At 33.6% G+C, this 72,089-nt stretch overlaps 1 protein-coding gene across 1 annotated transcript; it reads right to left on the bottom strand.

The window, feature by feature from the left end:
- Positions 1-38,183: 38,183 nt before the first annotated feature.
- Positions 38,184-62,754, bottom strand: LOC137396625 (uncharacterized). Its single transcript, XM_068082944.1, has 8 exons — positions 62,579-62,754; positions 55,476-55,635; positions 54,069-54,261; positions 51,349-51,545; positions 50,830-51,000; positions 48,430-48,538; positions 39,695-40,417; positions 38,184-38,317 (listed from the first exon to the last, which is right to left on the bottom strand). The coding sequence occupies exons 1-8, from the start codon at positions 62,752-62,754 to the stop codon at positions 38,184-38,186; spliced, it is 1,863 nt and encodes a 620-aa protein (XP_067939045.1).
- Between the last annotated feature and the right edge of the window lie 9,335 nt (positions 62,755-72,089).

The following is a 72,089-nucleotide window of genomic DNA, read 5'->3' as shown; positions in this document are numbered from 1 at the left end:
TCCACAAGCTTCAAAGGATTCAAAACAGTACATATATTCAAAAAAAAGGTTGCCAGCCTTATTGCAAAATAAAAATAAAATTCAAAGCTTTAAGTTTGATACAATAGATGGTTGCCTGCGAGAGCTACTAGAAAATGAAACCAAAAAAACAAAAAATATGTCTGTGATCAAAAATTGAAAAGATTTGCGATCACCCTGTACTACTATTTCCAAAAGCATACGCTTATTTTACAACATTGTTCAACATTTTAATGTATAAATTCTATAACGATGGCTCCAGTCTTTTCTAGCATTTTAAAAGAGGTCATTGAAATCACCGATAAAAATAAATGTGCAGTCGATGTATACAGTTTTGTGATGGGCCCTGATGCCAAACATGGAATCAGGATTATAAATATAACTTGTGATTGCATGTAAGCAAGCATTGCTACTCTGAAAAAAGTCAAGATCACAAATACCAGAAAAGCCAAACTTTCCACGCCCAATGATTGACCACAAAGTGTGTGTTACGCTGGAACAGGTACACATGTTAGAGTTAGAGAAGAATGCGCTGAGCACTTTTCAGGTATTTAAATTCTCAGAAGGCGATGTAGACTGTATATATCAACATTGGGAACATTAAAAAACATTGGGAAGACATTGGGCTAAGAATTGCTAACAAGCTGAAAAAATGCTGCATGAACTGGAAAAAATATAGCAATAAAAAACAAGCTCGCCGCTGAAATCCTTTCTTCTTTTGTAGCAGATACCATTAAATATTTCTCTAAAACATATGCAGTGTACAGAGATGCCACCGCCACCATCATATTCATAAGGAATGATGGTAAATTACGATCCGGCTACTCAAATGACATGTTAGTTTTTTATGTGGTGAAAAATGTATTGATGGTGTTTACTAATAAAATTGCATAGTGTAGTATTAGTAAGTCTGTTGATGTGGTTTAATTTTGCTTTTGCTGAAAAGCAATTAAAATATGTCAGAACTTGATGTTTTATGCACCAAAATATTATTTTAAATAATAAATGGCTTATAGTTGTTTCTAAATTGTTTATTATAATTAGATAAACTCTTTGGCATTCTGAACTGCCACATCCCTTGTGGAAAAGAATATAAATGTCTACTCACACAAACACGAGCAAAATATGAATATTTTAGCAACAAAGTTGTTGTCATCATCTACTACATTGAACAGCTGATCTTGCAGGAGGGCCGCTCCGTCTACACTAGTCGGCGTAAAACCTGTTTAATTGGATTCAAAACTGCAGCTGCATCGGACCTTAAAATTGGGAATTACATCTTTCAAATATTTTACAAAACCAAGTGTGTACTTTTGTACAAAATTGAAACAGATGATATAGAAACACCGTTTTTAAAGATTTGGGCCATGGAAGGTTTCAACAATAGTCCAGATTTCTGTAGCTTCAAACTTGCACTGAATGCTCTACCAGTGAATACGGATATAAACCTAGCTCTTGCAACCGACTGCTGTGATTTTGATGGCTCAGAGGATTCACGCTCCTCCTTTCTCTCAATGTAATTAAAAAAGTCATGTAGAAAGCGATAAGAACTTCCATGGTGATTTGAAAACAAGCAAACAGAATACTTCCCGGACATAGTGCAGTACATCAGTAGGAAAATATTACCAATTCCTCAACATTGCCTACAAAACAGGGGATCTGGCAAACATTGCAGCCTTGCTGCATATGCCAAACTACCTGACTGCTTATATTGTGGTATGTGATTTGGGTATGTACATGTACTTTGGTAGGAGCAAATTTCACGAATGGTTTATGTATAAAGAAATTATAAAGAAAGCTGAGATTGTACAGATCAATCAGATGTAATTACAGTGTAAATTTACAGTACAGCTCATACTTAAATTATTTATTATAATAATATTAGCATTCAATATTTATTTAGCAGGCCAAGTGGTGTGGAGCTTAAAATTCAACTGCAATGACTGCACCAGCTTTATTACTGCAGATTTCTGCACCATGGGTGATGTGACACTAGCCAGCGTAAAAGATAGAGGTGGTCCGTTTACACCTCATCCTGTCATCACAAAGAAATGTCTAGGCTCAGAACAGATCATATGACAGTGTGTCAACTTACATGAAATCACTGCAGACATACACAAGTTGGTGGTCACTAAGACTCTTTTTTTGGCGTTACCAAGAAATTTTCATCATGCATTTTTACAATCAATCCACAGCACAGCATTATTTAAAACTATCACCTTCAGCTAAGTCAGAATTACAATTTACTAGGAGGCTACAGAGGTAGCTGTTACAAAAGTATTATTTAATCAATGCTAAGCTGACTGGTCGTCTTTAGTCATGACTAACCTTTCACACGATGTATAGAAGTGTATGTTTCGCTCGATTCTTATGATTTTTTTTCGATGTTGTTTGCATAACACTCAAGGCCCAACATTTATATTTATAACATATTGACATTGATGTACCATTTACTAGTGTGTATGCATTTAAAATCAGTTTGAATGTTTATATACCTGACATGTTGGCCCATAGCATAGGGCAACATTGGTAATTGTGCTTTATTTTTGGAGATGACCACCATGCATTTTTACTCACACGTTCCATATGAAATATTCCACATTATTTTTACAAGTTTACAGGGTAAAAGATTCCCATTATACAAGTTTTGTATCTAAAATTTGAATAACATATATTTGGCGCTTTATAAGTTATGTCTAATTCTACGTAGCAATGAAGATTTATCTTAATTCTTTCAATGTAAACCATGTTGACTCACTTTACAGACTAACCTAAAGTGAACAAAGCAATGACGTTTGCGTCACAAACAAAGTAGCTATTTACATAAGACACCAAGGTTTTGCATCACCTAGTCTAGTATAGTTAATAAGTTTATGATGGCAGGGCCAACACTGCCCACACCATAAGTATGACACTGGTTTGAACCATGCAGTAGTGGGGGTTGCTGATGTGAAGAATCTGAGGCTATCTTAAACCACATTTTATGAAAAGTTTAATAAAGTCCTTAGTAATGGTTGGTTGATCATTGAGTCAGTTTTTGAGCAGAATGATTCTTTTTAATGAGCAATATTTAAAGAAGCCAGAAAATAACTTTTCGTAATCAAGAAACTGTAGATTAGCTCAGGTGCTAGAGAATCATGGTGCTTAGATAAATAGACTGACCTTGAGTCTGTATTACACTGTCATTTATCGTCTCACTACCCTTTACTTTGAGCAAGTGTAACCTATATTATGGCAAATATTAACAATAAAATACCAGTTTTTTATAATTTCTGTACTGAACGTTTGTTGTGAACAAACACAAACTTGTTGCTGTAATCCACCAAACTGTGTCTTATAACAGCTTTATCTTATATATGAGTTATTATCTGATAAAATCAGGCAACATATAAATATAATTCCTTCAGTTCATGGTAGTTTGATCCCTCTTTAGGATATGAGCAATCGTAGCTTTACAAGTTTTTAATAGCACATAACAAAAACTGTCAACATATACCTAGAAAGATATGTAGACACAATTGTTTCTACCTTGTCAAGTTTTGCCAAATATTAATAACACTTGGCCATCAATTGCCATCATTATATAAAATGCAAATGATAGTTACGCTCAAGTGACCTTACTGCATAAAATTAAGATGATAACAACACAGAAAAAAACATCAGTAAATGTGCTGAAGAATACATGTATATCAACGATCAAGTTATGTATATATATATTATTATATGTATTATATATATATTATTATATGTATTATATATATATTATATGTATATCAACGATCAAGTTACCTCCTTAAATGATAATGTGATCATACCAGTGTTTATTTATTTTTATTGGTTAGTCTAATCGTATTGATGGTTACACTTTATTTTAATGGCTAATGTTATCATATTAGTGTTTATTTCTTTGTCAGACTCATGGAGAAACATATGTTCTGAATTATACTCAGTATGTACATTACTGTTTATAAACAGGGGTAATCATATGTAATAAATGTTTTCTCCTATATTTACTGCATTGTACAATGAACAATAATCTTTCACTTTTGGTGATTACTTGAAACAGGTCTCTACCATGAATGCAAATTCATAGAAAGGAAAGTGACCAACTCATGGCTAATAAAGTCCCATTCATATTATTCATGAGCAGTGTACCGGTTGTTTGGTTTGTTAGATAAAATTGAGTAATCATATTTTGTAATGTTACACTTCACAAAGCTTAAAAAATGAGAAATCGCTGTGACAGCTATAAAAATGACTCTGTCCCAACTACAAAAAGATTTATACACTTTTGCTGGTTTTATTCTTCATTTTTGTAAATCTTTGATTAAAAAAATAATATTTTTTATGCTGCAAAAATTGAAGCCATTGTACCCTGCACAGCGATGTAGCAAAGGACTCCTGTAATAAAAATGAGTTTCTTGGGACCATTGTTACTTAATATGCTTTGAAATATTTTGCATGCAGATCATTTTTCATTTGGAAGATAAAACTTAAAGGAAGACTTGCAACAAAATTTACATTACAATAATTTGGTATCAAAATGTTCACCATGTTTTACTCTGCTGCATGTTTGGTTCAAAATATGTAAAAATGTGAGTCCAAGCTCTTAAAACCTCAAGTACAAACAGGTAATTGCAGCGATCATGAAAACGCCGTAGAATGGAATCCCTCACTAAAATGGCTCAAATGTGCCGAAGTTGAACACGATGTGCTTCTGTTTACATTTTCATGCAACCTCATTTGTCGAAATATTTTCACAAATAAACTTTATGCATTCAATAAAACGATGCCTACTGTCTTTACGCGTCTTATTTATCATCATTGTCATGCGGTCACTCCGACCACTGATATCTCAAAACCTAGCTTAAAAATTAGTTTAATCTTTAAATCTTAGATCAAGGAGGTGCATATCATCCTATGATAAATATAACAAGCCTGTTGGTCACATGTGATAGTTGAAAAAAGTGGCAGAAATTGTTTGTGCTGCTTGGCAGGAAAAATGAGTCACACGATCAGCTTATGTTTACATGATTAAACAAATCTGAAACAAACCTGTAAATTAGCGAGCATTTATATCGGATAAGAGCTTTTTTTAAACCAGAAGTGTTTGTCATAAGCTAACTCTATGAGACGTTTTACATCGAGCCTTTTCTTGCCCTTTTATTTTACGTGATAACACCACATGTCAAAACAAAAACAACCTCGTTGAGTATGTCATCAAAATAAAGGGTTTTTAACCTCGGCCAACTTTTACTGTTCGTTTTTTTGCTTTTAAAAGCTTGGAACCACATTTCCACCTTTTTTGAACCTACAACACAGCAGATTAGGTAGGACATGATAAACTTTTTGATACCCAATAACAGTAATGCAAATTTTGTTGCAAGTCAACCTTTGACATAGTGTGACTTTAACATTTATGTGACAATACTCTTGCTAGCTTATATTAATCTGTATAGAAAGTTTGGTGTTGAATTAGTCAGTGAACGCAATAACAATATGATATAATACTAATATTGAAAATTATTTAATACTTTTGAAAAAAAGATTTTGTCTTTGGTTTTTTTAAAAATATGTTACTAAAATTCTTGTACCAATTATTTTAGAAATTTCACAATGTACTAATGATGAACATTTTTTTCTAGTTTTAAAATAATTTGACTAATACCGTTTATAAACCACATCATTCAATGATTTTTTCTATATTTTTGGTCCCAGCCAAAAATGTCAGATGCTAAAGAGTGATTAGGCTCCTCTAATCATATTACTAAAAACTCAAATGCCTCTACAATATTTTGCTGAATATTGAAAAAGTATGATAACGATAAGTTTGGTACTGAGAATTAAATTATATTTTTGGCCTACTTTTAGTTGATTAAATCAGGGCATCTAAGCACAACTTATGATGCAATGTTCAAAGACGTGACCTACAAAGTTACAAAAACCTAAGCAGCCAACAATTATCATTTCAATATAATATTAATTATTATATGAAAGAGAACCAACTTTGTCAGCTACGGATAAAATATCTTTCAAAACAGTGCCTTTTTAAATGTTGAAGAAGAAACAAAACAGATGAAATAGTAACTCAGGATTCATAAAAAGTTCTCTAATTCGAATTGAACAATTGAGGAATCAAAAATAAAGGAGTATTACAGTTTGCTGGGATAAAATTGATGCTTAAAATCTATATTTATTTTATAAGTTCACCCTTGACCTACTTATTGCTAATAAATTATCAGTTATTATGTTTCCTTCTCAAACGCTAAAGTTTGATAACAAGACTACAGAGGAATACTATTACTGGCTTAAATTTTTCTATTCCTTACCATAACTAAGAGTCTAAATGTAGATGGCAAAGGTTTGGCCAAATTTTAACCAGTAAAATGCAGAGCCGAAACTTTTTTCAAATCAAACTTACTGCCAAAGACACGGAATAGGTTCGAATTTAGTTGTTATTTGTAATTAACAACTATACAGTCTGTGAGAAAAACTAACACAGTATTATAAAGGTGTATTTTGATGTACTTGGGTCACATGTCGCGTAATTGTTGATTATACGTTCACAAACAATCAAATTGTGATATAGAAGGTTCCGCAATTCAGTTTATGATGTTGATGTATTCTATAACATAACTAATTGACATTTTAAGAGCTTGTGAAATTTTGAGAATTGCTTCAAAACAGTTGTACTTTAAGATGTTAAAAATTTGCCTCACATATTATTAAGATTTTGAACAAACTTGTTGTAAAATTAGGGATGTATTTCATCCAAAAATGCATTTTAATAAATGTTCTGCTGATAATCATTTTGAGTAGTAACTTACTTACAGTAAGAAAACCTTCCCATAGAAGCTTGGTTAACGGTACATTTTTTATAATTAATAATTTTTTGGATATAAAACACATAATAGTGTTTGTTGCAAAAACGAAATTAATAGGATGCACTTTCTAAGGAACATGTTTTTTGCTATGATTTTCTCTGTGGACTTACTTTTCTCTCTCACTTTCCTGACTGAAGGTACTTGAACAGATGGCATGATTTCATCAATCAACCTTTGCATTTCATTCTTTGTGTCCCTGTAGCTAGAGACTATATCACACTACAATAATAACATAAAAACAGTTGGAATTTTTAGGCAAAAATAGCTTATGACACAAGATATCAACAGAAAAATTGCAAGTTTTTCTACATTTTAAATTAACTACATAATCACTAAACAACTTACAAGTTATAGTTGTTCTGATACACTTTCATTATTTGGTTGATATCCATTATCTTATAATTAAAAAGTAACAAAACATCATCAAATATTATGGATGATAAATTGACAAACTTTTACATATTTATCTGCTCTATTTTCAGTATTACAATATTGTTAAAAAATTATATCAATGTTTTTAAGGATAATCTAACTAACTTTAACTTAACTTTCAATTTTTAAAAATTCTGCCAGTCTTTAAAATATATTTAATTCTCAACATACAGAACAAATTCATTTCAAGATTATCCTAAAGATTGAATTGCAGCAAAATTTAAATTAAAGTTATTTAGTCGCAAAATGTTCAGCATGTTTTACTCTGCTGCGTTGTAGGTTAAAATATGTGGAAATGTGATTACAAGCTCCTAAATCATAAAAAATTGAGCCGTGAATCGCAACCATTTTGAAAAAGCCATATGTTGGAATCCATCACAAAATGGCTCAAATGTGACATAGTTGAACACGATGTGCCTATGTTTAAACTTTCATGCAACCTCATTCGTCGAAATATTTTCACAAAATAATACACTTCAGACATTCGATTAAACCATGTTAACTGTCGTCATGTCTCTATTTAATTGTCACTGTGATGACTTCACTTTGAGCACTGATACTTCAGAACCCAGCTTTAAATTCAGATTAAGTCGTTAACCTTAGCTCAGGGGAGGGGTGTGATTATCATTCCTTGATAAACATGAGAAACGTGTTTGTCACCTGTGATGGTCAAAAAAATCTACAAGAAATTGTTTGAACTATCTGGTGGGAAATATGAGTCATATGATCATGTTATGACTAGATGATTAGACCAAGTTGAAACAAAACTGTAAAGTAGCAAGCAATTATATTTGCTAAGTTTTTTTGGTAGAACCCAGTTTTTGTCATAAACTAGTGCTACATGACATTTTATTGTGAGCTTTTTATTGGCCATTCATTTCACATGGTAATATCAAGTGTCAAAACAATGACCACATCGAGTTGAGTACAACATCAAAATAAGAGATTCCAAGTTGCCTCCATTTCTTAACTGTATGTTTTGCAGCATATAAAAACTTATAATCACATTTCCACATATTTTGAACCTACAACACAGCAAAGTAAGACACGGTGAACCTTTTGATACCAAAAAACTGTAATGTGAATTTTGTTGCAAGTCATCCTTTAAAACTCTCACATTTGAGCATACTGTAGGGCATTTTCAATTCTAAATATATTAATGGTAAACAATTCTATAATTCATCATCTATGTTCTTTTAGATTTGGACTATAGATAATGTACTAATGAAATACTTATAATATATATACGTATATATATATATACATATATGTATATATGTATATATATACATATATGGATATATATATATATATATATATATACTGCTTATACATTAATACTTAGCTAAAAGTCATTGAGTATTTTCTGTAAAGAATATGCTGGTTTTATATTCGTTTGAAAGCTCATGAATCTTGAAATTATTATTAAGATCGATTACCTAGCAATAGTACAAAAATACCTGATGAGCATGCTTGGCTCTAGATTCTGTTTTGCGCATGATATTTCTTATCTGTCTCCATTTCTTAAGTATCTTGTCGTCAAGGAAGTCTGTGATGACAAGTTTTGTTTTTATTCGATTATTCCCATATTCATTCAGTAGCTGTTTGTACTTTAACTCCAGAGGTTTGTTCTTCAACAAGTCAAATGATATGATAATATTTTTATTTGACAGAACAGATGAGCTCAATACAAATATGCTCCACTAAATGTAGCACACATTTGAACTGTTTTCTATTGTGACTTGTTCCATTACAATATAGGTATATCATGCCTAGTATCATTGTTTTATGAAACATTTTTAAAATTCCTAATTTTATACAAAATTAATCTAAATATGTTGTTTTAATAGGTGGTCTGAGAATAAACAAACTATCTTTGGATGGCAATGCAGCTACAAATACACAGACATACCAATATCACATATGTATTGCACAAATGTTAACTACATTCTCTGTGGCCTCTTTTTGTTTGAAACCGTTTAGCCACAAATGTTTTTACCTTTCGTATATCAAAAATATTTTATGACAGATGTGATGTGTCTGACAGCCATTCATAACGAAGTTAGATTGAAAGATTATTTTGTCAGCAAATGAAGATTAATATATTTGATGTACAAAGAAACAGTTTCCATTCAAGAAAGAGTCAATATGAGGTTGGAGGCCATTAATTCATAAGTAAATGATATGATGTTTGCAATTCATATAATTGTTGTTTTGTAAATATTTGGGGAATCATATAACACATTTGCAAATAAGATATTTATTCAAGATTTTTTACAGTTACAAAAATATTGCTTAATTAAACTCTTACAAAAACCTCTGAGCTGGAACAATAAATTAACTTTTAAACAATTTTTATGGCGTTCAAACCTGTAAATCTTGTTTATCATGGATTATTTTCAATGTCTCAGCTGTTTCCTTGTCATATTCAGCAAGTGTTCGGGTGGTAAACTTGAAGATTTGTTCCAAACCCTCTTCCTTTTCAATCATCAATTTTATTAGCTTGTTGATCTCATCATTAAGTTGGTCCACAAGCTCATCCAGAGGCATCAGCTGATGAGACTCATCTAATGCAAATAAAAACTGATAGAAAATAATAATTATGTTTGATTTATTGTGCTATGAAAGTTTTACCAGGGTGTTTATTGTACCACCTATAACAATTGAACAGCTAAATATATGCAACTGTTAAAGTTATAAAAAAAGTGTTGTGTCTAACTAACATACCTAGTGACATGGAATGCAGTAAATAATATGCTAGGTAGATTATTTGAAATATTTTAATCAATTTCTTTAAAACTATAGATAAAAACAAAAAGTCAATAATTCTGAACACAATGCGCAAACAGATGAACAAAACTTGAGCAATCATACTACTCACTAATGTACATTCATATTTATAAATGGGACCATTTACCATCATCACAAGTTCCAACTGAAGAGACACATCCTAGGCAGTTCATCTTTAGGCATTTTCTACATCCTAAACTGATTATCTTGTTGTTATGATCAACACAGACTCTGCTTTGCTGACTCTTCAGTAGCTCATACTCTTCCATGTTTATGGTTGGATGAACTTTTCCTATCTCTTCATGGTACTCTTTATGCAACTAAAATATTAAAAACCTGCAGTGTTGTTCTGCACACAAAGTATACATCTGTTGTCCAACTCATTTTATACCTGCTGCTTGTACTTGACTGAGTATTTCAATTTAATGGCTTTACCTAAATTCTTACAGAAAGATAAAAATCATACAAATAATAAAATTGTTTTAACATCTGCTAATCTAGAACATGTGTAACTTTTAACCATACTTTGAAGCAAAAAATATCATGTTCTTGATCATCCAGCAAAAAATCAAGTAGTTTTTATTTTCAGTCAAACTGGCAAAAGCCATTGAATAGTAATCTAACAAACTAACTATTTTACCTGCAATTTGGTAAACCTACTAAACGGCATGTAAACTACATGATTCAGGAAACAATTGCTAATCAATAAAGAATCCCTGTCTTTTATTTACAGTTCCTAAAGTTTTGAGCAGTGTTTGTTTATAAACAAATATACAGAGGTCACTAGGCAGTTGTTAACAACCTTTATTTTATCTATAAATTACTAACTTGGCAAAACAAACTTTGAAACTATGTCTTAAATGCTTTTTAAAGCCTAATAACATTTTTGAGCTAACATGATCATAAATACAATGGAAATGAAGTAAGTAACCCTAATCAGTTGTGAGACCACCAATGAACATATGACGGAACAAATTGTGCAAAACTCTATATCATACTTACAAGTTAGCAACAGCAAGTGAACTACAACTGTATCTTTAAAAGTTTTTTTGTAAATAGCAAGTCAACAAAGTTCCAGTCTTTCACTTAAAATATTTTATTGCAAGTTTATTGTTTCAGTTCAAGATGAAATAACAGTCGATTGATTAATACTTTGACAAAAAAACAAAGCAAAATGAAATTACTTTGAACAAAAAGCTATAGCACATTTGTGGTCTTTTTTTTAACAAAGGTTTATCATAAATAAATATATATTGCAAAAAACCATGACTAGTTAATGGAACTTTGATAACCCTCAAGAGTTTGCACCTTTGAACCATTTGGAAAAATTATGAATTTTTTTCCAAACCTGAAGCTAAAAATACCAAAGAGAGAATTATTTGTAAACAAGTTTTTACCTCATGATGCTTTATACAGTAAATTGTATCACATCGTGAACAATAGGAAAGTGCTAGCTGGTCATCCTTTCCTTTTTTTGCACAGAGATCACAAGTTTTCGGCTCATCCTTGACTGTATCATATGCTGGCAGCTGGTTCAGTGAAACCTCACAGACTTGACTAAAACAAAATAATCATCAAACATACATGCTCTTATGTGAACAAAATTCTACAAATGAACAAGTGCTAAATGTAGTTACAAAGTAAAGTTGAAATTAACCAATAATATTAAAGTTCACTACTTATGATTCTAGTTGAAACAACTAATAAATTAATTATAAACTATTATGGTTCAAGTATACAAGCGATTAAACAATTCATGAAGTATAATTTCTAATGGTGTTTTTGTTTTTATTTTAGAGTAACTTCTTATTGGAGACATAGTGTAAAACACTTTTATACTCAGAATTCTATTAACTGTGTGGTGAAAACAGTGGAGCTGAGCCCCCCACTTAGCAATGCACAATGTGTCCGGCAGATGCGTTGCCAGCCAGACATAAGCCAAGCAGGTAACTTGTTGGTACTTGACCCATTAGCATTCATATGAAAGGAATTGCTTCCTAAGAACATCATATTAACTAACATTATAACATTGACATTACAACATTGATGGTTGTGTTTGACAAGTGATTAGGCTACATTATATTTGTTTTTAGTTATTTGTAGTAAATTATTGCTATGAAAATTTTTTTTACTAGTACTTGTACTTTACTACATATAACAAAACCCTATAGGGAAAGGGTACCGACACTCATTGATATCTATTTTGAGAATGTCACAGTTTGAGTTTTTCATTCACCTGTACAGTTGCATAACTTCATTTGTTGATAATAAAGATTGTTCCTAAACCATGGAGTACAAGTATATAAACAAAATATCAATCATTGAAAACTTTTTAAACCAATCCAGTCATTCTCCGAAATTGTGGCTTCTTTATAATCGAGAAAGCCAAAATCTGTCGGTCGATATTGGCAGTTGAAGGTTTCTACACTGGTATTACTGAATCGACCAACACAGCTTTTTTTGGAAATTGATAAATATTTCAAAAATATGAGTCAAAGCACTCACTGAATATTAATTAATAATTTGTTAGCCCAATCGACACACTGAAATATGAATAACTAAAATCTTGGACACTATCTAGTTATGAAGATTTGACAAACAAAAGTGAGTGTTGGTTTCATGAATAAAAATGGTGGGATATTATAATACATAAAATGGATACATTTCTTTCAGGGGCATAGATTGACCAGAACATAGCCTTTTTTTACTGATGGTATCTACTGGACGTCAAATTCTGCCTCTCACATCCACTCACTCCATGCTTATGATATACCTATTGTTTTAGATGTAAATGTAAAAACTGGGAGAATACCTGAAGTGACCAAACGAAAATACTGCCTGAAAAACCCAGCATTTGGGAACTCAAATGACGAACGAAGGCTTGGCTTTTTATTGCATTGAATGGCGATCTCTCAAATATCAAACACAGTAGAAACACTAAAAAAGAGCAGTATCTGTATTTGTATCACATAGAACTCTGACTTATCAAAGAATCTTGATCAAAAAAATAGTTAGGACCTTATTTAGCCAGTCAAACACAATAATATGATTTAAACGTAAAGCTCTCTGTAAACTGGCTGATGCGCTAAAATGACTGCAATAATTTTGCTAATACTAGACTACCAGTGCCAGTACCAATGTATGACAAGTACCAGATATAAATTTAATCTTAGGATGTAGAATAATTAATCAGCCAACTTCAAAAAATTGCTAATACCATTCGGTAGAGTAGACAGTTATACTTCATTTCAAAAATACACCCAAACAAGAGGCCGTTGTTTGTGCCTAAGTTAACAGAATGTGAGCTGCATTAAACGTAACACATGATCAATTCAGACTTGTCCTTACCTCGAGACTGACTAAACTGAGTCTTTACAGATTGAAAGAATTTTGCAAATCACATGTGGCCTTGCTTGTTCCGTCGCCATACAATGGCCAAAGCAACGTTCTGCAACTTTCTGAATCACCATTTCTGCATAGAAATTGTTTGGCTATACCCATACCCACACATGCGATGACTTTTGGGCTGAGAACAAGTTTATAAAAATTGAAGCTTAAGAAATGCAACCGGAAGTCACCCTGTCCGAAATGTGGAAGAGAACCAACCAAACCATGTACAAAATACGAAGGATGATGTAGTCACTCTGATCACTTTTAATAGTGAGGTGGCTGGCCGAACAGTTTGAAAAGCTGGAAAACAGCCCTATACAATTTCTTTGGTACAAATTAGAGCAAACAGAACAAAAATATTTTTGCAAAAGTTTAAGGAACAGGACATTCCAGTAAAACTTTTCAGTTATCAGATGGGCAGTCCAAAAACATGTGAGGGTCATCACAGCAGACCACGCTATATACCTGTAGTAGTTTAAGGAGGCACTATAGATACTCAAACACACCACTACTCAAAAAGGAGACTGAAAACTATGCTTGCAATTTCCCATACAACAGCAACTATGGTTTGAAGAAAAGACATGCTTATTGCTATGAAGTGGCAAATTCAAATCCAACGCTGACTAAGAGGGCGGACACATAAACACCCCTAGATAGTGCCATGTGTGGCTAAATCCAACCCTATTGAACATAGCTGGCTGAATTGACAAGAGAATTGAATGATAACAAGCACCGGACAACTTGACTACCTAGCTGGTCCGACAGGATAACGGGGAGGAGGTTCTTTCTTCAGCGCAGACCCTTTGTCAGTTTCTTCTAAACAAGTTATTTTCTTCTCGGAAAACTGCAGGGTTGTCTCGCTCAGTCTCTTCTGGATACAAGTTGCATTGCAAACTTGGTAAGTAAGCAAATCTGCAACCAGCTTCTGTAGAACCAGCTTTAAAAATGACATCCGTTAGCACAGCCAACGGAATCAAACACCAGGTCATCTAAATGCTAACTATTGCAGCTTAGCCATTGGAACTTGAGCCAAATATATAGCCAAGATTGCGTCGCTGTTTATCCGTTCAGGTGAATGTGATCCAGAACTGACTGACCAAAAGATGGGCCCGGAAGCAGAGAAAGTTTTGTGAGTATGATAATTCATCACCAGCAGCACAGTTTGTCTTTTCTGCTGTAATGCCTCTCCACAGACTGAATAAAGAGGGTGAATCATATAGTGGCACTAAGAACATGTTTGAAACCAAAAAGATCATTTAACCATTGAACATTCTAGAACCAGCTTAACCACTTTTGCTTTTGGGTACCAAGGAATGGAAACAAAAAAGAGACAGTGCTATTACAAAATGAAGGCCAAAAGAAAAAAGTGATTACTCATTACAGCAAAATCATTACATCTGTCAAGAAAAACTGCTCTGACGCAAAGGGTGCAGCTGGCAGTTATCACAGGGGTGTTGCACTTCTGCCAATACCTATGTGACAGAAAGATGCTTCTCTCAGCAGACGACACCTCTATCATGTGACCAGCCTGTTACCATGCAATGATCCTTCTTATCAGATAGTACGTTGGATGGTGAACCTGGCCAAAATATTCCATGTCCTAGAGCACCCAACAGTTCTGACACACAAAAAACCAATGAGCTGAACCAGCAAACCTGCAAAGACTGCCAGCTGTATGAGTTCATGAAATAGTATAATTGCAGACCTATATGTACCATAAAAGAGCTGGCTGAGCAAGGTTAAGATGGAGAAGAAAAATTAAGGTAAAAAGTTAAGACCACTTTAGGCCAATTAAGACCAACTAATTTTTTAAAAAGCAGCATTTAGAGATTATAGAATTAGGTTGTATTTAGCTGATACCAGTTTATATTGTTTCTAATCATGTTCCAACATTGCAGTATTGTCTGTCCACACAATGGATATTCGAAATGATTGATTTTGTAGGATATTTTTAAACCAATTCAACTATTAATTCATTTTTAAAAAGGCAACATACATACCATATACTCTGTACTGCTAGTATACAAATATAGTTTGTACTTAGCGTACATGTGCAAGCGTTGAACTGTTTGTAAAAGTTCGTTTTTGTTTCCTTCAAAACTATTGAAAATGGTGGCGAGTGAAAATTCGAGGTTTGCTGAGAATATTTGTTTTTGTAAGAAGTGCTACAAATGGACAGGCTGATCATAATATGCATATCACTAGTGTGCATTTTTCAGCTTTTTACAACAGAGCTACTAAGCAAAATGTTGCACTATTTGGATAATAACAATAAAATATTTAATAAAATAACATGAACTTTATCCCATTGCTCTGCCTGCTCTTCTTACACTGCCTACGACGTGCTAAATCAAATGCAAGGGAAGATAATTGTCGTCATTACCTTTTGACCACAATCATTTAACTTTTTACTTGTCCTCACAAAAAATGAAACCAATGTGAAACTTTGTTTCCTCTCCTTCAATAAAGCATATGAGCTATGTATACCCCTATTTTATACAAAACAACATAAAACATATAGTATATTACTTTTCACTTGTCATTGCAGATATAATTTGACTAGTGCTTGCAATTTTTCCTATCAGTGAGACTTAAAAGAAAGGTATGGTTTTTTTCAGCATTATCTCATTGTCTGCAGCCATCAGCTGCATCACTCTAATTTATTCGTTAAAAAGAGTGAAACTTCATAATTAAGTTTTGAGTCCTAATCAGTACACACTGGCTTTTAGTGTACTGTTTACTTCACAGGTTGTGGTTATTACAGTTGATTCACATGTTTCTATTACAATTAGGAGTTGTCCACTCAGTGTTTATTCATTGGCTACATACATCATAAACTCATAGCAACCTTGAACAAACTTGAATTCGTTGAAAGGACACCAACTGTACAGCTTTCCAGACAAACAGACAGTCCGCCAAGAGTCTATGACAGCCTTTGCAATGTTCATCACTTTATTGATTGTGATTGGTTGTCCTAAATAGTGATGGTGATTGATCGTCCTAAATTTTTTATTTATACTTACATCTAAGACAGTTGCTGCAATATTAGTACTTCAATGTTTTATTAGTACATTGTATAAAAAGACCAACATTCTATTGGCTACTCGCTGATGTGAACACAAACCGGTTTGTGAATACGTAAAAAATGTTACCACAGAATATCATTAAAGTAATAAGTGATTGGCACGGACATCCTCCCCTAAGGTGTAACATGTGTCAGTTTTAAAAACTGGCCTGTATTTTATAAAATATTTTACAGATTTGACTTTAGTTATTTACTTACATTCATAATACTTTTACCCAACTAGTTAGACAAATTATGATAGAACAATTAAAATTTGATCTTTAGCGTTAACACTAGCTGCTGTAGCGCAATTTTCCACATCATTTTTGATGAGTTTGTTGCAAATAAAGAAAAAAAAATGCAGAGAAAAAACCCACTTAGAAATAAGTGGCTCTTTAGGCAAAAATATATAATTTTGAAAAAAATGGTTTTAAACTGAAATATCAAATGCGTATTTTAAAACTCATGAACTTTACTTGGTCTATTCAATCTACTTAGCCTCAGTCTAGACTTGTTACTAGCAAATGAGGGATATAATAACCATCAACCTGTAATCAACCTGTTATCAATTTGTCAACTTGTAAATATTGACAAATTAACCTCTACTAGCTTTGACATGAGTCAACATTCCGAACCTTTTTCAACCTGACAAAAATAAAACTTGATTATTTCTGCCACAGCATTGTGTAGGACTATGCACATATTGTTAGCACAGACTTGTTGTATTAAAGTATTGATTGACTACATCACTAAGTATGAAACCTTATCATCTAGCCATCAGTCCTAATCATAGTGTTAATATCAGAGCACACAGACTCTTAGCATTGTGTTTACTTTATAGCCCACAGTTCTTATTCAATTGGTTACATGCTTGTATTTAGTCTAAACTTGTTACTCGCAGGTAAGTGAATTACATTGTAAGTATGAAACCTTATCATCTAGCCATCAGTCCCAATCATGGTATTGATATCAGAGCACACAGACTCTTAGCATTGTGTTTACTTTATAGCCTGTAGTTCTTATTCAATTGGTTACATGCTTGCATTTAGGTGGTAAGTGTGCAGGTATTTACCCAACTCCTAGCAGCTATTTTTTGAACTGAAAATAGCGACTTGCGTGCCTCACTATTAAAAATTATATCACCATTAATATTCACAGTATAATAGGATGTGTTACAGCTTAAGAGATTTATGTTTATTGATTTAATGCTAAAAGAATACGACTAGCAAATTAGACATACTTTCAAACATATTGTGAACAGCATAGATTTTTTATGAACATTTGCTGCACACTCTTTAATTTACAGCATCATCAATTATGTCTCTTGCATGCTTCAGCCATATTAGACAATTTGCTTAATTTTACCAAACTTGTTGCTTTAATAATCGCAATGATGAATCTTTTTTTTCAGATGCTCTTTACCAAAAGTTATTGAAATAATTACAGCTTGACCTGCAAGTTTAAAAAAAGTGTTTTCTTTTTTACAAAATATTTTCACTTTTTTTAAACTCAAAATTAGATTGTTGCAAAGGCTTCACAACATAAAAAATGCATATGGAACTGAAGTACGACTGATTTTTGGTTGCAAACGTGAATGGGCAACTTTGCCCATTCAATTGCTACTCAGACTCAGTCTAAACTTGTTACTTGCAGGTAAGTGGATTATATTGTAAGTATGAAACCTTTTCATCTAGCCATCAGTCCTAATCATTATGTTGATATCAGAGCGCACGGACTCTTAGCATTGTGTTTACTTTATAGCCTGTAGTTCTTATTCAACACAGTTTAGGCGGATCAATTGTATTTAAGCGGTACGTGTGCCAGTATTCATCCAACTTTTAGCAGCCATTTTATAAACTGAGAATAGTTACTTGCCTGTCTCACTAATGAAAAGTTAGGTAATATTGAGTGTGCACACTATAGTATGTGTTATATTTTTAGAGATTTCTGTTTACTGATTTCATAATAACAGAATATGATTGGAAAATTAGACCTACGTCCAAATGTATAGTTTTTCATTTACACATCCTATTAGTACTGTAATTCACAGCATCATCAATCATGTCTCTAGCATTATTCAGTCTAAACAGCTCAAACGCTTAATTTTACAAAACTGGTTGCTCTAATAACTACAATATCTAACTAATATTTGATTGTAGCTTTTAGCATAAAATATAGATATAATTACAACTAACCGGTCGGTTTCAGAAATAGGTTTTCTTGTTCGCAACATATTTTTACTGTTTTAAAACTTAAAGTTAAATAGCTGCCAATGCATAACAACTTGAAAAATTTCATATAAAACTGAGCAATGACGGGTACGCTGCTGCAAGCGCAAAGGAGAAACCTACTTGGTGAATATGTTTGTTAAGATAGCATGTGTTATCCATCATAATCAGATGTTAACATACAAATCAACTGAAAAAATATTACATAGCAAGACAGATAGCATACAGAACTAGTTGCTAAGCAACATATATTGTTAATACTCGATTGTTTAATAGTTTAATACATAAATAATCAAATATGTTATATATGTTATGGCTCAATTATGTTATATCAAATATGGCTCGTCTAAATAATCTTCTAATATTACACATATATAAAGATGTTGAAATACATGTAGATACTGAATCAGTTGTAAAAGATCTCTGCCATGGACAGATTGACAGAACCAAAGCTATTGCAGTAAAGAAGTAATACCTCTGGTTCTTTCAATGCTTTTTTACAGAAATCTGTATGGTCTTGAGTTTATATCGTTCGTTGAATAAAGAAAAAGTTTTGCCAACCATGAACCATAAAAATATATTTATGTAGATTTCCATGCTTACAGTTGATTGCATTTAAGCATAATTTGAGAGTTGTTGATGCCTAAAAAGTCTGGAGCTCTGGGGCGCTGCCCCATATCCCATTGAAGAGGGGGCTAACACTGCCTCCTAAACCCACAAGTGTTCATAACTAGTCAGCTAACATTTGCTGCCTCAACTTGCAACCAGGGAATACAGGCCTGAGGGAAAGCAATTATATTCCTAGTTTAGGCATTTTGTTGACATTAAAAAATGGGGCACCACACTAATTGATTGCTCACAATAGTCAGCACAAGGCATTTCAATTCAGGCATGAGACCAAATCATTAAACCAGTATAACTAGCCTAAGGCTCTCAAAACCAGTATACACAGTGTCACAGCACGTCATACCAGCCCTCATTCACAAGCATTTGTTGACTGTGGGCACTGTGGATCATTGCCATTGCTGAAACATTGTAGGTATTCGGAAATGATAGAGCTGTCAATATTTTCTAACGTTTTGCCATTGATCCACAACTATGTGAAAGCACATGTAATGTGAATCACTTCAGCAATGGTGACAGGCTGTCACAAGTTGCTTGATTCAGGTGGTCTGCATGATAGATTCATGATGATCTGCAACTTACAATCCCTAGTGAATATACAATGTGCCTGTGTTTTGCTGACACCGGTTTTAAACTATTTGTGTGTGTGTTCACTATATTTATAGTATATATTTTACAGACTGATTTAATCTACTGACTTGTCTCATTAATTGTTTAAACTGATAAATTAAAGTTAAACAAAGACATTATTCTAATTTGTTGAACGAAAGTAAAAAACAATATTTTTGAATGCGTTTTAAATAATTAAATACGCACAGAGTCCATTATAATAAAATAGGCAAATTTGGCAAGCGTCCAACTTTAAACAAAATTTAAAGGTTGATACCCCAACACCAACCTGCAAATTTCCCATGGACAAATCAAAATGTTGTTCTCATCATAGAAGCCAGTCAGACATTCCAGGCAATGCGCATGACTGCAGGTGAGCTGGCGTGGATCTGGCAGAGCCACTCCTTGTCTCAAACAGAAACCACATTTTACGGCAGGCGCAATCTCTCTTATGTTGGCCATGACCAGAACTACAAATATTATTTCATATAGTATATCACACAATAAACTCACACGATCTTCCAGCTAGTGAACACTCAAGTGGTGTAAATTTGTATTTACACCACTTGTGTTTGGAATCGTGGACTTTCTAGATTCTATCGCATATCATTTTAGTATTGTGTGGTAATTATGTCTTTAAGAAAGTTATACCAAAAGTGTTTCTTAATAAACTTTGTTGATTGCAAGTTGACTATGCTGAAAGAACTGAATAATGTTCACACTAATATATTACCTAATAAGCAGAATCATCACCGAATATAATCTTTGTGAGATTGGTTTCATACTTGAGTACTGACTGTGGTTTATGACAAGTATTCTGACTTGTGATCATTGAGTCACTGATTCAACTAACATAAGGAGTATATTTGGTACTAGAATGGATAATCAATTGCAAATGATCGATTACCTAATCTTACAATCAAATGGTCAAAATAAATCCAACTACCTGAACAATCTATTATTGGTGGGGCTGAACCTTAAAAGAAAAAGTGAAAACAAAAAGAGCTAAGCATATCTGGCACCGGACAAAGTATACAAGCTTTACGTTCTTATTATATTGTGTGCTCAACTCAAGCTGCTCACTACCAATTTTTCATGGAGACTTGAAAGTTCTGGAAACTTTACAGGTTTAAAGAAATACGTAAAAGTTAAAACAGTATTTGAATTATGAGAATCATACATTAAAATAACATATAATTGAAAAGATTAAATTGTTTTATATAAAGTATTTTATTCAACTCCGTTGCATTTGGTCTGTAACACCCTAATTCATGTGCAAGGCACCACAATCAATATGTTTATGATAGCATCAGCTTGTTTTATGATAAATTATTAGTAAAAAATGTAATAAATAAGATGATATGTGAATGATTGACTGTAGCGAGAATGAACAATCAGAAAAAGAGAAACTTTGTATGATATTCACTAAAAACGGTTCAGAACTCGCTGCTTTACTGCAAAACTTGAGCACAATACAAACTGCAATGAGCTCAAACAGTAGCAAAGTCCGACAATGATCAATGTAAGTGATTTAACCTATCACTGGCTATGCAAACTTTCACTCCCAGATAGTTATTGATGGTTGTTACAAACTAGGTATGCTTTGTTAGTAAAACGATCTTTATGTACTTCATTAAAGTTAATGATAATATTTTGGTTAGAACCAATGTTCACGATAGAAGTAAAATATCTCTTCACTCACCATTCAGAGTGTAGTAGCGGAAGCTTCTTCCTAGTAGCCACCGAACGTATGTATGCAATGAAACTTCTCTCACAATGCATTCCAATTGATAGTAGGCCTAGCCTATGAGACCATGCTTGAATGAATAGCTTAATCGGTGATACTAGCGGAGAATGAAAATCAATAGAAATATCTTTTGTACACGACTTGCATTACCCACAATCGTAGTCGAATAAAGAGGTGCATGTACACTGGGCTACAATTAGTTATATTACTGCCTTCTAACTTAGATAGTTTCTATCTTTTTTTACTTTTCTTTCAGTGATCAGCTTTGCTTGTATAAGCCTGTGCAATGTTTGTGTTTCTTTGTTGATAGCACATTGTTCCTCTACGCTTGGGGAGTCTCAAATTTTCCCACACTTTGCTTTTTGCTTGCACAGGCCTGAGTGTGCCATATTTGGAGGTGTCTAAGATAGACCATTTCTCTCCTACATTTGACCATTGCTTACCTATATAGACCATTGATAGACACTTTCCTACATTCAAGCGTTTTTTGTTTAGTTTTTGTAATCAACAGCAACTTCTATTTTCAAAAACGAGAATGGTTTTTAAAAATTAGTAAGTTAATGCAATAAAAATTAATTTAAGAGATTAATGCAATAGCATAATGGCAAGTGCAAGCGAGTGGTATGGTAATTTAGCGTTGCAACTGATACGCGTAAACAGAATCACATATGATATTGGCAAATGAAGGTGTTTTGTGTCGGCGCTTATCTGAATAGCTTAGAATCAGGTTCTCAAGAGTTTGTAGCACTAATATGGGTTGTCATATCATTTTTTGCTCACTTCAATAGGTCGGAGACCACACTCTCAAGATCTTGTAACAATAACAAGGCTGTGTAGATAATATTAATTATAGAGTCGGTTTGTGTAGCTGTCATCTATACAATAGGGCAGCGCTAGTGGATTATTTGTATTCTGTCTGCAATGAAATGCCAGCCATTTATCTCACCTCTGATTATGACACTGTAAATTCCAAAGATACATGTATGATGCTTTGAGTTCATACAGATGCCCACCATTAGCAAATCAACTGACCGATGCATATTAACAGACAATTTAGTTTAAAAGGAAATCCGAGCTTAACCTTTCAGTTTCAGTCAAAACAATTTACACCCACAAACACACAGCTAGCAATTTTCTCTTGTGTATTTATTTTGTTAATGGCTTTGAACTTGCTTGAGCAGTCACCAAAGACTTACATTGTCTACAAGTGCTACAACTTATAATAATAGTTAATGTGATGAAGAAAGCTGAACAGTCAATATGTTGCAACTTAATCTTTTATATTTTATTGATCAGCACAATATTATCTTAGAGATAAGATGAGACAGTGAGAGTGTATCTTTGTAAAAGGTGAAAGAGAGAAACAGACTTTAGATGTAAGATAGTTTTTGGATGATCAAACATCTATTAAGGGCAGAGCGATGCCGTATTATTTGGCAGTCAGGTTATCGGCAGTTGTTAAAAGGGGTAATAACAGTGTACGCAAACCTTAGCTAGATTCTGTTGAAACACTATAATTTTATTTGATAAACATTCATGAAATTTTATAAAAAAGTATACCTGTTTGGGGAGACTGTTCTTAAGTAATATTCAATAAGAAATAAGTTGCTGAGGTCAGAGGGTGTTTTACATTCATGTTTCACACACAGCGTCAGAAGTAACCTACTCAATGTGCAGCTGAAGTTTAACACTACATAAATTGTTTCTTCCTATGCTAGAGATAATCACACTCGTCATATACTCTCTATGTAATAATACCAGATACATATTTGACATCACAATAATTTTGAGATGTGCATGTTCATGATAAAAAATGACTAAGGCAATGTGTAAATTAGTTATACTGACTTACAATACAGAATGATTATGCTGGCTTTAACCTCTCTTTCCTTCAATCATTGTTTATGTATTTCACATCCTATTGTTACAGAAGTTTATTGAGATGTTTGCACTCTGCTACGTTGACACACACGCACACACACACACACGCACACACACACACATGCACGCGCACACACACACAAATTTACAACATGTGTTTTCCAGAACTATCTCATGAATGGCAGTGTACTTTCCTGATTCTATACTATGACATAATAACTGCTTGCATGCTAAAATTATTATGATAGGCAGCTATGGTGACCTACAGGGTACGTGTTCTATTCAAAATTCTAGTCATAACCTATGTGTATATTACCTAGTATGTCTGGTCCGAAAAGTATATTAATGTTAGGAGTTGTCAATTCTATCAGCATACTTCCTTGAAAAAGCTCTAAGGGTGAGTTGCTCACATTTTTGCTTGTTTTTATGTAGGCCGCTTTTTAATTAATTTGTTAAGTGTCAGCTTATGGGTACATAATCAGCCTGCAGTTGTTTGAGAATATGTCATTGCGACAGAGTATGTTTATTGCTTACGTAGCTGATGCCTAATTTGAGTATTATGTTAAATGTGAGAAAGTTTAAAGAAAGCAGCAGAATCAATAGCTCATTTAACTCAACCTGCTCATGATTATTGCAACATTGAATTATACTTGCTAATCAATATCAATTTGTTATCATTCATGGTTTTGTCTTGTCAAAGGAGTGATCATTTAAACACAGGTAGCTTTGTTGTAGCTGACGATAGCAGGGGAACCACAATATAATTGCATCAATTGTAGTTGTTTGTTTTGTTGCTATGGTTGAGTTGCCATGATTGGCTAGCTAATTTTATGAGTAAGTTTAAAACTGGTATAGCTGCATTTATTTTCAAACTGGATGAATGCCTGGCATTGCACAGTTATTCCAATTTTTAGCACAGTAAAATAATTTTAATTTAATCCGTTGGCTGGGGAGACAACCAAAGTGTTTTTCATTGGTTCCGGTAAAAAAATAACTTTTTTTTTGCTTTCGATAGTTGCTTATGATAAGCTGTCGCTCAGTAACAACAAACAGTGGATATAAACGCTAGTAAATTTTAAATATTATCGGCAAGATATTAGGCGATGAACTAGTATATGAAACAATTTTCTGATAGGCGTTGCTTTGTGCTAAAAGTCAAATAAATACGAAATGGAGACTTATGTTTCATCTGGATTGTGAATTGAAAATGACCGATGCTCCTAATGCGTGTGTATACGTTTATTCCGTTGACCATAAAGCTGCAAAGGAAATGTACACAATGAATGCAGATATACAGTAAGTACATAAAACTCCAACTGAATGTACGAACAAACCAATTATAGCCTCTTTTACTTCTAGTTATCTGTCCATATACAAACAAGCAAAATTCTTGATACCAACAGCCAAGTAAAAACAAAGACGAGTGTTTCTTTGATGAAGTTTTCCTTTGTCCAGCTCACAACGGTAGTAATTAGGGGTGTTTTATATGGCATGGGAGAGATTATTCATCTAGCTTGTGTTGTAAACCATGAGGTGCTTAACGGATAGCAAGAGATTTATGCACAGCAGTCTTACATAGCGGATTACGAAAAGCCTGTGCATGGCTGAAGAATAATTCCTGATGACCTCCCTCACAGCGACTCTATTAAAAATGGGAGTTGGAAAACAATTATTCAAGCGGTTTGAGGTTCAAAACAAAAAAATAAAAATTTGTTTGATCCTGTCATCATTATTAAAAAATTGTCTGATCAATATGGTGATAATTTTGATGATGCCAGGAATGTAATCTCGGAAGACTTTGGATACACCAAAATATATATGTGCGCATGCATGTGCGTGTGCACACGCACAGTCCATCATGATAATAACTCTTTCACCGCCTTACTCTTTGTGCCAAGTGCCTCAATGCAGCGCAATTGAATCATATTGAGATTCTGATTCCACCGATGTGAAGCTGCAGTACGGCAACAACAGAAAAACTATAAATGATTTTGGTTGTCGCTATATAGAATGAAGAAAAATTCAAACTTAGTGTGTATTCTTTATGGCTTGATTGTGTTTGGGTGTAATTCTTTGAATGCAAGATGTCTCGGGTTCAAAGCCTGGTCAAGCCAAGACTTTCCTAAAGAACAAACGGTAAGCATTTCAATATATATTTTGTTGTTGTTATAGAAAAGCTATCATTCGGTCAGAGTTCGTTTACAATCTGCAGATATTTTGTAAGATTTCATGGTCTATGGAGGGCACTTTTAGTATTTTTTTATCAGGGGCTACATAGAAAACTTAAACTAAATGGTGGCCATCAAACTTTTAATATGTACAAAGCTCTAAATTAAACATTTTGAATGTTATTGATAATAGGAAGGAGGTTAAACTCTACAAATAATCATATTAGGAGTTGTGAAATTGTAATAAAAGGTTAAATACAAAGAAATTACTAGTTTCATTGAATTTTATTGATTTATTATATAAATTGTCCAAATTTGGTCCAAGTTGGGTATTTGAACAGCTCCACATTTAATCATTTTGGAGTTGTGTGCACTCAGTAGAATGAGAGAGAAATAAAATAAACTTGGCCATGACTACAATGACATTAAATATGAACTTACACATTTTATGTAGATGTTATCACAACATCAGAGTTTTTTTCTATCATTTGCAATCATTTTTGATGATTTAGGTAATCTGACTTCCAAAATGTTTCATGATTAAAATCAATAAAAATCTATTGCTGTTAAAACGTTGAGAAGATAAATCCTAGCGAAAAGACACCACTAGTAGTTATCGCTGTTATAGTTGATGTCGGCTTATAAATTCATGTTTAAGTGTTGCACTTCTTGATACAGTCGGCACCTTTGCAACTCTATACCTCGTAATCACACTTTTGTTTGATTTTTCTGTCTTAATTGTTCTCAAGCATCCTAAAGTTTAATCTTAAAACATCCGGGCAGTAAGATCACCTCAAAGATCAAAAACAACTGAAAATGATAGAAAAATAGCCATAGCTTCTCATGCGATCTACAAGAAAGGCTGTATGAGTTATTTTTAAATCGATGTTACAAAGCGCTTGTACTAACCTTCCATGCTATGGGGCATGGAATCCATCAGTTTAACCAAATATTTTTGCCTAGTATAACTTTTATGACAAATGGGCTCTTGACTAATTGTGAAGTCATGTTTTGTTGGTTCATATGAGTGCAGATACGTAGATAAATATACAGTCTAGCTTGGAACAGGGTTCAGGTTAGTCTCTACGTTGCACTTGTGATTGGGAGTTAGTGCATAGTGTAGTTATCATCAAAATATCCCGTTTATTGTGCCGAAGCAAAAGCAGTACCCTTCCCTCCGGCACTGACTTTACTTCTCATTTTTTTAATTTTGAAGCACTTTTTAAGTTACTGAGTATTCCACGACAATTAGACTAAATGGTTCCAACCATATGTGTTTTCCTAACAAATGACTTTTCTGTTAAAAGAATGTCGTTGTTGTAACAATCCATGTATAGCACATGGCCCATATCGTAATGCCGTGTAGCAAATCTCATGACAACATCTTCTTTAGTACTTCTAGCAGTATAAATTTCAAAATACATTATGCAAATCTGATAAAGCTTTAAACCCTATTTATCTGGTATATTTACATTATAAACCCGGATAGAGAGCAGCCATCGCTTAAGAGTTAAGCTTTGTGTACAGTAGCTGATAAAAGGTGATTTGCTTTGACATATTTTTGCACAAATATGTTTTAAATTTGTATCTGTTTTTAATGCATGCTAGTTGGATTTGGGCAAGAAGATCAAGCTGAAACCAATCTGCTCCCAGCAATAGATGTAATCCTACTAATATTAAAAAAATTAAACTGAAGTCTGCAAATTTTTTGAAACACTTATCGCTTTAAATTTATTATCCTTTCATTCATTTTTGAAATTCAAATCTTTTTTGACTTAGCGTGCGTAAAGCTTTGTGATTGTACGAGCCACATATAAAATTTAAGACATTCGTGCAACTGACATACAGCTACTTGATTATTAAGGTTAAGTGTTGCAGATTGTTAAACCTCAAGTCATTGTTTTTCAACAAATGCAACCATCATAATCGTTACATGTATTTTCCTTTTTGCTACCAAAAACTTGGCTCATTGTTCCTGATTTGGTTTTAAACTAGAAAATAGTTTGCATCAAAACTGCATCATAACTGAAAAACTTATGTCTTAGACCCTTATTCTTTTTTGTACATAATGAGCCATTACATAGGGTCATCTGCTTTAGGATGGGCCAGATGGTTTTCAACTTTTCACTGTTTGTTGATGGTTTAAACTATCTATAAAGCTTTTAACGAATTACCTATTCTGATCTATAGCCACAGTGCAAAGTATTGTACTCTGAACTAAATAAAGGCTTAAGACTAGTTTATTTTTTATCTGCAGGCCAATCGGATAGTTTCTATAGATATTATGGAGTACAAAGCTGCTGGCTCGATTGGCGGTTTAACTGACTTTTTTCAATTGCAGACTGTTTCTTTGTTATTCATCATGTCTAACTTTTTTTGCTTTATTTCTACGGATTCTTCATAAGCAATTTTACAACGAAAATTATACAACTTTGGTGATCGCTGTTTATTGTCAGTTAGTTTTGTTGAAGCTATAGTATAAATGTTGTATACTATGTGGTAGCGGATGTTTTTTAGTGTTTGGGTATTTTGTCATTTCGAATTTTTACCACGGTTATATGCATGGATCTCCCGGGGTTTAGCAAACACCAGATCTCAGGCTATACTCTAAATAAACAAAATATCAATATGAGTACAAATAGTGAATAACAAGAGCAGTCCATGAAATTTGTACCTGCAGTATAGAGAGTAGACGCTTTGCTTTAAACTAACTTCTATTCTTAAGGAAAATATCGGATAAAGTTGCTATTTATAATGTATATAAAAACTACAAAATAGGGAACACTATCAAATTGACCAACATGTTGACAGTTCTTGCCAATTTTGACTGTAAATTATATGTCTAAGTGTGTAATAATTAAAATATTGTTATTTTAAATTCATGCTAAAATTACTAATATAGACTTTACAGACCACTTGAACTTATTAGCCTACATGATTATATTTTTAGTATTCGCGTTGCTTAGTAATGTTGTTTCATCATTATTTACACCCAATGTTGACATCAAAGCTGTGTTGAGTTTAATAATATATTCAAAAACATCAAAGCACCGGCAGATGTGTTGTATAACATTCTATATACATGTATCACTTACAATACCTTTGGTTTGTGATATAAGAAGATGTAGTCATTTATTGCATAATACTAAACAAAAATGTACAAACGGTAAATATTCTGCAGCTGCTTGACATTCGAACAAACAAAAACTTTGCAATTTAGTAATCTATTAAAAAAAAACAACCAATAAATTTATATGTTTACAGATAAATGGAAAGAAGAGTAAAATGCTTCCTTTCTAGGAAGTGCAGAGACAAAGCTCTTTGTGATGCATTAGGGTAAGCCATACTGCTAAACACATTGCGTCGGTTGACCCATGGTCAACGCACTGGTCCTTGAAAAAACCTTCACAGCCTCATATTAAGTTATGCACAAAAGCGAATAGACTTTGATCCCCCAGAATCATTTACAAGTAACAAACTAGCAGAGATGGATCACAACACAAACTTAGAATAAGAAATTCCGACCGGTAAGCTGTATCTACAATAAAATTATATATAGATTACACTAATTTGCACCAGGGACACAACTTTTACCGCTTATAAAACATTAAAGATAAATTTGCGCAGAAATTGTAATAACATAGTTGATAACTGGCTTTTAATTTAAATTATTCTAAAAAATTTTATTTAAGACACTGATGGGGAACTGAAGATGACAGTCTATTGCTCTAAAGAAGCTAAAAGCTTTCACGTAAGAAATGTATATGCTGGAAAGATATTTGAATTTCGAAGAGAGCGTTTAAACATTATATTTCAGAAAACTATTAAATGAACTCCTAAAGCACTTGCAGTAAGTCATATCTGAACTGCAGTATAATGAAAGCACATTTTTTGCACCAAGATGTTGATTTAATTAGTCACTGTCACACAGTCTGGAGAATAATGCATAAACATACAGTCATGCAGTCTTAAATTACCCTATCACTGTACTGTGCAACAATCTGAAATTAGTATGATGGTGTAACATACAAAATAATTTCAACCAGTTTGTTACATTTTTAATTGCTCTACATATACTCGTATATAATAGTTATAATCTTGCGCTATATTGAACATGTATATATATATATATATATATATATATAAAATATGTATAAGTGGAACTTCACTCTATAAGTTAAACATTTTATTACTAATAGTTTCATGTGGTACAATAAGTATCACACTCTTCAGATAAAATGTCTAAAATGAATTTCATACACCAGTAATAAATACGCTGTTATGCAGAGTTAGATAAGCTGATAATTGGATGAGTGTACAGAAGCCAAAAGCCAAATAGTTAAGTGATACAATTACGTAGCAAGAACTTAGATGAATGTCTGCATGATGATAATAGCTTGTTACGTTTATTAAGAGTGCTTAGTGATGGTCTGTAAATAATATAGAATTTCTCTCATAAGCATAAGTTACACTTGTTGGAGATAGTGTTGTATGCTTTAGCATGTCGTAGGGTCTTCCATGATATTGCGTAGTTGGTATTATTGTCCTTTAGTGTCTATTAGTCCTTTATATATAAATATAAGTTTCTACTCACCCAATGTTTTGTTTACTTACTTGTTTTTAATCAATCATCTATTATCGCAAATTTAACATTTTTAATCACAACCCTATCCCTATCAATCTACCTCATCATCATGTAACAATTCATCTTCCTCCATACTAACAATCTTCTCGTACCACTCAATCTTTTCAGGTTGCACATCCATTGCCACCTGGGTACCTGTAACTGTTGGCTCGAATCAGCAAGCTGGCATTCATTGCCGCTGTTTGGCTCAGAACCATTAAACTGGTCATCATTGCCACTCTTAATAAAGCTTTCATGTTGGACTTCCTCTTTGGGTTCCTCAACCTTACTCTCCACACTACTGACATCTCCGCTAGGAACTACTCTCACAACGGGGGCTTCAGGTAAGATGTCCTCTTTAGATTCCTCAAACTTACTCTTCTTTATAGTCGCACGTGCAGAACATGTGTTCTTTGCACTCCTTCTCGGAGCCCTCTTTTGATTTACAGCGCCAAGGTACAACCAATTTTCGCTATACTCCGTCTTATTTTCAATCTCTTCCTCCAGCTCTCTCTCTCGTCCTTCTCTATAGCAGACAATGCGCATTTGTACTGTGCCTCTACTTTGCTCCTCCTGTGCAAGAGCATAGCTCTTCTCTGCTAAATGGCAGCCTCAGTTGAAACAGACTCATATTCCATCTCTTCTACAAAACTATCAACTTTAGCAACAAAAATTAAACTAGAACTAGGCTTTTTTAACTTAGATTCCAGTCCCCCATTGTTACTATCCTCTACCCTACTCTTACTTCCTGCTGCGGTATATTTATAGAAAGACCCACCAAGAGTACAACATTCAAATCCATTGTCTAACTCTCCACAAAATCTGCACAATGGCTTTTTAAAGTCTACACCACATTGTCCTTGACGTTAACAGTTATGACAAATAAATCCATGACATTGAGCGGCATAGTAGTCTTTAAAGCTTTTACAGACAACACACTTAATGTTACCTGGTTACCATACACTTCTCTTTTACCTTCGCTCTCGTTCTTATTCGACTCGCTCCCCTTCTGCTTACTAAACACGAAGTCATCAGCAGTGTCTTTTTTAACCTTCAGACCTCTACTTGCACCTTCACCCCAGCTTTTACTTGCACTGTCTCTTTCCGCCTCAACACATTTTGGCGTATTGCCAGAACTAGCCATAAGTAATAGTTCAGTCGCTCAGTAGTAAGATCGGTATGATAACCATTTGAAACTATAAACAATTTCATTTATAATACTCCATATCATATTTCTTAAGCGGCTTACCAGCTCGACCTGAGCTAGTAACAACAGGTTCTCTACTAACAGGCTCAAATCTATTTTTAGAATGTTTTCAAGACAAATCATTACTATTTCCTCAAACAACTCTATTCTCAACGACAAAAGTCTTCCCTCTAGGGTTCACTGACACTAGGAGTTTCCTCCACATGCTCTGCAACACCAGGTGTTTTATCCTTTTGTTCATGGATCTCTAAATCAGTAATCATGTTCTCAAAAATGTCATTAGCGTTTTTTACTATTTCAGAGCTGCCCTCTTTTGAGGAGTAGCTATACAGGAGAAGACAACCATCATCAGAAGAGTCAGACGATGTATTCTCTTCATCAGGATTCAACAAGTGTTTTCTTTTTCTATGTATTTCGCCCATGCCTACATTAACCCAGTAACTTTTAGGAGATTTATCTTTTCTACATTTATCCTTCCTTTATACATTGGTAAGAGCGTTTACATAAACCAATTGACCAAATGTTAACTCGTTTAACTCTGAAGCACTGCTTTTTATCCCAACGCTTCTTAATCTTCCTTTTACGTCTGATCTCATTTTCCTCAAACAGTTCATAGCCAACATCACTTTAATATGGGAAACCCAAATTTGACCCAATAGTTCGACCAAAAATCAAAACACTTGGCGTATATCCTGAAGACAAAGGTGTAGCCACATCTTAACCTTCACATTTCTCCCAAAACCCTTTCACCATTTTCAAAGCGCTTTCTGCTAAACCATTAAAGCAAGGATACTATGGACTACTAGTAGTTAGAATAAAACCTATTTTTTCACCAACGTTACTAAATTCTTTACTAGTATAATAAGTACCATTATCAGACCTAATAAAATTAGGTTTACAAAATTGAAAAAACTGATACTTAAGTACTCGAATTTTTTTTCTAGCAGTTTGCGATTCTATATGTAAGCAATCTATCCATTTCGAATAATAGTATTTAACAATTAGATAAAATTTGTTATCAATTACAAGTATGTCTGAACCTATCACCTCCCATGGTTTAAACGGCATTTTTGCTTTATACATGGGCTGGGGTTTGACTGGACTGCATAATTCAAACATTACATATATTTATATAGTCTGCAATTCCCTACTATAACCAGCTACCAAAAATGATGTTGAGCTCGTCTACAATGTTTTGTTATGCCCTGATGAGCTTCATGACAATTTTCCAAGTACTGAGGTCTCGATGACTTCGGAATGTACAGCCTAGTGTCATATAACAATATATTAGTATAAATAGGTAACCTATTTTTAGATCCATATAAATTTATCAGTTCTTTACTAAAACCATCAAATTCAGACAGCCATCTATAATACAAATATTCTAAACACTTTAGAGTATCTGGATCTTTACCAACTTCTTTCCTAAGTTTTTCTCCCTTCACATCTCCCTATACAGAAAAGGAAACTATTGAGTTAAGATAAGCTTTTACCTTATTACAATTAGCTTTACTTACCTTATCACAAACAGCACCACTGTTTGGATGACTAAACAAATCAGCAATGAACATATCTTTTTCAGGAGTATGGAAAATATCATAATCATATCTCATTAGCCTAAAGTTAAAACATTGTACCCTTACAGGTAACTTGGACAATTTTTTTTATCTAAATTCTCATTTAAAGGCTTAAGACCAGTTTCTATTTTAAATTATCTACCAACTAAAAAATTATCAAATTCCTCACATGTCAATGTCGTAACTAAAGCTGCTTTTTCAGCAATGGCATATCTACCTACAGTTTCAGTCAATTTTCCGAGAACCATATTCTACAAGTTGCCACACATCTTATACTGCAGCAAAACTGCACCTGGTGCATTTTTACTAGCATCAGCTGACACTCTGTTTGGCATTTATCTAAAAGGTACAATGCAAGTCTATTAGAATATTTTTTTCCTTCACTGTTTCAAAAGCTTCTTGTTGGTCAGGACCCTAAAACCATTTTGATTTACTACCAGCTATTTTGTAAGTTGGAGTACATAAACCGGCTAATTATTATTTAAACTTCATCAATTAGTTTACTATGCCAGTAAATCTCCTGGCATCCTTTTTGCTTCTTTGAAGCTTCATTTCAACTATTGTTTTTATTTTACTTGGTTCTGGTTTAATACCAGAACTGCTAGCCAAATGTCTTAAGAACTTCACTTTAGTACATCATAGTTCACATATTTCTTTTTTCAATGCCATTTCAGACTTCTCAATTATTTTCAAAACTTTACACAAACATTGCCAATGTTTGGCCACAGTCTTGCCGTAAACTAAAATATTGTTTGTCAAACAAACAATTCCATTTAAACCTTTCAATATATTTTCCATTTTCTTCTGAAAGCTTAAGGTGTAAAAATATCCTTAAAGGCATTGTCTTGAAGCAAAATCTACCTTATGGGGTTACAAAAGTAATTAATTTTTTGCATTTCTCATCAAGTCTAACTTACCAAAATCCAGAATTATCATCAAGTTTGGAAACCATAACTTCTTCTGACAATTTACCTAACATATCTGAAATCCCAGATATATGCTATACTTCCCTTTCGACACATTTTTTCAAATTGGTCAAATCTAAGCACATTTTAAATTTACCACCCTGTTTTCGAGCGATGGTAAGACCAGAACACTAATTAGTTGCTCTTTCTATAGGTTCTAAAACCTTACTTTCCAACATTTCATCAATTTATTTTTTAGCTTTCTCACGCAAACCTGCTGCAATAGGTCTAGGTGTATACAATCTAACAGGTTCAGCATTCCTATTCAATATAGTACTAAAAATACCAGGCATTGTTCCTAGTCCCTCAAACGTCTTGTGAAATTCTTCAAGGGGTCAAATTTTTTGGCACACCAAGCAATTATAACTGCTAACAAATTCAACTTCTTAATATCAAGCATACCTAAAAGATTTCTTCTAGGGCCTTCAAGTATGTAAACAGAAGTAATCAATAACTCTGCAAGGAATTTTATTAGCTTCATCAGCTACTCCTAAAACATTCAGTCTATTCCCATCAGCTTCATTCCAATTTTGCTCCAGCTCTTTCAAATTCTAACTAAGCTTACTACTATATTTTTTAGTCAGAGTAGATTTATCAGTTTCTGTGTCAAAGCTGAACTCAATATCCTTACCATTTACAGGCAAATTTTTCACAAATTTTTTGTCTAGTCAGCTGCAATGTTAGACTCCGCAAACCTTACTCTTTGAGTTGGACATCTTCTACCTTCGCTACTTCTACTACTTTTCTATATATCTCTCATTTAACTCCTACTTAACTTACAGTCCTTAATTGTGTGCCCTTTGGCAGGAAAAAAATAGCATCTTACCCCTGGCCAAAATCTGATTTTATGTCCTCTCAGTCCACAACCATAGCATTTATCTCCCCCTGGAAATGGATACCGTAGGGCTTTTGCTAGACCTATCATATCTACTCGGGAAATACCTATCTCTACTTCTCCTACGCCAGTCAAGTGCCCTCTCTCTACTAAACTCTCTCGATGCATCACCTATAGTCCTTAACCTTTCTTCTATCCTTGCTATAATCTATACTATAGTCACTTAATTTCTTCTCTTTACCATACCATAAATATTTATGCTTATCTCTGGCAGATACTCTATTCACTTATTTTTCATTATCTGAATCAGAGTCAAATTGACTATCCTTACCTTTTGATTTGTGTTCTACTGATCTAATTCTAATTATACTTTGGAATTGCCTGCCTCAGGCCATTCCAATGTAAACGGCAATAACGACTCATATCACCCGATAAGTCCATTGCGTCTCATGTAACTGAATTGATTAAGTTATTGCCTGGTGAATGGAAGGTTCCAAAATCAAATATTTAGCAAAATGGATTTGTTTTTGCTAGATAGTAATCATCTATAGCTGGACAAACCGAACAACAGATGACAAACTTGGAGATTTATATATATAGATTCAGAATTAATTTTCTTTAAAGAAGTAACTATTAAAATAAAAGGTAATTCATAAGATCATTATTTTCTCTCTAACCTTGACATACTTATCTAAACTACTCACAAAACGTAGCTGTATAAGTTAACAAAAGATTTCAACAGCCATCCAGAGGATCCCGATGTGTACTTATTTGCTTCTATTAAAATTGCCTTCGAAAGTTGCCTGTCTCACCTGTAATTTATATCTAAATAAAAGCAAAGAATTTGAGTAATTTACATTTTTCTTTTTTCATAAATCAAGCATTCTTGAAGTTTCCGCTGATGATTTAGTTAAACAATGAGTCTGCAGTCTCTTAAAAATCATCCATTGCAACTTACTTTATTAAATTTTCTAATGCTTTGTGCCAAGTTTTAAATATTTAAAACAACTTACAAAATTCTTGTAAAAGTGGCAGAATCATTAACTACCTTCTGTATAGTTGTACATGACAGACAAAGCATAGATTTTCTCTTTTCAGCGCCTTCACCTACATGGTATCTATTTGGTCTTATTTTAGAAGTTGATTAACTTCTACCCATAGTTTCACTTGCAGTAAGGTTTCACAAATAAGTATGGTTTTTCCTTATTTTATAATAGCATGGTTACTGCATCGCTGAAGAAACCATATTACATATTTTAAAGTTGATGCATAAACCTTTTTTTATTTGATGCGACAAAACAACTCCAGAACTTATTTACCAAGACAATGGCACCTGTATTTTGTATATTTGGTTAATTTCTAAAAAGGTGCACTACTAAAACATAATCATAAAGGTCACAAATTCATAGATTTGTTTTGTAGCTTCATTAAAGTGAAGTTTAATTATGTGGTTTCTACTGTTAGACTTCTTGATTTATTTTATATTCAAATCGTATTTGAAGCCAATTTAAATTGGTAAAATTCCACATAAAAATTTGCTTGAAAGATCAATAATCTTTCTTCAGCGAAGCATTTTCACCCATCACTGTAGGCTAGTCAACATGCTCTATAATTTCAGAATAAAAAGCATAATGGCATAAAAGTGTAGCTCCAAAAAGTCAATTCATTGAAAGTTTGGCCTGGTATTTAAAATTAATTGTGAATTTTACAAAAAGTTAAATATTATTAAACATTTAAAGATTTTAATTCTAAAATAACTCATTTGCAAAAACAAAAACCAATTTTTTTAAACAAAACTGTTCAACAGCTTTTATCAAATTTCTTTTTATAGATATGGTGGAAATATAGTTCAATTTTATATATAATTAGAATGTGTCTGAGAAAACTCAAATGAAAGTGAGTCAAGCTTCATCAACTCTTTTGGTAAACTTGGTACAAGGGCAGAAGCAAAGCTTTACCTGGGAATGCCAGGGGATACACTCTATAAGGGGATTATTGGACATTTAACCTTACTATGAAGCTGCAGACAATTTAAACATACTACAGGGATGTTAAAATTCAGATGAAAATCAGCAGTGCATGTGAGTCAAGATATTATACACAGATTAATAGCTACTGACTGGTCGGTTTAATATGTAGAAATGGAAAGTTGGGAGCTTTTCCATCTTCCAGATCTGGAACTTGTAAGATGGAAAAGCTCTTGACTTTCTCATCTACTATAAAACGGTGAATCCTCTCTATATGATATTAATTTGTTCTGGTGTCGGCATACTGTGGGGAAAACGTAGTATATATGGGTATAGGAACCCATAGTAAATCTCTAATTGAAAAATATCCCAATAATAAACATCAAAAATTTATATGACTGTACATATTAAAAATGTTTGTATTTAGTGTATTTTTTTCTAATGAAATGAAAAGCATTGTGTTCCATACCGTATGGCAGACAAAATTGTATATCAAGAACATCATAATCCAAGTGCACATTGTAATAAGTTCAATATCTCAACCAGTAATATTGAACTGGATTTATTATATATAGCAATGAGGTAATTACATCTTCAATTTTAAAAGTATAAAAATGGCAAACTTTGAAAAACAAACTAATATGAATGGAGAATAAAATCCGGCTACCGATGACAGAAGTACAAAAATGTCAATTGAACTACAACATATTTATAACCTTGTGTACTAATATCAACAGTGTATCAGCTTTTCTCAAAGCCCCCAAACCTTCATATTCATATATAATTCTTAAAAAGAAGGTATTATCTTGTAAGGTATCTACTGTTAATAATACGTGATCATTAATCTTATAAAAAATTCATGAGGATTGATATGAATGTCAAAGCTATTGCTTTTATTACTTCGTGAAAAGGAGAATTCCACAAAAAAAATTTTTTTTCAGAAATCAACCAATCAGAATCGCAAGCAACAAAGTTAAGGGGAGACAGATATTGATAACTAGCACTTTAATCCTTGATTTGTAGCGAAATACAGACTTTCTATCGAGCAGTGTCCAAGTACATGTACAATGAAACCATCATTCCAACATTGATTCAACTCTCTTAGTTTTTTTATAGAAAATTTTATGGTTTATAATAAGAAAGAGAAGGCAGCGACCCAGACTGATGCAGCAGCTATGGTTGTAGCTGAAAGACTGCTATTTCGTTTCTTTCGAAATTGGCTAAAATTAGTCTGTCTTCAGTGATGTCCATGTCAAACACACTGCCATTCTCAATAGCGCTGTCTGTAAGCTCAGAGACTACCTCACCTACAGTATAATAAATACAATCAACAGTCAAAACCTATTCATAATTTTAATACTCTTTAAATTAATTTAATTCAATTTGTTTAAATGTTCACATTGCATTCTTCATTTACTCAGAAAAATAGGTAATGTCAGATTTATTCTCCCCTCACATAGATTCATCCATCACTGAACTGGCATAAAACTATTACGGCTAAATAGTTGGATTTGTCTTGGAAGGCTGTATAAACTGGCTGTCAAGAAATGACAATCAAAGTTCAGTCTACAACATTATTCCATGCAACAAAAAAACTTTGACAAGTTTCCATTCATTATTGTATTGATTTTTATGAGAAAATACTATGAAGTTTTTATTAACCGCAAGCTTCATATTTCAACCTATGAACATGATGCAGACCACTAGTACCTAATACTATGCTATCTCTTACAGTCATAGGAATGTTGGCAAGATGCCAAGTACAGGCTATGAGAAAGAGCCAGTATCAGATTAGAGACAACTTCCAGATAGAAATTATCTGTGTGGCCTGCAGTTCAAGGCTCACGGTTCAAGGCTAATAAGCAATTATCTGAGGTCCATTCAATAAGTAATGTGAGTTGGTTTATTAAAAGAGTTTATACTATTAATATAAGCTTACACTAATTTTATTTCTATTTCAACAAACTGACAAACAATTTGTGTGCCAAAATATCAGTTCGAATTTTACTATGAATAGACAAAGCAAATAAATAAAAATCTTTTAAATTTCATTTAAATTGTTTATTGAAATATTTCATGCCTAATGACTTCTTTTCTAGCATAACATAAATAGTAGTAAAATGAGCTGACATTATTTTACTAACTTTTTAAAAATTTATATACATTTTGTTTTGCTCTTTTTATAGTCAATTTTGATTATTAAATTATATTAAAGTTCTGACTCTCAATACATCTGGCCTACAATGATTGTGGTTCTAAATTTATAGCCAAGAGCGTCAGTGTCCATAGTTGTGTGTACAACTTTGGGATTTGGGACCAATACGTGATATCATGGCAATAAAATATATGATTGTCAGTTGATCAGGGATAGTCTACTGAGTGTGCAGACAGATTCAAAATATTTGATGAATTAATGAGAAATAAATTAGTGAGAAATAGTGAGTATTATGCAATTACTCTGAATCATAAGCAAATACTAAGTCTATAGCAAGTAGACTATCAGAGTTCTCTATTAATATATATAGTGTTTAATTTTACTATGATAAGTAGTCAGAGTAGCATTACATGGGTTTACATCAACACTATGTATCTACTAGTATATCTATCAATTACTAGATTGTACAGCATATTTGTTAGCACAACTGCTCACACATATTCTGTATACAATTTACAAGTAAACTAACCAGTTGAGCTATCCAGGATTCTCACAGTGCTGCTTTTGTCTGCTGCCACCAGGATATATCTCTCTCCATAGCATGCTACTCCTAGTGGTTTAGGCACACCTTTACAAGTCCAAAGCAGCTGACTTTGAGAGATGTCTATCAAGCAGACTTGGGATGAGCTCCAGTCAGACACAACAACCTTGTCTGATCCTGAAGCACAGAGTGAGACATGACTTTGGCTAAGCTGAGGACAAGAAATGTCTTTGAGTTTATTTCCTGTCAATGAGTAGATGATGAGAAGCTTGTTCTTTTTGTCTGGAGCAACTACTTTATCACATGTGATGGCTAGTCCTGTGATGTAGTACAGGCCAATATAGTAATTGTGAGTCCAGGAAGTGACTTGCTTTCCCTGCTGATCATGTACATAGATGGTCCAAGGATTGCCATACACTGCTGTATATAGTCTGTCCTTGTAGACTTCCATTGCTACAGGGTAGTGGTTGAATGTGATGAATGAGCCTTTTACTTGGTAGGCGTTGTCTATAGTAGCTACTGCTTTATTACCCATTCCAGTTAATATTTGAGAGTTCCAGACTCTTGTTGAATAAGGATATGATGGTAAAGAGACTGTATGAAGGAGTTTGAGGGATTTTGGAAGAGGTTTAGGAGGTCGAAGCTTCAGCTGCTCATCAATTAAAAACCCATCAGTAGAGACAACTTCTAGCATAATATCACAAGTTCCGCCTGCAAATAAGCACAAATAAATTTACATTGTACATACATGTGCTTATTTTAATAATATATGAATGCATTTATATATAATGCAAATGTGTTTGAAAACAATAAACCCATAAAAATGGTATTTAATTCTCATTGGCTGTTAACTAGCCACAGTCTAAGGCAACTGAAAAGTAACGGAAAGTTTCTGTGTGCTTCAATATATTTTAATTAACACATCTAGTGGTGATTCTTTATTTACTTTCTCTTTTAAATTTACTCACATTTTCCTATTTACTCCAATTACATGTGCCAGATACATATTCTCTTTTGAACTGTTTCAAGTGAATTAATATCAAAAGTAAGCTTACAGTTTAAATATAATAAATATATGGCAGTTTCAATATTAAAATAATAATTTCATTTGATTGATGAAGTTATTTCTGTATAAAAAAGCAATTCAAATTATTCTCCAATCATTGACAGACTCCATTATTCCGTGTAATTATATCCTTTCTTTGAACCTGATTTACAGGCTCATCAACTCCTATACTGTATGTGATTAATATAATGAGTACAGGCGACCGGGCCAAGAGCCAAAAATTATTAGCACAGCCAATTACCCAGAAAGATAAAAAAGGATGGCCCAGCTGGGCCGAGTGAAGCTTGGGTCGACCCAACTAAACAGGGACCGGAAAAAATCGTGTCTGACCATGAGGAGATGGAGCCAGTCAGAAGTATGATTAGCAGGTGGCTGGGCAGCAAATGCCGGACAAACTGAGAGCAGAGTGGGCATCACAAATATAGATACGCTGCCGTGCCCAGCTGGCCACTATAAAATCATATCAATATTGAAGTTTTCGAGAAAACATATAAGGAACCAGACTATCTAGAGAAGGCAGGAGGGAGGAAAGCCTCACCATTGCAATGTTCATGTAAATATATAAATTGATTCTACTTGTAAAGGTGGCTAGGTTCATTGCGCATCCGTTAAGGGTTTACATCGGATGGTTTTTGTTACTGCATATTTTACTGGGCCGCAAAAGCATGCCAATGTTTACTAGTTATTGTAAAGGTTCATGCAAACATGTCAGTGTTTGCTGCTTATTTATATAGCCATACTATCTGTGCTACCTGGTGTTGCCCGGGTAATGAAAAAGTACATGTATTTGGACAGAAAATTGATTTGTATCTAACATGTAACAACCTGTGCCATTCTAACTTTCAAAATACATATCATGTGAGAAGTGTTATGGGTAATTGAAATAAATTAAAACAAAAAGTAAAAACAACTGTAAAGGCTTTCAATTTTTTCAGAAATCTGTAAACTTCAGATTTAATATCATGAGGTAAAGGTTATGTGCAGGACAACTAAATTAAAAATAAATAACACAACTGTAAAGGTTTTCAAACTACTGTAAATTTAAAAGGTTATAACTTATTGCGACGTAGAGTTTTTAATAACATACATTGGAACCTCGGTTCTCATACCTAATACATTGCAGAAGGTTGTTTGAAAACCGAGTTGTCCAAAATGTGAAACAATTTTCCCCATCAAACTGAATTTTTGAAAACTTTATTTTGTTCCAAGGCGAGAAAACAACTTCGGTAAACTATTTTTTCTACATTTTACACCTTAAGCTGTACTGTATACTGCATACTATATATAGAAACGGGTAGATATAGATTGTGTTTAATTTTAATAAAAGTTTTTCTATTTATGATGATGGAAAAAAAAACCAAAATAAACATTTAGTATGTTTGGCTCTTAAAACATCAAAAACATTAAAGGTTAAGACAAAATACCAAAAATTTCAAAAATTTGTATTAATACAGGAAAAAGTGCAACAGATAAGTTACATCAAAAGTCGTAGGAAAAAGAAACTATAAAAAGCAATGGCCTGTTTACTTCACATCTTAAAAGGATAATCTTCCTCCAAAACAATTTATGTTATATCCCTAGCAAATTTCTTCGGTAGAGAAGACGTTCTCCCAGATGGCTCCTCCCATTTTGTGAAAAATTTATGAAGCGTAAAATGCTTCTCTATTTGTTAACAAATGTTTCCATGCGTTTTCGAAGCCTTGCTAATTGCAATGCGCATGTTCCGGTTTGGTTGAGAACCGAACTTATGTTAAAGCTCCCAGACGAACAAATCTTAGAATCTTTTTTTTTTTTTAAATCTTTAGAATTTTGGTCAAAAGCCTAAGGCTAAAATAATTAGCATGCGCATAGTGCATCCGTTATATAAAAACGTATCTGAATACTATGGCGTACTAGCTCAGTTGTATAGCATCCGGTTAAGAAGTTTGTAGATGCAATCGTCATGATTTCAAATCCATCAGAATGCGGAGTATCAAAATAAAGATTTTAAGATCTATAGCCGGAATGCAGACAGACAACAGATGACAGACATACTTTGAGAAATATATATATAGATTAGAATTTACTGCTTATTTAAGTACTTATAAAATTGTATCACTGTTTAATGCATAGTTTACAGGTTTGGGTAACCATTTCAGAATTTGCTGCCTTTTCACATATTTATGTGTTCATACCAAATATTATTGCTAAATTAAATTACTAGTTTTTATAATCAGATCAGTGTCTACTGCTCATTTTACAGGTTATTTTCATCATATAATTACTTACTGCTTATTTTAAATATTCATGCATTAATGCAAAATGTTACTGCTTGTTTTAGAAGTTCGTGTGATCATACCAGCAATTAAAGTCTAGTTTACAGAATAATGTAAATGTATCATGTTACTCACCTATTTTCCATGTTTATATAGCCATGCTGAGAATAACTGTTTTATTTTACAGGTGCAAATGACCATCTCAGTATCTACTGCTTTTTTGTAGAATTATGAAACCAAAAATTATCTAAAGTCAACTATTGTAATTCAGTTGAATATGAAATAATTTTGATGTAATAAGACCATAATTGCACAATCACCAAAGCATACAATGTACAAACAAAAACGAATGGCACAAATCTATGTAAATACAATATCGAACTAATATCTAGGGAAGTCAATTTTTCATCAATTCTAAACATTCTCTTCTGTTTCCAGGATTTATGACTGCAGAAAATTTGGTCATTGGAGGGTGTTTAGGAAACATGTTGAAGGGTTTTGCTAGTATTTTTACCTTTACCCTTTTTAAACTTTACAGAACGCTGCAAGACAAACTGAGGCAGCTGTTATCACAATGATGCTAAAAATTCTCACTGAGCCGGATAATGAGGAAGATTTCTGTACCTTCTTTGTAAAGACTTTTGTTTTTTTAGTGAATATTGCTTGCCCAATAAATCTCTCAAACCCAAAAAATAGCCTGTTGTAGTTAGAGATTAGTGTAATGGAAGTGTGTTTCATTCAATGCTAAAGTTTGCCCATTGATAGTATTTTATGATTTAGCTCCATGATTATTTAGACGTTTTAAAACTTTAGATAGTCTAACATATAGCTGTTAAATTTTTAAAGTTCCTTGGTAATAATCATCTCACATAGCTCCTTGCTATATGTAAATGAAATCTAGTTTTAGAAATAGTTAGTAAAATTGTTAACAATGAAATGTGAAACTAACAATGAAAATGATTCAACACTCACTTCATAGATTGTTTGACTAGTGTCATTAAAAATTGAAAAAATGATTTTACCAGACAGATTTTTAGTGGCAAAATATCGAATCGTTTTAATCCTAGGAACCGTAACGGCCGGTGTTCCAGCATTGCTTTTGGTGTGTCAGAGTCCCTAAAAGCAGGAATCTCGGCATTCAAATGGCTCTGTTTACAAAAGCTGCTGCTAAGTAGCAGCGTAAACCAATCGCATTATTCTTTGCACAGGATGTTGGACCAGAAATTTCACTTCCATTTGTAACAGCTTTCCAAGATCTCCTTCTACTTTCTTCATTATAATTACATATTTTATTAGATAAACATCACACAAAAAGTAGATACAGCTCGTCCGTTGGTAATTCATAAATGATTGTGATGCAAATAAAGAATTTTATGATACTGCCTACAAACGTCTAGTATATTTTGTGTCATAAAATTATGATGAACGATTGCTCGGTAGATATGATATCACTGTAAACATTTTAACAAGTTTATAAAATCGTCCAATCCTTGAGGACTGATTTATTTTCTGGATAGAACCAAGTAAAAGCGCAATTAAAAAACTCAGGCATCCCGCAGTGTTTGCTGCGGTTTGCCCAACTTATTCACTGGTGTTTTATCAATTATCACTGTATTATAAGCAAACTTAGATGTATTTATTAAAAGTTTAAGAACTTTGGATTGATGGAAAAATTCACCGTTGTTACTGACATGCATTGAAAAGAACAGCTAGGGTTAAAAGGGTTGAACAAGTTTTTTTTAAGCTTTAGCCAAATACGAACTCTTAGAAAAATTTTTTTACTCAAAATAAAAGAAAATTATTTAGTTTAGTGAAAAGAACCACCACAGCTGCTAGAGCAATAAATACTTATATTCTTATACATTGTTACTTTGACTCAAGATGAGGTTTGTAAATGCTGATTGTAATGAAACTTAATTCATTTGTCTTTGCAAAAATTGTAAGCACTGAAAATAATTTTAACAGTTGTGACCTAGTTGAACTGGAATTTTGATACCAAGTACTGGATAAATAAGATACTTCTCGACCAATAAAAAGTTTTTAAATCTCATGTCATTAACCTATCGTTATTTGACAAATACATTTTATAAAAAACCACCTAATATTTTTTATAAGGCTTTTGGTATGACTAGGTAACTCTTTCTCCAAGTCAAATTTACACAAAAAATCACGAAAACCTGTATATTTGGTTAAAATACAGTAAAACTAGCTCTATATGAGCATATGTAGTTTAAACTAAAAATTACTAGTATTAGCAGTTTTTGGACATAAAAAGCTATTCATTCTTGACCTATACAAAATATTCTAGTGTGGTATGATGTGAGAAATTATGTATTTTTAGCGGTACCCGTCGCCACAATCCGTCCACTTTACACAATCACCTACATGTACTACATACTGATTGGTGTTTTCACCAACCATGAAATCTAGAAATTTTACAAACACGGATTGTTGGCTATTCACTATGATCTTTGAGGTCTGCTGTATAATAGACCTTTTTGTCTTCATATCCTGCTTTTGATACAGCAAGATTGCATTTTTAAGGCGTATCAGTTATTTTTTAGTGTGAATATATCGGACTAAACAAACAGTGAAGCTTTTAAATTCCATGATTTTTTCATCTACTGATATTACTCTGAAGAAATAATGGTCTTGTTGGCAATTATAAGTAAAGACTCTTCATTTCTCCAACTTGTATTGACAATCAAAAAATTTTCTCAAATATTGAGGCTCAATAAAGCTGCCGGAAGCATGTATAATCCTGAGCGCGAGGTTTAATATTTATTATTTCATTGTTTCCTGAAATATTGTAAGCTTTTGATTTGAATGTCCTCATCAAAGTAAGCCGACTTGTTTTGAGGTTTTTACAAAACTTTTTTTAAACAAAGCTCAAAAAATGACCCTACTCGAGCAACTGCAGCACTTTGCAATAATTCGGGTTAGTTCATTATGGCATATGTCCAAGCGTTGCACATTTAAGCTAATACTAGCAAATACTTCCATTTTGTTCAGTAGGAAAAAATACTCTATCAATGTAGTACTACTAGCAGGTGGGGTGAAGTTCGGATCAGACTGAAACACAAAATGTGGAGCGACTGAAGCTTATCATCATCTACATGTAAGTCAGAAACATTTAATGTGCTATTGGACACTAAGGTGGTTAAGTTTAGCCAACCACTGTTCTGCTAACAATTGTAAAAGGCATATTAACACTTGCAGCTCTGGTATTCTGTTTATTGGGCTTCTACATAGTGGCAGTTGACTTGTATGCGCAACAACAGAACATATAATTACAACATCAAAGCTCTCCCTCAGATAATTTTTCATATCATTAATTATAGAAAAATGTTGATAAATAAATTGACGGCTTGACAACCTAGATATCTGTTTTTGTATTACTATGTGACAGTCTTGTCAACATTCACCAAAAGCAACATAAATGATGTTTGCCTACAGAACCGATAAAAGATATGAAGGTCATTTCCTAACAGCAAAATGGTTTACAAGGTAGTATACACTAGATACATTTGTTAAAAGTGCATTTATTACAGATCTGTTAAAATTGACTAAGTAAAAAAATTAGAATATTAAATATGAAATATATATAACAATTTTACATTACCTTGTCAAAATAATACAGTGACAAGATTGTATTGTAGTCAAACGCTCTTTTGCTATCAAATCTATTTGTTTAGTAAGACATAATTACATATACATTCGGTAAAAACGGTAAAACGGTAAAAAAAGCATATAGCTCGCCATAACTTTTAAATTCCATAATCTATGAACCAATTTAGTACCAAAAATTGGGTATATATTTCACATCAGCTAACCACTTAGAAAAATATATGTATCGCTAATTGACCACAAAAACCTTTTGGCCACTGTTGAGAAGACTGTCAGAGTGTCTGCTTCAGTCAAATCATCAAAATTATTACAGCATATGACACTATTACCGATAAAAATAAAATGATTGTACTCAATAGTACTAATCCTCAATAATAATCAAATAGTTTGTAGATCTAAAACTCGTGAAAATTTGTCGGTGTAATGCGTCTGACACAACTGGTCATTTCTAAAAATAACTTACAAAAAAAAAGTTACATTTGTACCAAATGAAACTATCATCATCATGGGTTCTAAACCCATCATGATGGGGTGTAAACCACTTTAATTGAATCACTGCATGCAGATAATTATTTGCCCTTGTTTGAGTTTAAATAGATTAAAGTAAGAGATATTTAGTACTCACTAACTAGAACTGCTTTGTAAAACGTTTGCTAAAACCACATCATGTTGCTTCAATTAGCACATTGATTTGGAACATTATTTAGCTGTACCCAAATGTTTTGCCGTGCTATACTATGCAGCTCAGATTAGAGAAAGTCTTAAACAATCGCGAACCATTCCAGTTTTTACAGGCCAATGCCGATATTGCAATTTGTATGGCAAAGTTTTACAGACTTGCCTTGCTGCTAATTAAGGAGAATCAAAATATCAAGGACCAGGAATGCACCAGTTTGCAGAAAAACGTTATGGCTTGGTTATACAAAACATTATATTTGACAAGCTCCCACGTAACTTACTAATTGCTGAGAAACTTTATGTAGCCATTATTTCTACTCACACACCAAATTTTGATTAAAAAACTGCTGAGGAATAGCAGACTAATACTAATAATTCCTTAGTATAAGAGTTCAATTTGGCTGTCTACATGTATGTAATCCTAACCCAAACTCATTACTTTGATGTTGTTGGGAAGATGTTTGTAAAATGGGTCATCTGGAAAAATACCGCGCACAATTTTTTTGGAACCATAATGTCTGCCATAAACATATAATATCCTTAATTTGAATTTAATTCGTATAAACTGCCGATATACAGTCCGGTAGAATAACCAATAGATTTTTGCCCAGGTGTACCTTGATAATTGTGTGTCACCTATCTTTGAGATGTTAACCATGCATTCATCAGCAATTTATACATTATAAAGAATAATCCACAAGGCATTTTAAACGTAATGATTTATTTACAGTTGTCAATAACTCCAAGTTTGCGTGTAAACTTCTCCAATGTACCAAAGCAGTAGCATACTTCCCGGGTTTAAAGGGTAATGAGCATATAAGTCAGCTTCTTGCATAAAGTTTTCTTTAAGTTGTGAATAGATATTGTTTTAGAATGGGCCTCGGCTACTTTTCTGCTAATTAAATTATTTAAAAGTATTTTTTCAAAGTGATAAAACTCTAAAGTGGAAAGTCAGCAAACGGAGTATGATATTTTATTAAGTAAAAAGTAAACTTATTCTAGTAATTGGGCTAAATTAAGAAAATAATTCCTTGTGGTTGTACTTGTGATTCATCTACAAAACATCTAGACAATTATGGCATTTTCAGTAGACTTACTTTTCTCTCTGACTTTGCTGAGTGGAGATACTTGAAGAGATGGTATGATTTCATCAATCAACCTTTGTATGTCAATCTTTGTGTCGCTGTAGCTGGAGACTATATCGCACTGCAACGACAGTATGAAAAAACTGAACTCTTCAAGTAACAGCAGCCTATGAACAAGCAAAACTTATGAAAGTTATCAATTTGCTAAATTCAAATAAACCTCATAATTCCTATGAATTTAATGAGCTGCGATTGAAGTGACACACTTCATCTGTGTCTGTGTGTGGGTGTGCATGTGTTTGTGCGTGCATGTGTGAGATTTGTTGTTTGTGGCTGGGTGGAAGGGTCAGTGTGTGTTTTTTGGAGGTGTTTATTGCTAAAACTACCAATATACTGACAGCTCATATTCCCTAAGCAACATGAACACATGAAAAAGCAACATAAAACTGTATGGTAAACAAATGGAATGATTCACTTTTTATGTTCATAGCTCTTGAAAGTCAACATTGCGCTATAATATTAGCTTTTTTAATCCGGGTTTTTCATGTCAATAAATGTTAGTAAACCTGGGCAATTTGTCCAAAGATCCAAAATTTTAAAACTTTTATTCAATACATCTAAATCTGCTCATAATACAATAGTATTTGGTACAACACTAGCAGAAAGTTCGGGCAACTCATAGCAATGTTCATCAAAAGAGAAAAAGAAACAGTATTTCAACATTATTGGGGCTAAAACTATAAAAATTCATATGATTACGAAATACTTGTATAAATATTTACAGTAGTATCATATCCATCAAGCACATGTTAATCATTATTTCATGACTCAAAGTATACTGGAAGATTACAGTAAGTAACATAAAATTCTTTATTTGCATCACAATCATTTATAACCAATCAACGGGCATCTCACATCAACTTTTTTGAGATATCTATCTAATAAAATTTGCAAGTGTAATACACAAAGTAGATAAAGATATCTAAAAAAAGTCACAAATAGAAGGAAAATTTCTGGTCTACTATCCTGTGCAAGAATGAATTTGATTGGTTTTTGCTGTTGATTAGAAACAGCTTGTAAAAACAGAGCCATGTGAATGCCGGTATTCCGGCCGCTAGGGTTTCTGACACGCCCTTCGCAATGCTGGAAAACCGGCTGTTAAGGCTCAAAGAGTTAAGGTTTAAGAGTTAAGAGTTAAGGTTTACTAAAGTCAATAGAATACTACTATCTTTGAATAAAATCAAAGATTACAACCACAATCCAAGACTATTTTTGTGATTATGTATCAAAGTTAAAATCATGTTAGGGCGATTCAATAAGCAAATACACTATGGACTTTAATAAACTGCTATTAGACTATAGAATAGTGTTTTGACCAGCATTTAACTACAATACTTGGTGATCACTGCAAGCAAAGACAACACTTAACAGCAACCCTTGCTTTTTGTAGTTACATGAATAAGTTTGACCCCTCTATCGAGTTGTATTGCCCCCTATCAAGTTTTATGGTCCCTTATCAAGTTGTATTGCTTCATATCAAGTTGTATTGCCCCCTATTGAGTTGTATAGCCCCTATCAAGTTGTATTGCCCCCTATTAACTTGTATTGCCCCCTATCAAGTTTTATCAAGTTGCAAACTTGAAGAGCCGAGGGCTGTGATAATATTTTTAATACTGATAAAAGGAGTAGAGATGAAATACTTTATAGTTGGCCAAAAGTGTATGGAAGTAATTGTATGAACAGAATAAAAGTCTAGAAATGCAAAAAACCTGTGACACAAACGTAACAGCTTAGTTTAAGGCCGGTTGACTTTCAGTGAAAGATCTGAATGGCCTGTTTATGGCTAAAAGTGTAAGATGACCATACATGTGGAAAGTTTTTTTGGAAAATATGTTGGGTTATAATAAAGGTTCCAATTTTGCTTTCTTTTACTCTAATGAAGTTCTGTAAAGAGCAGTACATACTGTGATATGCTACACCAATTTCATTAAAGTTAGGTTTCCAAGGAAAGGAATGTTGTCAACTAGCATCACTATCCAGCATGACAATTCAAACCCTACACAGCAAAAATCACTCCAGAAAAGTACACAAGTATTAATTGGGAGTTTCTCAAACATTTAGTTTCAAATTTATCTACTCATGGCCATCATATGCTTTTCTACATAAACGACACTTTACGTGGAAATCCCTTTTCTCCTATAAAAGACTAATAGGAGTGCATGTGAAAAAATCGGTGCGCAGTACACCAGATACCTTCTATTCTGGTTGCATCAAAAATCTAGTAGATCGTTGAAACAAGTGTATTGAGATGCAAGCAGCCTATGTAGAGAAATGACATACTCTACAATGTTATATGATTCAAATAGAAAATTTTAGGTTGAAGTGTTTTTACTTATTGAATCACTCTTGTACCTGATGAGCATGCTTGACTCTAGATTCTGTTTTGCGCATTATATTTCTTATCTGGCTCCATTTCTTGAGTATCTCATCTTCGAGAAAGTCAGTCATAAGCGTTTTTGTTCTTAGCCGATCCTCCATATATTTATCCTCTAGCTGTTTGTACTCAGACTCCAAAGCATTAATCTTCAACAATTGTATCAATTTCTTAGAAATAAAAGTTTATCTCTGACTCATCTGACCGACCATTCAATCATGTGTCACAAGTTTATAACCAATGATTCATTTACAAAAACTAAACATAAACAGAAGTACAATTTTAGAGGCTTGTAGAACTTGTATTAGTATCTAAGTTGATAATCAATTGTGTTTACCTTTTTATATAGTATTTTTATCTGATTTTAAAGTGATTATTATGACAGTATATTGAGAGCCGTTTACAAATTTTAGTATTTTAACGAAGCTTATCTTGTTAGTTAATAACATCTAAGATAAAGAAATGCTTTGTTAAACATTTGGAAAGGCCTTTACAACCTGTGCATCTCTGTTGTGCTGAATCATTTGCACTGTCTCAGCCGTTTCCTTGTCATAATCAGCAAGTGTTTGGGAGGTGAACTTGAAAATTTGTTCTAAACTTTCCTCCTTCTCAATCATTCCTTTCTTTAGCTTGTTGATCCCATCATTAAGCTGGTCAACAAGCTCATTCAGTGACATCAGCTGATGAGTCTCTCCTGGAACATAAAACATAAAGGTTCACATTCAAACTTTTACCACTATTCTAATAACCAGAAAATGTAACTTAACTTAAATATAATTTAACTGATTGCTATTCTACTTTTTTAGACTTAGAATTAAAGGTTTTGACAGAGATGGAGCGTTGACAAAAATAGGACAACATTTAGTAATATTATTTATATATAAACAATTTAAATTGTATACACCTTGATGAGTGAGCGGCTAGGATAAAACACTATTACTGTTATTATCAGATATCCTTAGTGTTTAGGTCACAAGGTTAACAAAAAGTGTGTAGTATTAAAACTTATGGTAAAGTTTAAAAAAAATTAACACTTAGAAGGCTAGCGACGATCCGCTACATCTTCATTGCCTAGCATTGAGCATACTCGCGATTGAGTCACATGATAGTTTTCTTATGAAACAGAATTCGTATTAGATTGTAAATGGCCCAATCATGAACTAGAATCCAAATGTAAATGTTTCCTCTCAGTACTGCGACTTCTGCAATCATACTGTCTATTGGAAATTCCAGTATTGTAACACTCGATTTTTTCCAAAATGGCCGCTGCTCGATGAACATCACTTAGGTCTGAGGAGGACATGTTTCAGGAAATAATTAATGATAGTGGGACTGAAATCAAGTCAGATAGTGACAGTAATGAAAATAAATATTTTAAGCTTTCATTTATGTATTAGAACCTAATTTTAGTCGTCATAATTGAACAAATCCCTGTACAGATGATGATTCCCTGTCAGCAAATGATAGCGCTCTGTGTTTGCATTCTTCACTATCTTTGTGTTTGCTTATCTTAGAATGAGCATGATAGATTAGGCTTGAAGACCTGTGAGGGCTACTTTCTGTTGATTGCTCAATATGCATACCCTTATATAGAGAATACAGTTGGGTGTGTCACATTTGATCAGGACAGTGGGAATGATTTCGATGGTACGCTTTCAGAATCTGATGACAAAGCTGACCCTGTTACACCTACTGTATCTGCTACTGGTGATGGTATGTTAGAACAACCCTTTATTTTATATGAAATCTTATGATCCTGAATGATTCTTTTGTTGATAAGAACTATTACTTGTGCAAATGCTTGAGTACAATCTGCATGACACATCCATGCGCAGACTTTCACTAAATTCTGTGTTATCTGTTAGGTGTGACTCCAGCAAGTACTAGGAGAAGAAGAGGCAGAGGTTTTCATGCTCATGGTACATGTGAAGATAGCAAAAGTCATGCAAGATGTGGTGTCAGGAGCACTAGAGGGCAGGCTTGTGGTGCATCATCTGAGTTTGTTTAGCTCGATCTTTCTCCAAGGCAGTTGGACAGGTTTTACGGTTCCACTTCAGGTCTGAACACCTCTGAGCTAGCTCCTGGCGGCTCAATAATAAAATATTTTTGTGCAATATATGACCACACATTCTTTCAGCTACTAAAAAGTAAGACCAACCATTATGCCAACCAAACTCTTACTGACACTGACCGAAAGATATAGAAGCCTATCACTTTTGATGACCTGTAGCAATTTTTGGCTATAGTGATCCACATGAGCTCCAATCACAAACCTGACACAGATAATTACTTCAGCGCAAATGCTGTCATGCATTTCACATTTCCAAATGCTACCGGCCTGGGTAGAGATAAGTTCGAGCGCATCCTGAGATATCTACATCTAAATGAGAATAAAAAATATGCAAGACGTGGTGATCCTAACCATGACCCTTTGTACAAAGTCAACCCTTTCTATGATCACTTGATTGAACAGTATCACTGTTGATGAAGCTGTTTGTCCTTTCCGTGGCAGGGTGCATTTTAAGGTTTATATGAAGAATAAGCCTAACACGTATGTTTTGATAGTAAAGTGTGTATGTGAATCCACTACTGGCATTTTCTGTAATATAGAGGTGTACACAGCTACTGGTGATAACACGATAGAATCGCTGCACACATGTGTCTTGAGTTCATTTGCTAACAAGGGTCATAGGGTGTTCATGGATAGGCACTACAGTTCTTCGGTAATATTCAAGAAGCTACGAGAGATGGGTTTTTATCCTGTTGGTACAATAAACAAAAATTGTAAACGCCTTCCAATAGAGTTCAAAAATAAAAGGCTCAACCAGGGTGAACGCGTTGCCAAGCAGTGTAGAAATATACTGACTACTATGTGGAGAGATATTCAAGATGTTTTCACATTGTCAACTGTGGATAAAGATGCCATGATCAATACCAGCGCTCCAGGGCCTCGGTATAACAATCATAAGACGTTGAAGTTAGCATCAGTAGTCATATATAACAAGACCAAGGCAGATGTAGACAGGCACAATCAGATAGCATCTTATTATTCTTTCAGACACAGGCAGATGAAATGGTGGGAAAAGCAATTATTCTGGCTTTTTGAATTGAACCTGATCAACTGATACAAAATGCACCCGATTTGTAATCCTGAGTGTAAGTTAGCTTTTTCTCCTTATAGTCTATGCACAATTATTTTATAATTGGTACTACTCACCATTATCACAAAACTTGGCTTTACGAACGCATTCAATGCAAATCATCTTCAGACATTTATCACATCCCAAACTGACTGGCTTGTCAGTGTGATCAGCACAGACTCTGCTTTGCTGACTCTTCAGTAGCTCATACTGCTCAATGTTTATGGTTAGATGAACCTTACCAAACTCTTCATTATATTCCTGATGAAACTAAAATGTAGAGTGAGTAAAAACAGATGTCAAAAGTGACACAAATACAAGTAAATGGGATGTTTAAAAATGACTTGAAGGTGCAATTTGAAAGATGGTTATAAATTTTCACATTTATTTCAGGCGACCAACAACACCTTTTACACAATAAATTGGTCTTTAGTCAGCCCTATTCTAGAGTTAGCAGAGTACAATCCATTAGGTATTTCAAAGTGCTTGCACTTTAGAAATTTCCATTACAAAGCTTCAAAAATACACTAATTTACCATAAAACATAATTTGTTAGCCAGGTTAATATATTTGACAAGATAAGCTCAATTAATAACTTTAACTTCTTATTAACTGATATTTATTGAGGTATGAAATTGAAGGAAGAATAAAAAAGTTGCTTATTAATAGATAATTGATATCATATATTTACAATGTCTGAAGTGACAAAACAGTGGTTGTTCATCAATAAGTTCAAATATGTCTATAGCCTATAAAAACCTTAGTTTCGTCTATAAACTACTAACTTGCAAGAAAACGCATGACTCTGAAACTATATATCCAAAGCATTTTACAGGTCAAGCAAAATTTTTAGTTGAGGTTATTATAATTTGATGATGATCAAGTTTGTCATGCTCATTAGTTCTAGCAAAGACAGCAGCATAAGTTAATAAAATTAGTAAGAACACTATTTCGCTCTGATTTGAACAATATTGAATTGTTTATAACCTTAAAATTAACTGTACTTGCGACACGAATAATTTTTTGTGATTCATTAGTTATTAGATGCAAAGCAAATCTGACTTTAACTTTAGGAGATAAATTGCAAGCATAATCAGTTTGTCCGCAATATAAAACCTGGTTTGATCCACACTTCTGAACTAATAAAACATTTGCTAACAAGTAACTTTGGCAAAAGATATATAAATCGTTTGAGGTACACTGTCCAAAGAATATTAATTATGGATAACCATATTCAGCAGACAATTGTGAGTTACTAACACATTTTTGATAGCTCATCTAAAGAATTCAACTTTTGGGTGACTACCACGAGCTCATAGATGTAGTTTAAAGTGGGTTTTAGTTGATCAAACCACCAATATTGTCAAAACCTCATTTAAATACTTTCATGGACCAAAAAGACATGAGGACATAAAAATTCAACTCGTCTTTCAAGCCTGACGCTCTGATGTCAAATATAAAATAATCTATCAACTACTTCATACCTCATGATGTTTTACACACAAAATTGTATCACACTGTGGACAATAAGAAAATGCTTGCTGGTCATCCTTTCCTTTCTTTGCACAGAGATCACATGACTTCGGTTTATCCTTGGCTGTATCATACGCTGGCAGCTGGTTGAGCGGTACCTCACATACTTGACTACAACAAAATCAATAAGTATTTATGTTCATGTGAAATTCACTTTTTTAGAATAGTTTATCATGCCTATTTTCATTATGTTAAGTTTATTGAAAAAAGTATGTAGAAAATCTAGAAACTATGTTTTTTTTACTTGCTATTTTGCAAACCATTTTTCTAACTGTTAAATGTAATTGTATATATGTATTGTGTATAAAGAAGACTGGCACAGATATATAGGTTCACTACAATTTGCAAATTAAATTGATCATCGGAGTGCATTAAAAGTAGAGTTAGGAGCTCTGGTACATTGAAGGTGCTCAGGTTTGAAATGCTCATGACGCCATGTCGATAAGCAGTGCAAGACAGTTACCCAACATGGCTGCTAAAACTCTGCTATAACTTTTGTGCAAATTGGCATGAAGCCGCAAATGATTACGCATCTGCAAGCTAAGATATTTTTTCTGCAGACTGAGATTTTTTCCTTCAAGCAGCTAGTGAGAGCTTTGCAACTTGGAATCTATATATTGGCAGTTATGATTTTGTGCCGTCGGAATTTTACATGTATGTATTTCTACAAACTAGAGATTTATGTAACAGTTTTGCGTATAAACTCATTGCACAAAATCATGTGTGCTGCATCAAAAATTAAATGGTTGCGTACAAGAAGAATTGAGCGGTGAGCCTGTAATCACACATTTGGTCAAGCAGCAAAAGACAAGAAGCAACATTTATTTCGATCAGAAACAGCAAATCATAGACTGCTAGGTTGCAGAGCAATATGAAAGCAATGTCATATGTTCAGCTGCTAACTCTGGCCAATTATAAAAATTATCCCTAAATAAACAATGACCTAAATTTATTAAACCACTCATTAATTTCATTGCTATGTTGTGAGTGATTTCTCTACCAGTTCCTTCGGCTTGCTCTTGCTCATCACCAATGTACACCGACAGCTTGTGCCAGAGACAGCATCGCAGAGATCAGATAACTTTATTCCAAATCTAGATCTTTTAGCTGGAATATACTGCCTGCAACTCAGCTATTTTTCCTAAGCCAGCAAGCTTTCATTTAAAGGTATAAGTTTACTAGGCAGGAAAACAGAAGTTAACCAGCTGGATATCATGGCAAAAACATTTTCTAACCTAAAAATCTATTGCCAGCAGGGTTTTTGAGTAAAATGCAAACTGTTCAAAACCATTAAAAACCTGTTTCTTGAAATCATTTTACTAAACATTGTCGTAGATAAAAAAGGATCAGTGAACCAGTAAGACAACAAAGTAGGCTTTTTGACAATACCCATGAGCGAAACTAAACCAAAAACTCACCATATATTTTTGTCATCGACTGTCTCCCATGCATCGCCATGTTTTTGAAGGCCATATCAATTTTTTTGTTAACTATAAAATTCATTATAGCCGTTTTAATAAAAAGCTTTAAAAAATCAAAAATAATTATCTGTCTAAGAGTTCGACTTTTTACATCTGCCAAGCTGTCATCAGAGTGCTATTCTTTGGGTTTTAAACCAGTTCCTCTTTTTTAAATACCTCATTATTCCCTGTTTCAATGCCGGCCATTTCACTCTCACTTTTGCAATCCGATTCACTCTGTTGATCTTCTTTTTTACTTCCATTTTTTTCCTATCATTTTTTGGACGTGAAATATTTTTTCTTTACTTTCAAAACAGTCGAGGTCTTCCTCTAAACAAATCTTTTTTGCCGAGGTCAAACTATCGCATGCGTTCACGATGAATAACTCTCCAGGAAGAAAGATCAAATCACCGCCATGTGTACTACATGTAGATTGATCGGTATTTCAGCGGTCGTCTTAACATTACTATTTTAATGATTCCAACGATTTTTTGTCTGTTCTGGCTGAAATCAAAAAATGAACAAAAAACACCGAGTAATTCAGGTGAAATTTACAACATGGTCAGAGCTGTGTGTTCACACTGAAATTGTTGACGATTCGCTCTTAATTACCTAAACAAATTATTAGCGATCGCGATTCTAGAAGCTTTGGCAATTTGTATTGTCCAAGACACGTAACGCGGCAGGTGGGAAAAATACACGATTTGCCATAGTAAATACGATGCAACTGACCTTATTGCGCTAAAGATGGCCATGATTTTTAATATGGAACTTTTGCTGCTAAAAATAAATTTTTATTATTAAAAACTAATTGATTTAAAACCAGGCTGTCCAAATGATAATGAACCAACGATAGCTTAAATTAGGCAGCTGCATCGTATGCACTATGTTGAAGTGCGCTGGTTCTTTTGTTGTGTGTCGTAATACTGTATCGGACTATACCAATCACGAAAGCTGCTAAAATCGAAATCACTAATAATTTGTTCAACCAATTAAAAGCAATTGGTTGGCGATCTTAGTGTGCATGCACAGCTCTGACAATTCTGTGAAATTCGGCCAAATAATTTTGTTTTTTTTTGTTTATTCCGTTATTTCGGTCAGAACCAACACAAAATTTGTCATGTGTGGCCATGCCTTAAGGCTATATCACTGTCTCTAACAGTGTACATTAGCCGATATGAGGCCTTCTTCTCTGGCAAGAAACACTAATTATTGAATTGATAAGTCTGCGCAAGAGCTTTTAGCAGTGTTTACTTTATAGCTTCTTATAGCTTTATAGTTCTTATCAACACTTAGAGAACTTCTATTTAGCTGCTGCCAGCTGTAAGCCCTCTATGAGCATTGACAGGATTTTTAGTAAATCGTTAATGGATTGCCAATGGTTATTTGCAACCCTTATGGTAATTGGCTCCTAGCTACATGTAATTATTGTTTATGTAGTTTTTATGGAAATCATAATATCATGCATACAATTCGCAATTGTTTCCTCATGTTAATCAAAAGAGGGGCAACTCCTTAAAATACTTTTGTTTTTATTTGTGCAAACCTTTTACTTTACTGGTTCCTGTTTCTCTTTGTATTTAACTGCTAGAACGAATACAAGACTATGAAAGCTTAATTTTAGTTAACTAGCAATTTCCAACACTAATCACATTTTGCAAATAAATATTTTTAGACTGTTTTTTTAATGGAACACCCATACACAGACTTTGTCAACCAAATATGATAGGCAAATTTTGCCTGCTTTGAAAATGTAATGAAATATTAAAATGATGTCACCTACCAACATTCCTGCATTTTTTCCACTGGCAAATTTGTATTCTTTTTAAATTCTTTTTAACATTATTTTTTAAGTTTTACTGAAAATATAGTTAAAATATGAGTTGCAAAAATGGTGAGATTTCCATTACTTGCTCTGGCTACATGTGGTTTACACTTGAAGACTTCAAACCAAAAAGAGGTAATAGTCATCATGTATTTCTGCTTCCACATAAGCTTATTCTTTTGTATAGCCTTTGTACAGGTAGATATTCTAATTATTGGTATTATTTAACAAATGAGACTCAGTTCCTTCTAATCCAGTAAAGCCTGTGACAAAATACATTCTATTAACACATTCGCTATAAACAAAGGCAGCTGTCCATTAGGAAGGTAATGTCTATAGTCTATTACCAAAATTATAGGAAAACCCTCTTTTTAAGCCTAAGGTCCTACTCAATGCACACATGCTTTTATCACTGTGTTTACTTCATAGCTTTTTACTTTAGACAAATACAGGAAGTACTTATATTTAGCTTGCGCTGGTTTTGAACGCTTTATGAGCATTCACATAGTTTCAATTAAATACATATATAACAAAAGAAAATAGCAAATTGTTTGTACTGCAATAATTACCAGAAAAGCATAATTTTATGCCAAAATGTGCTGGTTTTTAACAAGTACTGTTGACTTCATGGTAGCTGCAAAATGCAGCTTTAAAAACTGATTTTCTGCATGATGAGTTTTTTGCTTTAGTTCCAAGCTCTCATTCATTTTAGGATTAATATTCAATAAAGCTTGAGTAAACAAGAACAAACAGTAAACCAGAAACAAAACAATGTATGAGTGACTTTGTTACCAGTTTGTTTTTGTTTAGCCATTTTCTTAGTTTATTATAGATCAGATAGACCTCTGCAAGTGCCATTATTTTGGCACATGTTGCCCAATCTACATGTACAAATAGCGATCATGAAGGCATACAATTTAGGCACGAGTTTCAATCGCTGCTCACTAACTATTATCGGTGTGTTTACTATATAGCACACAACTCTTAGCGTTTATTGAATTCAGTTCTATTCAGCTGATAACAGCTTCCATCTTTTCTGAACAGATTGCACAATATGGGGTTGCCTGTCCTTGCAAAAAATCCTTGCAATGAGTGATTTTAAATGAATTTTTTAAATCAATTATTCACTCATTTGTCTAATCGGCAAGATGAATACGTCATATAGTCTGTACTGCTAGTATAAAACCATAATTATTCCTTTGTATACATGTGCAAGCATTGAGCTGTTTATAAAAGTTTAGCTTCCTTTCGTTGAAAACTATTTAATATATTGATGAGTAAACATCTGAGGTTTTTCTTAAAATATTTGTTTCCATCAGGTGCTACCAATAAGTAGGCTGAGAAAAATATGCATATCAATAGTGTGCATTACCAAGTCTTTCACAAAAGAGACACTATACAGCGTTTTGCACTGTTTAGTTAAAAATAATAATAAAATAACATCAACTTTTGCTCTTTGCTCTGCATAATTATTGTCTAGACTGGTTGAACCAAATGGAAAGAAATATTGCAACATTGATTTGCTCTTTAGACAACCGAATATAACTTTAAACAAATAAATATGCTTAGAACTGCAAAACTGAACGAATATTTTATAGTTCATAAACTCTACTTTGCTCATTCAATCTACTCAGACTCAGTCTAAACTTGTTACTTGCAGGTAAGTGGACTATATTGTAAGTATGAAGCCATATCATCTAGCCATCAGTCCCAATCATGGTATTGATATCAGAGCACACAGACTCTTAACATTGTGTTTACTTTATAGCCCACAGTTCTTATCCAGTTGGTTACATGCTTTCGAAGCTTTTTTATGAGCTGAAAATAGCAACTTCCGTGACTCACTGATAAAACATTATATCACCATAAATATTCACAGTATAATAGGATGTGTTATAGTTTCAGAGATTTATGTTTATTGATTTAATGCTATCAGAATACGACTAGCGAATTAGATATACTTTCAAACATATTGCTCACGGCATAGTTTTTTATGAACATTTGCTGCAAACTCTTTAATTTACGGCATCATCAATTATGTCTCCGGCATGCTTCAGCCTTATCAGATGACTCGCTTAACATTACCCAACTGGTTGCTTTAACAATCACAATTATGAATCTGTTTTTATTCAGTTGCTTTTAAGCAAAAACTATTGATATAATTACAGCTTAACCTGTGAGTTTAAAAAAGTGTTTTCTCTTTTACAAAATATTATCACTTTTTTTTAAAACTCAAAGTTAGATTGTTGCAAAGACTTCGCAACATAAAAAATGCGTATAGAACTGAAGTACGACTGATTTTTCATTGCAAAAGCAAAAGGGCAACCTGCTCGGTGAGTATTTGTAGTTAAGATAATACGCAAGAAACCATTATAATCAGCGGGCAATCTGCTGAAAGCATATTATGTGACAACACAATTGCCATACAGAAAGAGTTGCTAAGCGATAGAAATAGTATAGATAATGTAATACTTGATTGTTTAATAGTTTAATTGAGAAATGATGAAACCCCACATATTTCTTTTCTTACTTTCAGGATAAACCCAGTCAATAATCACCCATTATTTCTGATTACATATGCATTTTTCTTTGCTAGCTGTTACTCTAGTGATAGGTTTTTTCTTCTGGTTTTTGAAAAAGATCAAAAGTTTACTCTGCATTAGTAAAGCAAACAACTATATCCCTAGTTTTGGCCTGTTGTTGCCATAAAAAGGTGGGGCCACTCTATCTGATTGTTCACAATAGCCAACACAAAGAATTTCCATTCAGGCATGAAACCGAATGATCAATATTGAATTCAATATAATTGCGCTCAGGCTCTCAAAGCTGGTATAAAGGATAAACCATTAAAGCAAACAATTATAACCCTAGTTTTGCCGTATTGTTGACATAAAAAGGAGGCACCACTCTGTTTGATTGTTCACAATAGCCAACAAAAAGCATTCCCAATCAGGCATGAGACCCAACCGTTAAATCAATATAATTGCACTCAGGCTCTCAAAGCTAGTATACACTGTGTCAAACCGTGTCTAACAGCACCTAACAGCACTGTGTCTTAGCAGCCCTCCTTCACAAACTATTCATTGATTTCGGGCAAGTAGACCAACACCGTTCCTAAGGCAATGTAGATATTCTGGGAAACAATGAAGTGTCAATATTATCCATATTAATATGTTGCCATTGAATTACACTAGTGTAGGTAATGTGAACCGTTTCGGCAATAGTGACAGGCTGTCACAAGTTGTTTGATCTAGACTGTCTGCATAAAATATTCGTGTGTAGGATTAGTAATTTATCACATCAGTGACAACATTGTATAAAAATAATGTAAGCTACAGGCCAATCACTGAAGTCGATGCATATAAGTTTGTCATAAAGTTAAAAACCATATGACAGATGAATTCCAATGTAGCATGGAACTGGTGCCACAGTAATACAGTGTTTACCAGACTTATGTGTTATTTCTGCATGGCAACTTGCAGTCTCTAATGAATATACAAAGTGCCTGTGTTTAGCTGATACTGGCTTAAAACCTTTAGTGTATACGTTCACTCGACTTCTAGTAGACTACATATTTTACAGACTGACGATATCTGCTATATTGCCTTATGAAATTTTTAAACTATTAAATCGATGTTAAACAAAAAAAAATATTTTTACTGCGTCTCAGGTAACGAAATATGCCCAGCGCGAATGCTATCGAAATAGACCAATTTTGCCAGCCTTCAAACCTTAACCAAAATTAAAATTCTGATGCCTAACAACTAACCTGCAATCTTCCAATGGACAAACCAGGATGTTATTCTCATCATAGAAGCCAGTCAGACATTCAAGGCAATGCACATGGTTGCAGGTGAGCTGGCGAGGATTTGGCAGAGCCACGCCTTGTCTCAAACAGAAACCACATTCTATGGCAGGTGGCACAATCTCTTCCATGCTAGCCATGATATGAACTACAAGAAGAATTTCATATGGTATATCAAAAAAGCAACTCATATGGTCTCATAATTAGTGAACACTCAATCGGTGAGAAAATTAAACTTTTAAAGTATAATGTGACTACCCCTCTGCAACTATTTTCTGCATAGAGATCAATTTGTATGACAACAAAGTTTAATATATGCTGAGTCAATATTCTTTAGGAAAAATGGGTAAACATATTAATATTTTTAGGCATATTATAATGTATATACTTTTGAATAAATTCGATGAATTAAATATGAATTTAAAACATGTCATAAGCTTGTAAAAACAAGTAATACCAGTAACCATAGCTACTAACTCTCTTTTGGTAAATCAACTTTGGTTGTCAATGTGTTCCTTTTTGGCTCCTAATGGGCACTTACTTCCATTGAACCTGATGTTAATAGAAATGGCTAACCAAATTGTTTTAAATAAAGTTATTGCACAATTTTCGAAGTAAACACAAAGCACAAATATTTCCTCATTCACAGCAGATTTGGGTTGATTTTGCCAAATTCAAGGATGCTTGCCAATTCAAGTTCCGATTATAAGAACAAATTCTAAGACAAAATATCCTCAACAGTTTTATTTGAGAACTAACCTGTTTGTGTTTGAAATCATTGGTGTTTCTGAATTCTACTGAGTATCATTCTAGTGTTCTGGTGTAATTAAGTCAGTAAGACAGTTTTAACAGAAACAATTCCTAAAAATGAAACTTTTTCTCATGGCAAAATGATTTCAATTAAAGAACCAATGAATGTTTTCTCAATATTTCACCTAAAAAGCTGAGTTTGCAACAAATTTCCGTTTTTGGGAATATGCTTCTGATACTGAGCACTTGCTGTGTTTTTGTGGCTAGTATAAATGTACTTACTGATGATCGCTGGCCTACTGATTCAAATTAAACAATGACCTTGCTTGTTGATAGAGAAAATGTTTAAATTCAATTGATCTTTTGCCAAATCTCATAGTCAGTTGATAACAATTAACTTCATACAATGAGCAATTATAACCTCTGTGGTGCTTAGTCATAATGAAAAAAGAGACAATAAAAGTAAGAGCTATGTATATCTGGCAAAGAACAAAGTATACAAGCTCTGAGACCTTACTATTTTGTGTACTCAATGCTAACCACTCACTACCAATAATTAGTTTGCTACAAGAAGGTTCATGACATCATAGATAAAAGAAATTGTTCTACGGCAGACTACCAAATGTTTCTACTGTGAGCAGCAAAACTGCATTAATCCTTTCGATCAAACAGCAATTACTAAACAGCGTGTAGTATATCAATTGATACTTGGCTACCTAACCTAACAGTAGTCAGGAGCAATGATGTAGCTATTTTTAGAGATGGCCAAAGAATAACCATTATTTTACGTAAAATGCAAGCTTGTTTTACCCATTAATTTTATCAGAAATTAATTGTATTGACATTCTGCTAGATTTATTATTAGGTAAAAAACCATATCAAGATAATTTCTAACAATTAATTTATATAGCAAACCAGATATTGCTCAACTGGCCTTAGTAGTAGTCCAACTAGCTCAACCAGTTCACCCTAAACATTTAAGGGAAAAGCTAGATATTTTAAGTGAATCGATAATATCCTGTTTTTAAAACTAGCCAACCAGTAAAGGGCGCAAAGATGCAAACTTACAATACCTACTAATAGACCGTAATGTGTATTAATATAATGCAAATAAACAAATTACCGGCTATGAATATGTTCACATGTAGATCATTATTGTTGGTTATTACCAACTTCCCGGCTAGTAGTTCAAGTTACCTGGTTAGTACTTTATCTTCAACTACTCCGTTAGAATTAATAATAATGTTTTGGTTAGAGCTGCTGTTTAGGATAGAAGTTAGAAATCTCTTCACCCACCAGTCAAAGTGTAGTAGCAGTAACTTCCTCCTCGTAATCACGGACCTACGTATGAAATGAAACAGCTCGCACAATGCATTCCTATTGATCATTGGCATAGCCTAAGAAACCGTAGACTCTCGCACAGGCCTGTGCAATGTTTGCGTTTGTCATTAATAGCCCATTACTCCTTTACGCTTGGGTGGTTTTCCATTTTTGCACACTTTGCCTTCAATGCAAAGTTTTGCTTGCACAGGCCTGCGTGTGCAATATTTAAAGAATAGAGAAAGCATAATATTATTATGCTTTATTATTCATCTTGAGGTGTTGACTGATGTTCTAAAAAAAGAATCAAGGAGATTGACCAACCAGAAGCTGTGATATAGCCAGTTAAACACAGGTCTACCAAAAAACATAAGTGTTTTGGTAATCATCAATATATGACGTATGAAATCGACTTGTGTGCCATTGGTCAATTAAGCCAACTAATGCGCTCTCCTATAACAATCATGGCATTTTAATTGGTTTAATCCCTGGAAGTATAGAACAATCAAATTGGGCCTAACAATCATCGCTCCTAGAATTCCGAACCAGTCCCTCTGACGTGTAGATTAGTTTTAGCATAAAATAATTACACGCATTTATTATTTCGCAACATTTTGCTATCTTGCTAGTTCAGCTCAGTTTTGTTGCTCTCCTACTTAGCTTCCCTATTCAGACTCATATTTAGCGTTGTTCAGATTTTCTAACTATAGCTAATAAATGGAATCAATTAAATCAATCATCAATCTCGATTATCATTTGGAATTTTCTACAAATTATATTAGTTACATCATTTATTTTATACACAGTTATATTATTATTTTGTATAATATGCATTATGAATATTATATAAATCATAAAAAATAATCATAGATAAGATAATAGATCAATAGAAAAATCAAAGCAAAAGTTATCGTTTTCTTTTCTTATAGCAAGAGCAGCGCCGTCAAGTTAGTCTTTTTAAGATTATGGCTGAAGTGAACTTCCAGTCTGTTAATAGTGACAATAATCATGAACATCAACTGAATTCTGCAGTAGATATACAGTAGAAGAATGCTGCAGTAGTTACACAGTAGAAAAAGGATGAAGTAACAAAAAGTCCCATTCCTATTTCTTATTTGAAACAAACTGCAACTCGTGGATATCGCATATAGACGATACACGCGCCATTCGTTAAACAGATGATCTTCGGAGCATATCCGTGGAGATCGAGTTAAAATTTGAAGCACAATAGTCAAAATCTGCTCTTCTGCTTTGAAAAATCATGGCAAGGGGTTGTGGGCAAATGCCTTAATTACCACACAATGTTTGGATGATTTTCCTGAGAAACCAGAGCTAGTATGTAAATTATTTACTATCGCGAGAAGCGTTTCACATCTCGTAGCCAAAACAATCACTATACATAACGGCGGTAAGGGTGCGCAACTCCGGCACATGACCATTAAGTCGATTTTATACGTCACAGTTTTCGGGATTTTCGAAGGGTTTTCCTCTGATCCTTTATTAGGTAGACCTGTCTTTGGCTGTCTATATCTCAGCTTCTAGTGGGTCAATCTCCTTGATTCTTTTTTTAAAACATCAGTCAACACCTCAAGATAACTAATAAAGCATAATAATATTATGCCTTCTCTATTATTTAAGTGGGTCATTGATAGACCATTGTTCTATAAAACAATGGTCTATCAATGAAGCATGGTCTACGCTCTATGCTATCAATGACGCATGGTCATTGCTCTATGCTCTATGGTCTAAAGTCCATAGACCATAGAGTAATGTGCTGCAGTTTTTAATTGTACAAATAAAATTTTTTCTAAATAATCAATATACTGGCTGCAAAAAATGAAATTCAGACATTAGGGCAACTGTATTAAAGCAAGTACAAATGAATGGTTTAGTAAAATGGTATGACAATTGTACTGGCAAACAGAATCACACCGGATAGCATTTAGTTAAATAAAGGTGTTATCATGTCATGGAAATTTCAACTGCTTGGACAAACACTGTCAAGTCCATGTGACAATAACACGGCTGAATCAAAGGAAACAGTTGGTGTAACTTACATTTTAACAATATCTCAGTCCTAGTGTAATAGTAGTAGGCTATGCTGTCTGCATTTAAAGGTCAATCATTTCTCAAACAACATACGTAATATATCAATGCAGAGAATTTAGACATAATGTTTCATGTTTATAAAGATGCACGCTGTCAAAAAATGAACTAGCTGAAGCATCACACTCAACAATTTTAGTTGAAAGGAAACGGGAAGTCAAGCTTTCAGATCAAGCCAAACGATTTAATGCTGACAAACACAGAGTCAGCCATTGTCTTCTGCGTACTTCTCTTGCTGTTGGTTTATGAATTTCTGTGATCATTTACCATATAATCACATCGCCTACATGCAGTACAATTTATAATCACATTTTATACAATGATGAAAGCTGGAAAGTTAAATAATTTTGAGTTAACCATTTATTCATATAACATTCACTTGGTGCAATATGGTTTTTGAGACAATTTAAGAGTATTTAGTACTAATTACAGTAAGAGAAAGAAACTGGTGTTAGGATGTTTTGAACAACCAAGTGGAGTATTATCGATATGTTTCTTCCAATAAACTTCAGTAGTATATGACCGATTATTAATGGATAATATATATTATCCATTGATAATCGGTGTTATATGTATATATAATATATATAATATATATATAATTATTTGTTATATAACAAATAAAATACTATTTTTAGGCTTTACTGTAGTGAGTGATAACATTCAAAAATTTAAATTTGTATGACATTGATATCAAGCCTTTTCATACATGCTGCTTTACTGCAAAATTGGAGTGTATTGCAAGCTACCACCCGCCAGCTCAAATTCTAGCAAAGTCCTGCGCTAATCAATGTAATGTACCTAAACAAATTACTGGCTATAAAATAGTTCACTTGCAGACATTTATTGTTTGTTTTTACCAGCTAAGTGATTAGTACAAGGATATTCAAGTGCTTCATTAAATTAATAATAATCTTATGACTAAAGATGCCTTTCAGGATAGACATAAGAAATATCTCCACCCACCGGTCAAAGTGTAGTAGCAGTAGCTTTCTCCTAGTAACCACGGAACATACATATGAAATGAAACTGCTCACACAATGCATTCCAACTGATAATAAGCCTAGCCTAAGAGACTGTACATGAATAGCTTAATCAATGATAATAGCACAGTATAAAAGTCAATAGAAATATATGTTGTACCCGACCTGCGTTGTGCTCAGTCTTAGTCTAATAAAAAGTAGTATGTACACCGATATATGATTAGTTTCATCCAAGCTTCTAAGTTTGGATAATTATTAATTTTGCACACTTTTTCTTTAAGTGAGCAGTTTTCCTCAAACAAGTCTGCAATATTTGTGTTAGTCATTGATAGCCCATCCTTCTTTACACTTGAGAAGCTTTTTGTCTGGTTTCTGTAATGCGCTGTAGATGTTAATACTATAAACAAAAGCTTTTCTAAGGAATCAGCATGGTGGTTGCAAAAAGCAAATTTAGAAATTAAGGCAACAGTATTAAGACAAGTGCAAATCAGTAAAAGGGTAAAGTGGTATGACAATTATACACACCAACAAAATCACAGCCAATAGCATCTAACAAAATAAAAGAAGTGCCATTTCATGTGCATTTGAATAACTTGGAAAGGAACTCTAAAGAACATGTAACAATGACATGGCTGCATCAAGGCTATTACTTATAGAGACTGTTTGTGTAGCTTACATTCGAACTATAGCACAGAGCTAGGGTAGTAGTTGTATATTGCCTGTGTTTAAATGTCAGCCATTTCTCACACAATATATTATGGCACTACATAGTTTTCAAGCCTGAGGCTATCAGTTTATACAGATGCATGCTGTTGAAAAAGTAAACTGGCTGACACGTCGTACTTAACAATTCTAGTTGAAAGTAAATCTGACGTCAAATGTATAGATCAAGCCAAACCATTTAATGCTGGAAAACTCAGAGTCAGGCATTTTCTCTGTGTACTTCTTTTGCTGTTAGCTTCTGAATTTTCCTTGATTATTAACCAAATAATTACACTGCCTGCTTGCGGTACAGATTATAATCACATTTTACGCAAATTTGAAAGCTGGACAGTGTAAGACTTGTGAGTTAACCATTCAAAAAGCATTTGTTGGTATATGATTTTGGAGACAATGTCAAAGTATTTAGTAGTAGCAGTAGAAGAAAGAAACTGGTATCAAGATATTTTCGAACAATCAGGTCGAAAATTATCAAGAAGTTTATTCCAACAAACTCAAGTTTTATGACCAGTTATCAGTGAATAACATAATAATAAACATAATAAGCAAGATCATATGTGAAGCCTTCACTGTAGCATGTATTAGCAATAAAGAAAGAAATTTTACATAAAATTAACTACAACTTTAGACCTGCCGCTTCTTTACAGCAAAATGGAAACTCAATGCAAACTACTACCAGCTGTCTCAAACACTAGCAAAGTCTTATGATCATTAATACAATGTACTTTAAAGTTGACTTGCAACAAAATTTACATTACAGTTATTTGGTATCAAAAGATTCAGCATGTCTTACTCTGCTGCGTTGTAGGTACCAAATATGTGGAAGTGTGATTAGAAACTCCTAAAAGCGAAAAAATTAAATGGTTAATCGCAGTCGTTGTAATGGATTGCGGGCAAATGCCTTTAAAGTTGTACCAGGTCCAATACCACCTGTTGTTATTGGCTATGTAGGCTTCCGAGTTCAATTATGTATATAAATTGACCAAAACAATCAGGTACACAACACTAAAATAAACTTCCTACAACTATCTTGTTAATGACAGTTTACTTTCCTGATTCTGAACTTTGACTGAATGACTGTTTGCATGCTAAACTTATCATGATGACCTGCAGAGTAACTGTTCAACTCACAGTTCTAGTCATAATCCATATGTTTACTAACTGATACTTCTGGCCAGGAGTTGTGTTATTATTATGAGTTGTCAATCTTATCAGTATACCCTAGGACACTTAAGTATTCGCGGCATCTAACTTTCGCGTTTTCGCGGAGTCATCATCATGCGAAAATTTCATGCGCAAAACTAAACTATCGTAACGAACTAACGAAAATTTGAAATTAAATAGCTATTTTCTACACAGGCCTGTATTCACTGGTTGCAAGTTGGGGGGCTAATGTTAGACGACTAGTTATAAACATCTGCGTGTGTGGAGGAGGGGGGGTGCTGTAAGCTCCCAACAGGTTTCTCTTATGTAGGGCCTCAGCCGGGCCTCTCACGTGAAGTTTTAAAAAATGTTATCGACAAGTATCAACATTTTTCTATCTTTTGAGATTTGCTTTGTTTTAGCCGATGTGACTGACGAAACCTTTTAAAATTAAAACAGGCAAAACTTGTATGCAGTTAAAAAGCTCAGAAAGAAGACATCTTTTTCTTTTAAGCGTTATAACAAAGATCAATTTTGCCGATTTTATTTCAAGTTCATTAAGTAGGACATGGGCAAGCAGATGTTTGGTAAAACTGATATTTTGCAAACCTTTATAAAAGTCGTTAACAAGAATATTTTGCCACTGATGAAGATAATAATGACACCTAAGAACTACTAAAAGTTGATATTTGTATCTATGGCTTCGAATAAAGTGATTTTCTACAGCGATAAAAACCTTTCTATAGCCGTTGAACTATGAAATTCCTAAAAAGTTGGGGCGTCTTAGCCGGCCAGCTGTCCAAGGGAATACGGGCCTGTATTTCATTGATATTCACAATAAAATCGTGATAATAGAAATGCAGATAATTTTGTGTGTGATTGAGCTCATTGGGAAATTTCTAGTAAATTCGTTAATACACCGAATGAGCAGCATGGCAAAGCAAATTAAGATAACAAGTTTTTTTGGAAAAGCCAAGACAAACGAAGAAAATGATGATATCAGTTTAGTCACCGAATTTGTAACTGATGAGGATGAAAGTCTGGTAGGTGAAGTCATACAATTAAATAATACTTATTGTAGTGATGAATTTTATTGCCAACCAAAAACGATAACAACCCTCACCAGGTCCAACCATGTTATACAGTTATGGTTGTGATGTTGGTTGTTATCTATTTTCTTTTTTATGAGACATGTACTGTATTTGATTTTCTTTGAGTGGAGTTGGTATAACAACTACATAAATTATTTAGTTAACATATTAATTAATTAGCTAGTTAAAGTAATTAATTACCAGGTAATTATTTAGTTAACATTCTAAGCACTCATTTGTTTTGTAGTTTGCTGATCCTTCACTCTACACAAATAAAAGGGGAAGTTACCAGCAGTACACACCAGAGTTCAGGGCCATGGTAGGGAGATTTGCTGCAGCAAACACTGTGAAGGCCACGCAGCTCAAATACCCCCATATTCCAGGTGCAACAATAAGAACATGGCGGGGTTTATACGAGAACACGAAGAAGAAACTACAGCGAGAAAATGGGGCTAATTTTGATGAGAGTGTTCACTCCATTAAAACACTATCAGAAGCGAAGGTTTTTTTAAAACAAATTCTAGTATTCCAAAACAATATCTTTGATGTATATCACAAGTAAACATTCACATTACCTCCTTGTCACCATGTCATATTGGCTTAATTGTCACTGTGTACTACCTACGAGGTGGTAGTACAACTTAGCAGCCACTCCTAGCCTGGGCATGCCCGCACCTCCACCCCTCTAGTATGGGCCAGTTTTGACCTAAATGCTAGCACGCTTTCATTGTTACAGATGTAGCTGTCAAGTGTGTTTTTTGTTATAAAATATATTATAAACGGTTTGCATTTTTTAGGCAGGCAGACCACTTAATCTTGGCACTTATGACGGAGAGGTAAAGGAGCTTGTGACAAAGCTCAGAGAGAAGGGTGGAGTTATCAACACCCGTACTGTAATTGGAATAGCGCATAGACTGATTAGGAAAATCGATCCTTCGAATGAGCATAAGTATGTGTTGGGCAAAGGGTGGGCTGCCTCACTCTTCAGAAGGATGGGATTCTCTAAGCGGGCTGCCACTACAGGCAAACTGGAAGTTCCTAGGAGCTTGCTTTTGGAAATCAAGCACTAATTCACAAATGAAATTGCTTCAGCGTGCCATCTTCACAACATTCCACCAAACATGATCATTAACTTTGATCAGACCACCATCGAGTACGTTTCGATAGGGAAATATATTATGGCTACTAAAGGTTCTAGTGGTGTGTCGATCAACGGTAAAGGAGATAAAAGAAATCTCACATGTGTAGCAGGAATAACCATGGGTGGAATCTTCTTGCCACCCCAGTTGATATACAAAGGATTAACCAAACGCTCTACTCCTAAATTCCCATGTCCACAGTCTGTCCATATAACGGCCAATG

The sequence above is a fragment of the Watersipora subatra genome, chromosome 5 (genome assembly GCF_963576615.1).
Source record: "Watersipora subatra chromosome 5, tzWatSuba1.1, whole genome shotgun sequence".
NCBI lineage: Eukaryota > Metazoa > Bryozoa > Gymnolaemata > Cheilostomatida > Watersiporidae > Watersipora > Watersipora subatra.
Note: the sequence above shows the minus strand (reverse complement) of the source record. Positions and strands in the feature narration are given on the sequence as shown.

Excerpts from the sequence above, each read along its gene's own strand:
- LOC137396625 (XM_068082944.1), bottom strand. The coding sequence starts at position 62,754 with ATGGCTAGCATGGAAGAGATTGTGCCACCTGCCATAGAATGTGGTTTC. Across the intron at positions 51,001-51,348 it reads AGCACAACAGAGATGCACAG|ATTAATGCTTTGGAGTCTGA; the intron begins GTTGTAAAGGCC and ends CAATTGTTGAAG. Across the intron at positions 48,539-50,829 it reads GAGTCAAGCATGCTCATCAG|TGCGATATAGTCTCCAGCTA; the intron begins GTACAAGAGTGA and ends CTGTCGTTGCAG.